Source organism: Polyodon spathula, chromosome 21 (assembly GCF_017654505.1).
Source record: "Polyodon spathula isolate WHYD16114869_AA chromosome 21, ASM1765450v1, whole genome shotgun sequence".
Classification (NCBI taxonomy): Eukaryota; Metazoa; Chordata; class Actinopteri; order Acipenseriformes; family Polyodontidae; genus Polyodon; species Polyodon spathula.
In genome coordinates, this window is record NC_054554.1 from 21,278,785 (window position 1) to 21,337,342 (window position 58,558).

The window sequence follows — 58,558 nt, forward strand, 5'->3', positions numbered from 1 at the left end:
CAAGCCGCTATGCAGGATAGTTTACATTGTCTTACTTTAGCAGTAGGTTTAGAATAGTAAGGTTGCTCTTTGATTACATTTTTGAGAGGGCTTATCTTGTTGTGATCAGATCCCTCAAGTATCAGCCTTTAAGTTTAAATGAACTGGTTGCGTGAACCTGTGTAATCCACTAAAACATTACATCTGTGTTGCAACTTTTTAAAAACTTTTTACAGCCTTACCACTGATTAAGTAGTTCAGTTATTAACAATTTATTTCAACAGGCTTCAGAAGAACTGTTGAAAGAGCACTACATTGAACTGAAGGACCAACCATTTTACAGTGGCCTGGTAAAATACACAAGCTCCGGACCACTTCTTGCTATGGTAATTTTGTGTTTTTTTTTTAATTTATTTATCTTTTTTTAATACAAATTCATGCCTTTCAACATTGTATGGATCATTAAGTTTCCTTCCTCTTTATAAAAATTACCTTCAAGGTTTGGGAAGGTCTTAATGTGGTGAAGACTGTTAGAGTAATGCTTGGTGAGACCGATCCAGCAGCCTCCAAGCCTGGCACCATCCGTGGTGACTTCTGCATGCAACTTGGCAGGTGAGTAACTGCATTGAAACCTTTCAGTCCAAACCCTCCTTAAACTGGCTCATTACAGATCTGCGAGTTGGTGCTTCAAGCACACTGGCTGTCAAACTGGGATGCCAGGGGGTAGAGAAATATGCTGTTTCGTGTGTTTCACTTTTATTTTGCTAAAGATAATATACTTTATTTTTTTCTGATTATTTTAAGAAGTGGCCTCTCACTGTTTAAGAGACAGGCCTTCTAGTACTTGCTAAAAATTTTGGATCCATATTCAAAATTGTATTTAAAAAAAGGGAAGAGAGGTTCCCATAAAAAAAAGCTTCGGTATCTTTTCTGTACTGATTGTCACTCTGCTGTTCCAGAAATCTCATTCATGGCAGTGATGCTGTGGCCAGTGCTGAGAAAGAAATCAAGCTGTGGTTCAAACCTGAGGAGCTGGTGGACTACAAGAGCTGCGCTGAGAGCTATCTCTACGAGTAAACTGTCCCAGCCCTCCACTTCTGGTTGTCATGTCATTGTGGTGAATGTAATAGACCTGGAAGGAACATTTGTATTGGCGGTTTCCTGAAAGCAGAACACTTAATAAAATTATCAGCCCAATTCTGTGAGGTTTTTTTTTTCCTTCACTTTTGGAGAACTAGGTTATAAGAGTCTGTGGTACCTGTTAAATAACCCTGAAAATGATTATGATGAGTCCTGTCAAAAGTACTTGGAAGAAACCAGTGCCCTGTTTAAAAGAAAAATTGGCCTCCATATGGCTACTGAATCCCTCTGTGGAAATTAATTTCTATCGATTGGTACTACATGCAAACAAAAAGAGGATTACAGTTGACACTTATGAATAGCAATGTACAATACAAAATCCCAGACAACCGCTTGTCCTGCAGTGAAATAGGAAAGTCTTAAAGGCAATCAGATTATTTTTAGAAATAGACAAAAGCTATCAGGTGATTTATACTGATTCTTTCATGTGCACTGTCCACAATCACATTTATAAAACGGTGGAGTTTCAATGTTACAAACACTACACTTAACTGACCTGCCAACCTAATGCACTACTAAAGGCCAGAAACAAGGCTCCAGGTAAACATGGCTCTCCTTTTTAGTTTTCTTGTAATTTCTCAGGAACACTTAACTCACAGTCCCATTTAAAACTTTTGAAAACTGTCAAATGTGTTTGAAACTTTGAGGTTCTATTGTAATGAAAAAGAGTTTTAGAAAATGCTGTCTTTATGCATTTACTGAGCTGACAAAAATATTCTGTGAATTACTTCTCTAGTTCGTCCATTAGCCATGTTTACAGTGTAATTACGACTAAACTACCTTTAGGAACTCAGTAAGAAAGATTACTGAGTTAAGCAGCTTTACCTCAGTTATCTTTATCTCTGCCAACAACAGGAGTCAACTGTTCTAAGAATAACATGTTTGATGTTGACTTAGTTTAGCTGTTGCATTATTTCAGTTTGCCTGAATTCAAGTTTCAGCAAAAAACAACAAATTGGAGACACCTTTAAAGCAAAATAAGCAGCTTCCCCTGGTAGAGAGAGATGAATTGGCCCTTTAGCATAAGAGCTCTGTCTTCTCTTCAGCATCATATTTATAGCACTTCTGTGAGTGTTTGTCGACTTAAATACTACCCCGACTTGGCTTTCTGCAGCCTTTTATATTCAACTGAAAGTAGATATCATAGAGTGAATCTCATCTATGTATTTAAAGGGGGGGTGGGGGGTGAACTTATAAAATAATACATTTAGCAGGGTAAATGATCCATGTTAAAAATTGAAACCATACCTTGAAGTGACATCTGAATATAGGTTCATCTCGGTCTGGATCATGGAGCAGTAAGTTTCCGTGGACAATATTAGTAAAGGAATTTAACTGACAGAATAATTGAATCCAGTAGTGTACCACATGCAGACATTCTCAAAGCATGTGGAATATATCATTTTAATGGCAATTTTATTGCATTTGACTGAGAATCATAATTGTACACTGGTGCACAAAATGTGAATAAAAAAATGTCAATCTATATATTGAGATAGGCAAGTGGTAAAAGGACAGCTTTGGCTGTAATTAGTTTGTAACTAGTAGACGGCTTTCTAATGCAGCTATGTTTTCCCCAGTATACACTATTTGTTCTTCAAATGAAACTGGCTACTGGCAGGCACCATGCAAGTGTTCCCTCTCTGTTCTGAATACATACCTTGTGCCGGTAAGTTTGGGGTATACCCCATTCTTATACACTGTACTGCAGTAATCAGCATACCATACAAAAAGGGTCATTTGTTTTACTTAATTGTTGATACCTTCCAATGTTTAAAGTCCCAAAGGTATACAGTATAAGCTGTTCTTACCAGTCTTCTGCAGCAGACAAAGAAAAAACTGCTTTATGTAACATTGATAATAACAAGGCAGACTACAGGCTAAAAGTAGGCAAAATAAATGGAAATGCTTGTAGGAATTTGACAGGATATTGACACTTTCATGCAAAGAAAAAACAGTGTTTTTTGTATAAATCATTTTATTTAGTGTAAAAAAGTCTTTAGTTAATTATTTTCATACACAATTAATTGTAATGCTTTCCACACCCATGTTTTTTTTTTTTTGCAGTGTTTATAAAAAAAATGGCATCAACATGTTTTTTTCCATAAAGAAGTGTGCTTATTTATATACATTTTCAAAGAAATATGTTACCTTTGATTCACTGCACAAAGTACCAATAAAGAAAAATGAAATAAAAAATACAGAACTGTAAACACACACACACACACACATATATATATATATATATATATATATATATATATATATATATATATATATATATATAGTGCCTATAGGAAATCATGATGCATTTAAATTGGGAAATGAAAGGAAAAAAAATCCCATTTAAATGTATGAAGATTTCAGGTTGTAACAAAACAAACTGTGAAAACGTCCAATGGGGGTGAATACTTACTATAGGCACTGTATATGTCAATTCTGTAAAGGATGCATAAACCCCCATATGTAGCACTTTCCCACGTATTATATTAAATGATGACTGCCCGCTTCTGCACAGATACGCTGATTTCCGCACTAATAAAGCACACAAATACCCACTTAAACACAGATCAGATGATTTCTCACCCTAATACATTTTGCTAATGTACTGTATTAAATCAAATTATCGAAACACAAATTAATGGGAGTCTACTGTAATAGGTATGATCAAAATAAACGGTCATAAACACATTGTTGGTTTTTACAACATCCTTTTGGAAAACATGAAAGAATATGAAATCGAGTTTAAAACATGAGAAACAGGCTTTGTAGAGGCTCTGTTAAATCGGCCCTGAATAAAGGGGAGATGTTAGCAGGTTTCACTAGAAAACTAAACTTATCTGCGACAAGAAATGGACCACACGGTTCAAGGGAAGAAACAGGATGGACAAAGCTTGGATGTTTATCCCAAAGACCTTGACTTGTAACCACAGTTGCTCAAACAGGGAAGGGAAAAAGCATCTGTCTTGTATCATACAATAAGAAGTTTGTAAGCACTGTACACAGGTACACAGTAGCGGGGGTGTACCTGATTCCATGTCTGGTGAATATGTAATGACTTACATTCTATATAAGCTTATGTGAATTCATGTATCATCAGAACACTGACTCGTGCTTGTGAGAAGTGTCTCCTGCATAATGTAATAAAATTATGGCCCTATCAAAAGGATTTTTTACTATCTACTTTATTTTTACTCACATTACTTTTCAACATAAGTTGTTTTATGAAGCCTTTTCAACTTTGCATCCTATCTATAGTTATTTCCATGTGCACTATTAAACATTTTAAAACATAGTTTGCTCTTAATCCTTCAAAAGCATCCAACCATTTCCATAGGGTTGCAGTGCCCTGGCAGACACAGGCTGCCAAGCAGGACTACACCCTGGACAGGATGCTAGTCCATTGGAGTACATCACACACACAGAGGGCAATTTTGAATGACCAATCAACCTAAACAGCATGTCTTTAGTCTGTGGGAGGAAGCCAGAGTACCCAGAGAAAACTCATGCAGACACAGGGAGACCATGCAAACCACACACAGACAGACCCCTAGGCTGGAATTGAACCCAGGACCCTAGCACTGTGAGGGAGCAATGTTAACCAACACACCACCGTGCCGCCCTATCTGACCATGTCAAGCAGAATAATTAATTATATTGTAGCCTTAAAGGAACCTTGTTGACTGGACGGGGTCGGTCACACAAGGCAACACTTGAGAGAGCTGTTCCCATCTTGGTGCCGTCAATAAAAGCTGCTCGTGTGACCAAGGTTTAAAAACATCTGTTTCTGTCAAACTGTCATTGTTAATATCACCGATACTAGAACTATTAATGTCTCATAAACCATTTCAGATACCAGCTTCATATTTTAAGTGTCAAGTGATCTCCTCTGGCAAAATCTAACAGTACGTTTTGAGCTGTGACCTAAAACAGCTGCCATTTTGGGTCCATTTTTGTTTTTACACATGATTATTCACTGCATTAATCTGTATCTAACTAAAAATTAAACTAAAAAAAACTAACTAAAAAAAAAAAACAGAAACACAACACTGTGGCAAAGTCTTCTGATAAATAGACAGGTGTGGCACAAATAAAATAAGGGAGATGTATTACTAGACTGCCACTGCTTGATTAGTTTACACATTCTAATGATAACGACATGTATCCAGCGGAACAGCTTGCTCTCCCATTTTGTTTGTTTCTCTAATGAACCGGCTTGGCTGGATTTTGTCATTTATCAGTGGGGGTTCTTGTATAACACTTTGTCTGGTTTGCATAATGAAAGTAGATTGTATGTTAAATGCATACAGTTCCGCTTGGTGTGTGGTATTTCATATTGTTAAATTAATGCACTTCTCAATCATTCTGATTTCCATTGAGCTCCTGTCAGCTTCCATTACAGTACTCAGTGTACTTGGAAGCTTTGCGGGGGATCCTGTACATGTCAACTGAAGTAAACTGATTTATTTTATTTTGACAAAAGAACCTTTAAACTGAAATAGGTCTATACTGTTTCCATCAGCAGGAGAGAAAGTTACGAGAAAGATATTTACTAAATATTGCTCAAAAGACATTGTGGCGCTTTACTCAAATATGAGATGTTCATAACAGACTATTATATAAAGTTTTCTGTTTTTTTATGATACTGAATTAGTTATAAAGCAAAGGATGTCACACAGTAGTTTAAGTTCAACATTTTTTTCATGTGTGTATTTTTTCAAGCAACACAACACATAAAAGTAGACATTGTGGTTTTTATTTATTTATTGCCTTGGTAATAATTCAGTTAACAGAGATTGCAATTTGCAGCGTTTTTCAATTTCTTTAACAGTAAAAATGGTGGTGCACTTTTGGGGGCCCAAAGAAATATTTGGTGTCCATAAGCCACCTTTGACTTCAAACCCTGTGTTCACTGTATTTCTTAAAACATATAAAAGTGAATAAACATTTTTATATGTATTGTTTGTCAGTTTTTTTCAGTTGCAAATCTTATAGATTAAAAAGTAATGTAGAATAAAGTGGGTTTTTTTGTTTTATTTCCATTGTTTTTATTGATAAACCCAGTGTATCAGTGCAGGAAACGGGGATGTGTTGCTGGGCAGATTTGGTGTGCTTGGACCTCCAGCTTTACAATATGCAATATTGCATATCATACAGGGCAATATTGATGGGAAAGCAAAAGGGACTCCCATTCTCTCATTGAACGCAAATAGGTTTATATCAGCAAGTGTTTTTTTTCCTTACATCCTCATTTTATTGCTCTTTGAAAAACAACCCCTACTGACTGTATAACTGTTTGAATGAACAGTAATATGAACATGAGACTGAGGTCTTAAGTGCTTTTTCATGAATCAAAGTAATGCTACATCTTAAAGATATTTATCACAAATGTAAACACATATTCATATAATGTATCTTACATATTTATATATGTGTGGTGTTTTTTTGATTAAATGTGTTTTAATATTTTTGCAGGATGCATCAATGATCATGAGATTTATTGAGAACCAGCAGCCAATCACTCCCACTCTGGTACAGGATTGTAAACACTGGCATTTAATACCATTAGTCTTAGAAGACATAGCACAAGACAAGAAGGCACTTGATTAGAGATATTCTGGAAATGAATGCTACTGAGTTCTGTGTTGTAAATTAAAGTACTAAATTGCTGGATAACTTTTGCCTGGTCTGTTTTGGAAAACTTTTTTTTTTCTTTTTCAGTTCCATTGTTTCATAATCAATAACTGAAAATGTCATTATCGTCCAACACTATTAGTTATTATTTTATAAATATCAACAAAAGATGCCTTGTTGTACATATACTGAACATCCGGTAGATTTCATTATGAGTATAAGATCTGTATACTATGATGCTCCATTTTGGAGGCCATTCTATTTTTCAAGTTGCCTCCTTAATGAGCACCGATGACCCTGCCTGCTCTGAACTCTCTCTCAACAAGTATGAACTTCAGATATCCACTCGTCTACCAGTACAAAGGGATTTTTGGTCTATGACTGCAAATAATTTAAAGAAAAATCATAAATGAAAAATTGACAATAAGGAGATATCTCTTTCATTCCAAATAGATCAATTACCATACATTGCTGTATTTTATTGAAAATCCACAGCACACGTGCTTACACTTACATCTCCTCCCCCCTGGTCGTCCTCATCCTCCCAGGCAGCCTTCTGAGCAGACTGGACCTGGAACGGAGCTTCATTTTCTACTCCTGAATCACTGGAGTCTTCATCCAGCAGATTCCCACTCACAGCTCCTTCAGTCTGCAAACAGGAAACGGAAAAACAGACAGAGTGGTTCTGAATACACGCATTACATTACTTTACTTTCTTTAATTTTCTGTAGACATCCCCTGCATTTTCAATGTATACAAGAGATCACGTTGCTACCTCAAAAATTTGCAGTGGAGAAGGAGCTTGAGTAATCCCAATGTGATGAGTTCTGAAGATAAATATAAATATGATCCACATACAGATGGACTTACCACTACCTGCTATCAAAGTGTGTTGAATAAAGGTTGTTGTTAATTTATAGATAAAAAATACTTTAGGGCTTCCACTGTATATACAACAGCTACCAAGGATTTTAGTCAATCCCTGTGGTGTAGTTGTGCAATATGGTTAATAATAATTTGGAGATATACTGTATATAAATATATATTTATATGTACAGTAAATAAAAATGATACATACTCATTGAAAGATGAGAAAGGAGTTCAAATTGCTTTATTGAACCTACTTACACAAACATCGATTAATGTGAAGTGTTTCTGTAAGCAAGAAGTGTATTTGCCACTGTTTTCTTTTTAAGGAATCTATATATAAGGACATTGAATATTAGCGTGCTTTATTAATTCAATGAATGTGGTTTGTCTGAATACAAACAGAACCAAAACCATCCTTCTGGTTATGTAATCTTATTATTACCTGTCAGGTGAAACGACCTATAAAGACTACTTGGAGTAAGCCATCCAAACTGCGAACCTAGTATGGCTAAAACACATGTGGGTACTACATAGAAGAGCTTGACAAGTAAAGCTAATGGAATGATGTATTTTGCTATACCGTTAACCCCTTTTAAAGATGGGAAGATCAGAACACTTGTTGCATGGTTTAAACTAAATGTTTGCCACAGTTAAAGTAACATGCTATACCACATATGTATCTTCATTTTAAAACAGGCTATCTGGTTGTACTTTAGCTTAAAGAAAGGGACATGCATTCCATGCCAACTCATCAGAAGAAACTCACCTCTGCAGCGCTGAGCCTCTCAAGAAGTTTGACCTCTGCTCCAAACACCAACTCCTCCAAATGCTTCTTGATGTCTTTCTTCTCGCCCCGCGCCATCACCGTTTCCAAGTGTTTCATTCTTTTGATTTCATCTCGCTTCATCTGACTGCCTTCCTTCTCAATGTTACCAGAATCTCAAGGGTGAATCCAGACTCTCATGAAAGGGGATCACAACCGTCATGGAGGGGGATACCTGATACGCAACATATTGTTAATGACACTTTTAACGAAAGGGGGTGGGCTCCTCTGGATCAGCCCATGAATCTGTGCCCCTTTTTCACAGCCACACGCTTTAATCCTGCCGTATCTGTGCAGCTTTTACCCATGTCAAAACAGATACCACTAAAAAAATATATAAATACAAAAATGTATTTTCAAAATGGATTACTTAAAAATAATATGTATAATTAACAATAAGCCAGTGCCAGTTGGTGGGATTCTGTTAAAGAAACAGATCTTTTAACCACAACTCCTTTTGTACCGTCAGTCATGCCCCCTTGGATAGCGAGTACAACCATTTATCTTCCAATCCATGGTTGCCACATCGCTTCCTGTCTGGGATGATGACTTGGTATACCAATTGTCAGACCAGCCTGTCAGGAGCACTCTGTTCCTTTTACACACCCTCACAGGTCGGGAGGGAGAGTTATAACCAAGATTAATTATTTCGCTGTCACAACTTCGCTGTCATATAATTATGATGCTGACTGTATGCTGTTGATTAATTTGTATTTGATTTATTGCAAATCTTGCAAGTTGATTGGATAAAGGCTGCATCCAAATTAATAAATAATAATAATAGTATGTAGGAACAATTCAATAATTGATAATTTAATATCTGGGTTGATTAGTTCTCTCAATAATAATATTTAAACTGACGTTTTTCAAAGATCGATGATTTACTATGAACACACATTCACGCACAGACACAAGGAATGGTTAATCAACAGTAGTATTTTACTAAGTGCACAAATAATAAACAGAAATCAGAAAAGTCAGAAAGTAAATCTCTTAGTCTCTGAGCACAAAACACAACTCCACAGCTCTCACTACATTCATGCTTGACTAGAAGGCAGTTGAAATATGACACTGCCTGGCTCCACACAAACATCAGCAGCAGGCAGCAGCAGTCAACCTGTGACGTAGCTATTCTCTCGCTCACACACGCCCACAACAGTGCACAGAGTACACCTGAGATAATGCAGACAATCTTAAGAATATATCACATTAAACTTATTAATGTTGTATAGATTAAGTATATGGAAAGTTTACTTTTAAAGAAATTCTTCATATAACAATATGAGGTAGATTACTTATAGTTACGTCATCAAGTTTCACTAAAAGTTATTTCACACGCAAGGTGTGCAAACTAAATAATTAACAGTTCAATTCAATGTGAACGTGTTACAATTAATTAATTTAGTTCCATGAAAGGAAAATGCAATTGGAATTATATTCACGGTTCCTTGAAGCTTAGACTTTTGGTCCGCTGGTTTGGAAACTCAATCTGTTGTAATGTCCAGTACAAACTCTCTTCTCAGCAACGAAGTCTGCAATCCCACTTTTTGGATCAGACTCTGCAACAAAGTTTCAATTCTCGATAGAATCACCAAACAGCTGCAACAAAGTCTCCAGTCCTCGGTATAGGATTCACAACAGCGCCCGTCCGTTCTGTCTTCTTCGTTGAATGTTTAGCTACGCAGGTAGTGGTTTTTAGGTGTACAGCAGACTCAGACTGGTTTGTCTGATAACAGTCGCTGTAAGTCTTACGGTAGTCTTCTCGCCGGGCCTCAGTCTCTTTGCTTGTGGCAGTTGACTCTCTTGCAGCTTGCTTCCTCGTCTTGGGTCCATTCTCAGGCAGACTCCCGCCTTGGTTCCGTTTTTAGGCACAGTCCCGGAGTTGCAGCTTTGCTTAGTAGAGTGACAGCACCTTATTCAGCATTCGATGTGGAGCGCAAAATGTTCAATTCCGCTTTGATTTAGTCTTTTCCACTCTGCTGATTGGCTGCTTTCATGAGGTCATTTGTGTATCTTGCCTCTTTAAACTCCCAGTCCTTTGATGTTTTAATGTCCTTTTCCACCGGGACATCGCTAGTTTATGTCTTCCTTGCATCAAAACGATTGTTGTTACAAGTGTGAATTATCTATACATAATTCAACTGTCCACTCAGCCTAATTCAGTTCAGGCGCCAGTCCTCTAATCAGTAGGTTATAGAGTTCAGTATGTCTGCAAACCAGAGGCCCCTTTCAAGACACAGCAGTTTCATTAGTTACATTTCTAATACACGTTCATGTATTATCATATTCAGGGAACATTAATGACGACCTAAATACCCTAATACAGCCCTATCACCACCCTGTTTACAACCCATGCATGGCTTTCCTGTTAAGTGTAATTCAATACTTGAGACATTTTATGTAATTCCAGATCCACTGCATGCCAGCATATTTGGGTAGAAAATTGAATGTTTTTTATTAAAAGTTCCTTATTTATTGTAGGTGGTCAGAAGCCTGATCCAACTAAAGAGGGTGCACCTGCTACCAGTATCATAACAATCAACATATCATGTATTTGCAAATGTAAAGTAAGATTTGTGGATTGTTAAAGCATAATTAACAAGATTCCAAACTGTCACAAATGCTATATATGAATGATTGTTTGAGCAAATGTTTTTCAAATGGACCACTGCACTCTCCTAATGCTCCCCTTTAGAAACCTTCCACACAGATGACGTGCCAGAGAGAGCATAGGCAGCATCCCCCCATTCCATAAGGAAGGTAGTAAGATTCTATCATGGGTACACCGCAATGTTACAAAGCACAGCTACAGTAACTGTACAACATTGAAGTCTTGTTAAATCTACCAACTTCATGGCATAATGTTGTAATGCTCCTAAAGCACTAATATTTTCCTCACTATTTCTCATACAGGAACCCGTGACACCACACTGTTGCTCACTGAGTCTGTGAGACGGTACTGGGACCTTTATACCTTCCAGCAGACCCACATGTTCCAAAGAATTTGCCAGGAGTTCCAGCTGTATGGCCACACCACGGCACCTGATATATTGAGAAGGAAATGGAACAACCTGGACAGGCACAAATTGGTTGGCCATTCTCGAAAGACCATTTTGTTCCACAGAAGTTTAGAAGGGTTTAGAAGGAAGTGACTGAAAACAATGTGCACTGTACAGTGGCACCACTTCTGTAACATCATGTGCTATTTTTGGTACATTTCTGTAACACACAATAACACAATACATAATGTCAGTCACATCACACATGAGGACTGCCTATTCTGGTGCTGAGCAACAGGGTTGTTAGTTGAAGATAGTGCCTGGGTACCTAGCAGGTGTGTCCTTGCGTATGCATATGGTGTCGGTTATTAAAAATACAAACACACTTCATCATCGTCATCATCGTCATAATAATAATAATAATAATAATAATAATAATAATAATAATAATAATAATAATGCCAGAACTTTTACTACCAGTGGTTAAATGCTTTTTGAAATATGAAATTCGCTTTATTTTGGCAATCACAATATTACACTATGTAACACAATGTTTGTTCCTGGGTAGTAAGTGTGATTTCCTAATTGCTTATGCCTCAAAAGTATAGAAAATGGCTATTATTCCCCACAAACTTTGCTTTTGTGACCAGGGCAGTGATATTTCAAAATATCACTATTTCCAATGGGAAAACGGGCAAATGTGTGTCTTTTCGTTCACATAGTCAGAAAAAAACAACATATGAATCCAAATTAACATGTATTTATACTAAAGTAATACAAAAATAACTACAAAAGACTTAGAAGTAAGTAGTTTTTCGAGATTTACGATTATACTGTAAATAATAGCCATTTTCTATACTTTTGAGGCATAAGCAATTAGGAAATAACACTTACTACCCAGGAACAAATAAATAAATAGTTACACGGTGTTATCATACTCTCTTCTTTCTCCGTGAAGCTGTTGTTGAGCATCGGCTCGTACTGGGATTTCAATTGCACCAATCTCCTCGGCAACTTCGTATCCAATTATTACTTCCATGTTGCGCTTCACTGCAGCTCTTCCATCTCACAGTTTGCAGAAGACGCTTCTCGATAGCGTTTGTGCGTGACGTCAGACTGAGAGCAGCCACGCGCAGCAAGCACAGCTTGCGCTGGGATACGACAACGTTCCCATAGATTCAAGTCGACTTGACCTCTCTCCATTTCCTGTGACACGTTCACATATTACTTATTTTAGACTGTGTTGTTTTATTCTTGGCTGTAGCTATCAGTTTTAAACATTTGGTCAATATTGGAAATGCTGATTTAGTGTAACCCCCACCCCCTCCCCTCTCCTTTGGGTGGAATAGTTTATTCTGAATTCTGGCTGCAACACGCACCGCCCGAAGTTTTTTTTTTAAAAAAAAAATGCAACTGAGGCCATTATGGCTCCAAAGAAAAGTCTACCGTGTAATGAACCATGTGTCTTGGAGCCAACATGACAGAAACAGACGCGGTTTGTTAACCACCTGACTTTGTGCGCCTTATCCCCCGCCCATCATTCATATTTAAAGCCGAACTGTGGTGCAGAAGGCCCCTTGTTGGCTGATAGTCTGGACGTCTCAAGCATTTTTCTGTCAGTCTTGAAAAGGTCTATTTAATAGTAGGTAATATCAATTGCTTTGATATATATAATAGTTTACTGGAAAGTTGACACATGCAATAACGTCTGTAGCTATTTTTTTGATGGTTAACTTGGTACACGGATTGCTGTACCGACACATGTTGTACTAATTGTTCTACATCCAAACAGAAATAGACACATTTGTATGTTTTAAGGTAGAAAAATAAAATGCTAACGCCGCTGGTTTGTGTAGATTACGCGTCTGTATTGTACAATGTTAGATGTACTGGTGGCAGGCCTAGTGTAGAGGTATGCGATGTAGCTACTCTCCAATACAGACCAAATGGCAGTTCTGGTAGTTCATTGTCAATTTCATGTTTTTGACACTTCGCCGAGAACTGTAGGTGGATAGCTACATTTTGTAATACATACTTTTTTGTGTTTAAATTGAGTTACAAATCCAGAATTTAACTTTTTTGTTTGTTTTAAAATATATATATTTTTTTCTCTTCCTATAGCTATTGTACATGTTTTGCTTAATTCGCCTTTAAATGTGTATCATGTTTTTATTGCGTGTTTGGAAGCATTAAAATCAAGGTGTGGTTTCACAAACTGCCTGAAACATAAATTTTTAAATTGACAATTGAATCTTATGTTTAATTGAAAAGTACTGGTACAAATAATGAAAGCGGGCGTTTCTTCAATGTTATGCGTAAATCTTTGGGCTTGAGCGAGCATATAGACTGCCGCTGCAGACGGTAGCACAAGAGATTTTTTTTTCTTTTTCTTTTTTGTTGCATGCAGCTAAATGGAGAAGAGGTACAGAGCGTTACATACCGGTATACATATTAGTAAAGTGCTCTTCAGTGGGCGGAGTTACTCCTGCCGCAGTGATTCACTGTGACACAATTCGAGTGGTTGGCTTTAAGTAGCTCTTTTAACATGGTGAGCCTGTTTGTAACTGCATGGGCGGGATGGTGTGTTGCCGGCTTAATTTGCAAATAACTATGTGCAGTATGGGGATAGGAGCAATGTTAAAGTTTCCAGGTCCAAATGAAGCATGCAATATAACATGTACGTTTCTATAGGGGGTTGCTTACTAAGAGAACTACCAAGTTTTGCCTAAAGAACAATTGAAAATGCTTTTTTTCCAGCACCATACTTTTATTAACATTTTTTTTTTTTTTTCAGCACAATGGCAGGAAACCAAGAACGTACCTTCATTGCAATCAAACCAGATGGCGTCCAAAGAGGGCTAATGGGTGAAATTATCAAACGTTTTGAGCAGAAAGGATTCAAACTGGTTGCAATGAAGTTCCAGCAAGTATGTATACTGGATTTTCTGTTGAGCACTCTTGGTGGCGTAATATCTAGTTAAGAATGCGCAGTAGTCTGAAGCTGAGAGAGCCAACCAACCAACCGCCCGCTATGCGTGCTCTACCGCTAGTCTGCACCTGGACGCACAGGAGCGGTATGCAATATGTGACTTTTCTTACAATATAGAAACATTGAATGGTACAGTAGTAGTCTGTACCACACCCTGGGTTATGTACTCAAATATAATTTACATTATGGCCAAAAGTTGTGCATCACCTAGTAGAATATTACTTTGCAGACATAATTTTTAAAAAAATTAAAAACCACCCTACATTAATTTTGATATTTTATTTAACATCCTGCAATCCTAAAAAACTATAAAATGTTATCTCAAAAGTCTACTGGAAACTACAATAGTAGTATAGTATTTCATATTAACTTCAAAATGTCACCTTTTCATTTTTTTGGAAAACTACAAAGCCGATATGTAACTTAACATTATTAATTCTCTAGGGCATGATGTAAATGTTTTGGCCATAGCTGTAGTGCTCCCCATATAATCTACTAAATAAAAACACTGGTTTGCTTTTCTGTCATCTGTATGCAGGTGTATGAAATGAGCAATCAGCTTTGCAAAGATACATACAATAAGTTGCTGACAGCAAGCAAGAAAATATATCCTGCTACAGCCAGTTTAGTAAACTACAGAAATAATAAAGGCAAACCATGATAGCAATATCAAATTGGCTACAGGAAGGATTCTTATCAGGGGTGATGTATAAAATACTGACTTGCCTGTCCTTGTATGACATGTGGGAGTGATCAAACACTTCAGGGTTCTTGAGCATCTCCATAGACTGCAGTTTCATTCATCATTTTTCCTGGGAAGCACATGTCAGCACTTGGCTGTAATTGCTTAATCCACTGATGGTACCACGCGGCAGTCAGAAACAAATCACTGTGGATTCGAGAGTGGTATCGTCTTGCGCTGATCTGTCCAACACCACATGAAAGCAACGACGGCGATAGACTGCAAAATGCCCCGCGTGCCGCGCATGCCTGTCCCAGGCTTAGTGCTTCAGGACAGCTGGTCAAGTTAAAGCATTAGCATGCTAAAATGGTAACACCTCTTCTAAGAATACAAGCAGGGATTTGATTTTAACTCTAGAATCCTTTTATTTGTAATTAAAGGATGCAAGGCTTTGGGCTTGTACTCTGGTTTTACAATCCTGTCTACTGCCCTTTTTATTCTTTCATTTGAAACAGCTTTTTAGCCTCAATACAAAAAATGTGTTGCACTGTAGGAATCCATTTCCTGTTGTGCTTTTTCATTCTCACCCTTTGTAACCTCTTTACAATAGTAGCAATGATGCTGGGCTCGCAATTTCTGTTTTTAAATTTTAAAACTCTAATCTACTAGTAGCTACAGTTTCCGCCAGTGCTGTAGGACTCGTGACCGGATTTTAAAGTTCTCGGACTTTAACTGTCAGGACTCTGACTCGGACTCGGCCGAGACCATAGAACAGCATCCAGTCAAGTTAACCTTTCACACAACTTGGTTTCACTTATTACCAGTTTACAATACAATGTGTCTGTTATCTTTAACACAATCATTTACAACCAAGAGTAAAGCAGGTTATTTTTTACTGAATAAAATCATATTCCTGATAATGAGAACAAATGATCCTTTTCCCAGTTATTGCAATTTAAATTGTCTGTAGGGAGCTGTGTTCTTAGCAGGGATTTATTTTTTTACAATCCAAAATCCTTGCTTCATTGAATTCCATTCCTGGGTTAAACGCAGTCTGCACCCATGATGCATGCATTTGGCTCTACATAGTTTGTGCATAAATCCTTGACCCGAATGTCCTTGATTCAATTCCCAAATAATATTGTTTAAGTTAGCAAGAGTCTGCCTATTAGTTCAGTTGTTCACCACAAATGCCTGTGTTCCACAATTATATTGGTAATACAGTATTAATGTCTATCACAGTAATTTGTCTGTTTCCCTTTTAGCTTAACTATCATTTACAATCTGTTCTATCATTCAGTGCAACTTAAGGAGATTCTCAAATTATATTTTTGGAAAGAAATAGACACTGTGATTTTAAATAGTAAGATAATTGAATAACTCTTAAATACAGTACATCGTGTGCACGAACTATAAAACGTTTCTGTTATACGTGTATATGGGAAAGGTGAAATACAGGGGGTTATGGTTGGGGGAGAAAATAAGAGTTGGCTCTCGGATGTCTCACCCCTCTGTTTACCAGCCGCCGTTATTATTGTTGTTATTATTATTATTATTATTATTATTATTATTATTATTAGTACTAGTAATTATTCTCAATTATTACTATCCAAATATCCAGCAGTTAGATTTCTGCTGGACTCGGACCTATAAGGACTCAGTCTTGGACAGTCCTGGTCTTGACTTGTCTAGATTCTGTGGACTTGACTCCAACATTGGTTTCCGCCTTTTAAAACTGCAAAACCATTAAGTAATTGCTTGCTTTATGTAACACCTTTTTCGATTTCTGCTTGTGTGTATCTGTACTTGTCACCAAAATGTAGTAAGTTGCCTATTCCCATTAAGACTCAATTTTTATATTTTAATAGATGAAACCCTTTTGTGTGAAATGGTCATCGTACGTTTTCCCTGAAGTACGTTACGTGGTATTTAAAGTCATTTATAATTTACTGTTGTGTATTATATTTTTCTGTGCACAGTATTAAATTACAATGTATAAAGATGCAATAAATGTTCTTGCAAAAAATGCAAGAACTGCCTTTTAAACTTTATAGCCTTACCACCTGTTAACTTTTTTAAACTTTAAACTACTTCATTTTATTTGAACAGGCTCCAGAACAACTGTTGAAAGAGCACTACATTGACCTGAAAGACCGACCATTTTATAGTGGCCTTGTGAAATACATGAGCTCCGGACCAGTTCTGGCTATGGTAACTTAGTTTTCTAGTGCTCTGTGTGGTGTTTTTTTGGATTTTTTTTTTTTTGTTTTCCCCAATATTATATGGATCATTGTTTCCTAACTTTTTGTAAAAATTATCTTCAAGGTTTGGGAAGGTCTTAATGTGGTGAAGACTGGCAGAGTAATGCTGGGTGAGACCAATCCAGCAGATTCTAAGCCTGGCACCATCCGTGGTGACTTCTGTATCCAGGTTGGCAGGTGAGTAACTGCATTGAAACCTTTCAATCCAAACCTCCTCAAACTGGCTTGTTACAGGTCAGTGATTTGGTGTTTCAAGCACACTGGCTATCAAGCTGGGATGCCAGGGGGGTACGGAAATACACTGTTTCATGTGTTTCACTTTTCTTTTGATAATTTAGTGTAGATTTGCTTTTTATAATTAAGACTATTTTAAGTGGTCTCTTGCTGTATGACAGGCCTGTATTTCTAACCTGGGATCCATATTCAATTTGATTATTACCCCCCTTCCATATTGCACAAGGCTGTTGATAAGCCATAAAACATGCTTCTGCATCTTTGCTGCACTGAACATCTCTGCTGTTCCAGAAACATCATTCATGGCAGCGATGCTGTGGCCAGTGCTGAGAAGGAGATTGCGCTGTGGTTCAAACCTGAGGAGCTGGTGGACTACAAGAGCTGTGCTGAGAACTGGATCTACGAATAAATTGTCCCGGCTCTCCGCTCCTGGTTGTCCTGTCATTGTGGTGAATGTAGTAGAACTGGAAGGAACATTGTTGTATTGTCAGTTTCCTGAAATAGATTAAAATGATCAATCCAGTTCTGCATTGAGACTACTTTCTTTCCTTTTTGGGAGAACTAGGTTTTAAGGGTCTATGGGCCCTGGTTGTATAATCCTGAAACTGCTAATGATGAGCCCTGTCAAAATGCTTAGACTAAACCATTGTGAGTGACGCTCTTAAGTTTTAACTGCTTGCATCTCTTCTGCAAGAATTACACACGTTTTAAGTGTTAAGGAAAAACATAACTGTTGCCTTCCCTGTGACCTATTGTAGCAACATGAATGAATATCAATACCACCCAATCATTAAGTAGGTCTGGGTTTGACTTCTCCAATAGTGAGTTGCCATTTTTCTGTAACCGACGTGCTTGTCTGGAGAAGTTCTAGGTAGATTTGAATGGAATATTACCAAAGCCAAAAAAGTGTCATTTTATAGCCTCTGTTCCAGCAGCAAGAATGTTCGCCCTCTGGTTAAAAGGGAAATTGGCTTCCATATGGCTACTGAATCCTTCAATGGGGAAGTTCATTGCCACTGATTGCTACTATATGGAAGCAAAAAGGGGATTACAGTAGACTCTTATGAACAGTAGTGTACAATACAAAATTATTTATGCTGTGCAGTATCCACAATACAATCCAATTATAAAACCATGGAACTTCAATGTTACAAACCCCACGCTTAACTGACCAGTCAACCAAATGCACTCTTTAGAACCGGAAATCAGCCTCCTGGTTACTGTAAGATGTTCGAAACTGATGCAAGAGATTTGTACCAGTTAAACACAGCTCTCCTTTTTAGTTTTCTTGTTATTTCTCAGGAACATTTAACTATCACAGTTGCATTTAAAACTTTTGAATGCCTTCAATTGTTTGTAACTTTGAGGTTCTACTGTAATGAAAGCAGTAGCTTTAGAAAGTGATAAATCTTAATGCATTTACTGCGCTTACTAAAGTATTCTATGGATTACTTCCCTGGTTGGTCCATTAGCAGTGTTTACTGTGCTAATATGACTATACTGATTTCATGTAGGTAGTAAGAGAAAGATTACCAAGTTAAATCGCTTTACCTCTGTTGTCTATCTCTGCCAACAGCAGCAGTCAGCCATTCTAAGAATAACATTCTGATGTGGGAAGCACTATTTCTTTCCTTGACCTATGATACAGTCCTAGTTTAGCTGCTACATTTTCTCAGTTTGCTTGAGTTCAAGTTTTGGCAAAAAACAAATAGAGACCTTTAACGCAAAAGGGTAGGTTGCGACTTCATGCGTCTCTTTGGTAGAGATAAAGACAATTGGGCCCTTTAGCTTCAGATCTGTCTTACCTTCAGCAAAAGTACATTCATCATCACATTTATAATGCTTGAAACTCAGTATTTGGCGACTCCTAAAATACAAGCCGTTTCTACAGCTTGCCACCCGACATGGCTTTCTGCAGCCTTTTATACTGAACTGAAAGTGTATATCATACAGTGGACCTCATCTATGTTTTTAAGGGGAGGGTGGACATATTAAATGATTCCTATTAGTAATTGCACCATACTTTGAAATGATCTGAATATAGGTTCATCTTTGGAGGTCAGCTTTAAGTTTATATATTAAATCAGCATCAATTGTCCCAAATAATTGAAATTCGCAGGTATATGATGCTTATTTGGATAAGCATACAATACCTAGACAATATTAGTAAAGTAACTTAAAAGAATAATTCAGTACAGTAGTGTACCACCTATGCAGACATTATCTGAAAGCATATGGAGTGCATCACTGTAATGGCACTTACTGCATTTGAGAATCATATAATACAGTGGTGCACAAAAAGTAAAAAAAAAACAACAAAAACATTTCAATCTACATGCACTGGTGAAAGCAGGACAGTATTGACCGTAATTAGTTGTCAAGTAGTAGGCAGGGGTTTTGAATGCAGCTATGTTTTATCCTTTATACACTATTTGTTCTTTCAATGAAACTGGCTACTGTCAGGCACCATGCAAGTGTCCCCTCTGTTCTGCGTTTTTATACACTGCAGTAATCAGCATAACATACAAAAAGGGTAACTTTTTTTTTTACTTAATTGTTGCTACCTTCCAATGTTTAAATTCCCAAAGATATCCAGTATAAGCCATTCTTACCAGTCTTCTGCAGCAGGCACAGAGAAAAGCCGCTTTATGTAACATTGATAATAACAAGGCAGACCACAGGCTAAAAGTAGGAAAAAGAAATGGAAATGCTTGTAAGAATTCGATAGGATATTGACACTTTCATGCAAAGAAAAAACACTGTTTTGTATAATCATTTTATTCAGTGAAAAAAAAAAGTTATTAGTGAATTATTTTCATCTTTTACACAATTAATTTTAATGCTTTTCATACCCATGCTGATTTTTTTGCAGTGTTTAGAACAAACAAAAAAGTGACATCAACATATTCCCCCCCAATTTTTTTTTTACCTATTTATATACATTTTCAGAGAAATATGTTACCTCTGATTAACTGCACAAATTACCAATAAAGAAAATGAAAGAAAAGAATACAGATCTATAAACCCCTGTATGTAGTACTTTCCCACGTACGGTGGCTAACAAAATGATTTGTCATTATTATTTTAATTTTTTATATTTTTTACAAAAGATTTTTTAAATGTTTTTTTTTTAGTTTGTATCCAAAATACAGAGTATACAAGAAAATGGAATTTCCCCCTAAAATCACAGTTTCTGAAAGTCATTCCCCCAGTTATAAAGGATTATCAGTATATCAAATATATAGCACCATAATACAAAGAGTGAGGGAAGAGGGTTCACATCAGAAACATGAGACCCGTGTTAATATCAAAAGAACAACGACAGATCCTCACTGCCTACACAACGTGGGCATTTCTGGACCATGAGCTCATCTTTGCGGTTTTCAAAAAACTTCTGGTTCAGCAAAATACTGTTTAACAGTTTGATTAATCTGCCTTTAATAAAAATTATACTTTCTTTTCAGCTTGTTGAATATGGCCTGGGGATAATACAAAACGGTGTGTATGGTGTAGACGTGGTAGTCATTTTATGTGCGTGTCTTGTAAAATAGAAGTGTCCTGGGCTGAGTAAACACTGGTTTAAAGGTTTTGGTTTATTTGTATGTTTTTGTTTGAAAAACAATGTGAGCAAACATGGCAGCGATATGTGGTAGTACCTAATGAAAGTTATTCGGCTCCAAAGTCACTGAAACTGTTAAACTTTAAATGCAAGGATTAACTATTTACTTAACTAAACCTTCAATTGAACTAAAAATCTGACCTTTTGCATTGTTCTTGTTTTTAAAAAAGGTCAGATTAAGCAAATTATTTATTAAATAAAGTGAAATAATTGAGAACTCGGTTGGAATGAAAACCAGAAGACACTGGGGTCCAAAGGGCTGGGTTTGGGAAGCCCTGGTCTAAATGAGAATCACATTTAACTCAAAGATTAGTTATATTTGTGTTATACATAACCCTTAACAACTTGTAGCTACCACAAACAGGAAACACAAGCAGCAGTCCCCAACATTTCTGATGCATTTTAACAGAAACATGTTAATTCAATGCCTGTCCCCTCCACGGTTACATTAGCATGTAACAGCTGGACCACAAAACCTTCGTTAAAGTCCAGCTGGTAGAATATTACAAAAGCTTTATTGCTCATTGAAAATGAAACTGAACCATTCATCCGACAGTAGCTAGTACAATAAAAGCATCTATCTTTTTCATAGAATGTAATATATGTCAATATATATCCCCCTTTCTTTTTTTCTCTCAAAAAACTAAATTAACCCAATTTAGGGTAATAGGTTTGATCAAAATAAAAGGTCATAAACACATTGCTGGTTTTTACACCACCCTATACAGCATTCTTTTCATGTGCAGTATTTAAAATGTTTTATATATAGTTCTCTCTTAATCCTACAAAAGCATCCAACCACATCAAACAGAATAATGAATTCTATTATAGCCTTAAAGGAACCTTTTTCTGAGATCAAGAACCAACACTGACAAGCAAATCCAATACAATTTGCAAGAAATTCACTATTCGCTTTAGAAGCTTATTGAATTTCTACCCTCAATCTTAACACCAAAACGGTTCCTTTGTTGTTTTGATGTGTTGTGCATTACCTAAATACTGACAACTGGGAAAGCAACAGGCTATGGCCCAGACACATCTATAAAACATAATGCAGTTATTTCCTGAGAATGGGTTCTTTGAACCTTACTGGTAAAAGATACTGATTGCTTGGGCCAAGCACCACATAGATATTTCTCTGTCGTGCCAACTCTACTAAGTTAGTGGAAGCTAGCAAAAAAATGAAACTTTAAATTTAGATACATGTAAGTTAATTATATTATTGTGAGTTTTAGGATATAAAGCCTGTTTAACATCAATCAGGAAAAGTTCAAATCAAAAGTAACAATTTATATGTAAAAATGTTTGCATTTGAAATGTGTAGAAACCTTTAACACAATATCATCCAATACCAGTAAGGTTTGCGATTTAGATAACATTTTGCATTACATGCAATCATTTCAAAACAAACCTATTTATAACACCCCAACTACCTTAAACGTTTACTGAATTCCAAAAATCAAAAACAAAATCAACTTAATGAATGGTACACAACTTTGAAAATGTTACAAAACACCTTTGAAAACTTCAAGTACAATGAACTTAAAAGTCCATCTGGCAAATTGTTCAAAAGATTTTCAGCAAAATATTAAGAAACCTATTTAACATCTGAAATGAAATCTCCTTTGTAGGTCAGTGAGTCTCACTGAAGAAGTCCAGAACTGAAATCCACATGTTGACCATGACAGGCAGAATTAAGGCTTTTGCTTTGTCAAAAGTCCCTCAGCTGTCTTACGGTTCCTGTTTGATGTAATAGCTGCCAGAACCATTACTTTCCTGGTCAGACACTCCGTGTAGGAAGGTGAATTCATCCCCATCCAGTAACTCTTCCTTTATCTGCAGTGAAGATGCTGAAAACAAAACAGAAGATCAGTTTCAATTCAATGAAAATATCACAATATAGCCCTTAAGGAGCTAGTACTGTAAATGATAACATTCATATAGACAAGCACACTAGACAAAGTTTTTTTTTTTTTTTTTTTGTCTACATCCACCTCTAATGTACAAAACCTACAAATTATAATAAAAGGAGCTGGTTTAATATGAGCGCCAAAATAGTTTTTGCCATTCTAGTTTCAGGAGAAGCATAAAAATAAATAAATAAACTTACATAATAATTTAAGAAATTTCTTTTAACTAATCTGCTCTTTTCTGTCCAAAAGGACCACATTGAGAATAATACATTATTCTTTTTGTTCACCATTAAACTTTATATAAAAATACATCACAATACAGTAAATGGTTTAATGTCTGCAAAATTGACCACCAGTAAGCACACCCAGCTGGGAGAAATGGGCTGTTGGCAACATTCAGAAGACTTAAACAAAATAAAAAAGAAGGAAGATTTGACTGGGATAGAAAGAACCGTTTCCGAATTCACCCAGTCGTCAACCACCAATTTTCAAGGCCCGGCCACGGTGATGCCTTTTCAAATCGGTAAACAATACTGTCAGGGACTGCCTTGTAAACACTTCAGATGTTTTAGTCTTCAAAAGAATAGTCAATGCACGAGTTACTGTTTTTTGAAATGTAGAGATCTATGGAAAATGAGTGTTGTATAAAATCAAATGAGTGTGGTAAAGCCTGCTTTAGTGTCATCCTTTGTCGTGAATGCCAACATGAAAGATTGACCTGCAGAGTAGCGGTTTACCTGTTTTGAGGCTGGGACAGAACTCCCGGCTAGTGCTGGGAGGCTGGAAGGCCTCCGGGGCTGTCTGTGCAGGAAGGGTTCGGTATGGAGGGGGAGTCAGCTCTTCATCACCAGAGAAACTCCTCCTCACCATGCCTGTCATAGGCAGGCTCGACAAACTCACAGGCTTCTTCCCAACTGGAATCTTCCTCTCTAAACACCAAGTCAAACTACAGTAAGCTATTTTGTTTTTCTGTAGAATTCAGAATTTTGATAAACGAAAGTCGACCACACTGATCGCCATTCCACAGCTTGACCCGCAATAGCCACCATATTCTATTACGTCTGGGACCCACATGTCCAAAAATCAAGGTCTCTTCAGTAAGACAGTATACAAGTCAACCGCCCAGTCCCCAGTGCCCTTCCTACTTTTGAATACGTAAGAAGCAGAATGGAAGTAGCCACAAGCAATAGACAATTCTCACAGTTGAGGACTTTCAAAACAAAAAACAAATCCGTGGCAGGCATGTTAAAGTAAATATTAAGCCGAAAAGCAAGAGATTAAAAAAATAAATAAAAATTCACAAAAAAAATCACCCACTTTTCTTATGTCCTTTGTACTGCTGGGACTTCTTCTTCTGCTGCTTTGATACACTGGTTGGATTGTCTCTTGAATTGGCTACATTGGAAAAGGAATGTATTAATATTAGGGCTGTCAATTAATCGCAGTTAACTTCTGCGATTAACACGTTAATTTCTTTGGAGATTTATTTTTAAGGCATATTAATCGCGCGTTTGTTTTTATTTTTTCCTGACGTTTCTTTTTTTAAACTTATTTTTGGGTTGGTACACTGTGCTTTTATCATCATCTAGTTTGTTTGTGCTCTGCGCCGATTGCTTGCTGATCCTGGCTTCCCCTGTTAACGGAGGGGCGGGATTGAAAAAATGTGTGCATAAAAAAAAAAAAAAAAATTATAATAATCCCACTTTGCAATAAGTGCAAATGTTTGACGGAAAAAAAAGTAAAGAAAGTAATATTTGGGATACTCAAACAACTGGGTAACAACTAATTTCCGTGACCATTTAATGACATGCAGAGGTAGGTAGCGCTAGCCTTTAAAAATTGTAAAAAGCATATGTTCTCAAAATCTGTGTTTACAACCAGAACATCTGCATTTCTACATATTGCATATTACATATTATTTTCCGGTATAACTATTTCAGATTAACAAAGTTAACATGCAAAACAGTACACAGTATAAATAATGGTAGTAGAAATAGAGAAAGACAAGCTTACCATGAAATGTTTTCTTTTGAAAATCCTCTGTTCACGACGTAAAAATCAATGTTGTAGAACATGTACCAATGTCTCTATAGGTAGCTGTCAACACCATAACTATTTAAAGTTTGGCTATTTAAAGGTTCTTTAAATTTTCCTTTTAGCACCCAAGTCTAAAATGATTCATGCTCTTTCCAAATCAAACTCTTAATAATAATGCACTCTGTTCTGACAGCTAAAACCCCGTTCTGCTGGTACGCAAAATACAGGCATCGTAAATTGCAATTGCTGCAAGTTTTGTGAAAGTAGGAAAGATGTCGGAATAGTTCTCACCGAGAGTCAACAGGCAAGATGCTCTGATACAAATTACGGATTCGCTCTAACACCAGGGACGTGAGCAGTGCTATATTGGATACTGAGACCTGCGTGGCTTTTTTTTAATTTTTATTTTTTTTAAGAGGATGCAGGGAGCAGTAGAACCATTTACAAGTTGCATTGCACAAAACTATTTCGTAATATAAACACAATTACCGAACAGGGATGAAAAGGAGAAATGTTCTCGTTTTATTAAAATGCCCTGCGTATATAATGCAGAATTCTGCGTAAACGCGACTTCTGGAGATGACACCCTACGAAACATTAGGTTACTTACCTTAACCCTGGTTCCCTGAAAGAGAAAACGACCACCAACAACATTATATATTGGATATGCCTGCACCAATTTTGAAAATACTTATGGCATGTACACATATTACGAGTAACCCCCTGTGGAGGAGGCCCTAGCATTCTGCAGTGTACTAACAACTGGGTCCGAGAGCCCTAAGACAGACAGATGGTCCCACTCAGGGGCCAGACCCACAGTAGAAGTCTGCCAGGGCCTTGGTGACAGAGGGTGCCTTGCGCCTGATCAAGGAGATCCATGCGCAGCAGGATCCCCCACGGCTGGCCTTGCAGCAGCTAGCAGAGGTTTGGTACAGAGAAACCAGCAATACCTACTCAATGGGCAGGCATATCACCTACATAATGTCGTTGGTGGTAGTCTTCAAATTGAAAGGGAACTTATAACAATATCTGTATTGATTCATTTGAACTACCCCAAGTAAAAATTAAGAAAAACAACCAAGATCATTCCAGAAGTTGTATCTTTGGTCAGACATATTGCATTCAGGCAAGGTCAGTCCCCAGGTATTCTGTAACGCTAGGCAGACTGTAAGCAAGTGCCAGTCATCACTTTGATTAAAACAAAATGTGGACAGTACCATGTTCCTTAACATAATTTAAACATAAGTAAGGCTTCTGAATTTTGGTGTTTTCTGACAAATTAAAAAATTCAATTGATACTTGTTTAAGCCTTTTGTGTACCTCAATCACAACAGACAAACGTGGTCATTGTAAAACTGATTTAAAATTTACAGGTTTTTATCTGTGAAGCAATTAAAATGGGTTTTTAAATCGTAAGTCTTACTTTTTAATTTCAAAGCAGAGGCAACTCCTCTTTATTAATGTAAAAACAGACACTTAGAACAACTGTAATAAAGTGTGTCCAGCATATAATACTTCAGTTTTCATTACAGCTTTAATAAAGATTAGTCTCTTATTATCATGTTGCGATCTCATTTGTAAGTTCTGCTTGTGAATCAAAAATTAAGGCTTGGATAATTTAAAAACCAATTTAGTTGTTTCACAGAAAAAAAAAAAATTAAATCCATTTTACTATTAATGCGTTTCTCAACTGCAATACACTAATGATCAACTGAATTCTTAAAGGAGAGTGGAAAAGTTGGGTTAAAACAATGAAAATGATATGGCCTAAATACATACTTATATACTTATGTCACCAAAATAAATAAGTCATGTATATATAATTTACACGCATGTGTGTTCATATAAACAGTTTTTAACGTGGTTTAAGTTACATTTGTCCTACCTACAGATTGATTACAGAGTGGTATAAAACATTTATGGATTTGTCAATGAAAGTGTTCTATAATATGCCAGCAAACCAGCACAATAAAATGAAACAGCAATGCAAAATGAAAAAGGAGCAATACTTATGATCTCTTCTTTCAAATGACTACTATCATTTTTTATTAATTATTATTATTTATTATTATTATTATTATTATTATTATTATTATTATTATTATTATTATACACAATGATACATACATATATTAAAGGAAATGGATAACAAAATATAGGCATACAGTATAATGTGAAATGCATTAAGGTGAGTAATAACCTGACTCCACTGTGATACTGCAGTTGGTTTCTGTATAATTCTGTGTAAATAAATATAAAACTATAAAGAAGGGGGAACAATATTAATTCAGAAATAGTACAACAGGTTATTTTTATGCTGGGTTGTTTTTTGAATAACAACAGCAGTAACAATACCAATTTCAGTTATATAGCGCTCTTCATGCAAGCATTCCAGGGCGCTTTACAAAATAAATATAAAAAAAGCCTGTGTCTAATATATAATCCAGTCACAAATAGGACTTAAAAGATTAAATTGGGATATAAATCGGGAGCAAGTTCCAAAGATGAGGGGCATTATAACTTAATGCCCTGGCTCAGACAGAGTTCAAACTAATTTTAGGGACTGTCAGAAGATTTGTATTTCTCGATCTTGGAACGACCAGTGACATATAGGGTCAACAAATCTTGAAGATAAGAAGGTCCAAGACCATGTAAGGCCTTATAGATAAAAAGAAGAACTTTATTATTATTATTATTATTATTATTATTATTATTATTATATAATAATAATAAAACAAACAAATGAGATGGATGCAGTAATTGGATCAAATAAATAAACAGAACCAAGATTAAATCGTGATTAATTTTTTTAAATTGCTTGACAGCCCTAATTAATATAATTCAACACAAAGGTGTCACACCACTGTGAACTCATCACATCTGGGTGTAACTGCATGCATTTCGAATTGATCACATTTAATTTCTACAAAACCCTACAAATTATTTGTTAAGTTCTGGAATGCAATCGTGATATTGATTTTTAGGGCTAGTTCAATGGACTCTGTTAGCCTAGATTTAACTCTGTAGATTAACTACAACAGAAGTTATTAATACAAATTTGTCCAAGGTTGTATTTTTGAACAGATGGACAAAAAAGAGAGAAAAAAAAAAAACTAACACACAATTCTTGCAATTCTGTTTCATTTCACATGGACTGACACACAGTGCAAAAGCCAAAGAAAATAATATTAGATTTTTTTTTTTTTTTTGCTACATTTTCTATGTAATGTAGAAAAAAAGAATCATAATAGGCTGCCAACCCACTTTCTTTTAGCAACTTTCAATACAAATTGCAACCACTGACAGTGGCCATTGCAGGTAGCAGCTGCTCAGATTCAGTGAAAGAACTAACACCCTAGCACAATAAGAACTCACTCTGTGTTGCTGGAGGTTGTAGCTGGTACCCAGTCAGCTGACACCATCCTGCAGGATAAAGATCGGGAGACTCGCAGTCGACCCACTGATCGTACTCATCCTCCCACCCATCAAAATGGATCCGCAGCAGGCGGTGGACAATGCGGGTCACAGTGGCAACACACACAAGGCGAGGCTCCATGAGATCCACAGCTTCCACTTTCATTCCCTTTCGAAACCCGTGATTAGGAACCTCCTGCAGGAGAACGTTACAGACGTGAAGAGGGAGATTTACTGCACAGTGCCTTAATGCTGCTTCATACTTCAGGCTTGTGACCACCAGGTGCAACACAACCAGCTAGAGTGTAGAAAAAATGTACTCTGGCGACCAGTCTCCTTTCGATCTCCATGGCTAGAGACTAGATATCTCCCTCAATGTCGCAAGATTCAAGTATGAACCAGCCGCTAGGTTTTAAATGACTTATGTTGGTAAACAGGTTTGTAGGGGGATGATAATTTACTGTGAAACTAACTATAATGGTATTAATTGTTTTTGCCGCAAAATTGTCATATGAATGCTATACTTAATTCTGTTGTACTGCATTTCAGAAGCGATTTAAGATTTCACACAGATTCTTACCTTGTTGAATAGTTTGACTGGTGCTGCTATGGATCCTACTTCCCTGAGGTAGTCAAACCATTTGAATGGGAGTTTTGTGTAGCCTGTAAAAAAAAAAGATAAAAACAGATTTTGTAAATCAGTGGATTTCTGGAACATTGTTGTTATTATTATTATTATTATATTATTATTATTATTATTATTATTATTATTATTATTATTTTCTTAGTAGGGTGACTTAGTTGTTACAAAATATCACAATACAAAGTATATGATAAGAGCTATTATAATGTGCAGTAAAATCAGTAGTAAATAAGATCAAATTCAAATAAGAGCAAAAGAATACAGTAAATAATTACATTTAAGAGTGAATTTGACTAAGAGCAGTTAAACTTACAGTAAAAATATTTGCTCATAAGAGTACATTCCAGTAAGAGCACATATTAAGTACAATAAATGGATAAGAACAATTTTAAATAATAGCAATTACAAAAAACATAGAAATACCTTTAAGTGTAAAATCAAGTACAAGATACAGAAAATAGTTATAATTAAGAGCAGTAGTAGAATACTGCAAAGTATGGCGCAGTTCAGTGCAAGTACAAGACGATGCTGGTACAGTTGGGTGCCATATAGTCAAGAGTTGTGAGGTTTATATCTGCTGTCTGAACAGGTGTTCAGAATATTACAAACTAATCACTCAGCTATTGCATCTTTTCAATGTGAAATGCTCTGATAAATATTAACACTTAGTAAATGTGGATGTCTTTGTACTATTTATGAAAATCCTATGTAACTGAATACTACAAGTTAAGTGTATGCTATTATTTAGTTGTGAGTGAGTGAAGCGATGACAAATTCTTGAGCAAGAGCCCCATCTAGACACCCCTCGCAGGTACTCCAGCCAAAACATAATAAGACAGTTGCTTTGATCAAGTACCTTGACTGAATCCATGTGTAAATGCCAGTTCCAACTAGCAACACAAATTGGTTTCTATCACTGGCAACAAGAATGGATTGCTTCAAGCATGTGGTCTTACAACAGAGAACCGTGTAATCAGTGTGGAAGGTATTGTGAATCACTGCATTTCAAACTAATGTTAGCTTTACTTTCCAAACACTGTCCCACTATATAAAAATTTTATTAATGCAGGCTGAAATCTGCTTTAAGACCAACTGGCTATGCAGTTCAGGCTTGTTACAGGATCCTCATATCAAATATCCTTTTACTTTAACAATTCAAGACTGCCAAGCAACAAATACTATTCATGTCATTTATAATCCAACTGTGACAAAATCATTTTAGGCTCACAAACAAAGCACAAGTCTACAATGTGTAATTCTAAGAGGTGGTGTCTACTGGTCTGAAAAACTTTAAATTTGAACTTATGGTTTGGAACCAACAGCACTGCAATTCTCTTCTTGTCTTGGAAAAACACAATAGGGGACATGTACAAAAATTGACTGATGCAGCACTAAATTGGTTGAGTGTAAAAGTAGCGCTCTGCAGCGGCACACATTTTACCCCATCCCGAATGTATTAACTTGCCAAAAATAAATGAGGCACAGCTTAAGCTGCCACATTTAAATGCTTAAACCAAACATACATAATGAAAAGGATAACTTAATGAACCAAGTTTATTATATTATTGTACATAATGAAATAGCAGGAATAGAACTATAACTTCATCCTCTAGGAGATCAAAAAGGGTAATACAGACCCTAAATACTCTCCCTTCTTCTCAGTACTCTCCCTCTGTGCCTGGGTTGTTCAGCTGCCATAATGCTCTTTCCTATCAGCTGCTTTCTGACTTTTTCTTTGTGTCCAAATAAGACCAATTTGAAATCAGACTTATATTTGTGGACCCTTTTAGAACCCTTCTCGTTTTAATGTCACTTAATTTACAAATGAGTCCCACCTACAATTTGCCCATGCACATAATTAAGGCTTGACACACCTTAAAGTGCATGGCTATTCACCAGTGGGGCGCATTTTGGGGATGATAACACAGCCATAACTTGCTAAAAGTTTCATCATACATACAGGGCAATTTTAAGGCTAGCATAAACGCTTGATATATGACCCCCATTGTGTGGCTTGAGTCTGCAAATTGAGTACATTCTAAATCTTCTGCATCCAGATGGTGATGCCCTCTAAATCAATGTTCCTCCCATCACCTCCTACTCACTGGTTACTAGTTCTTAAATAAACAAAACCTGACAAGTCACCCATTAAAATACAGGCTTCTGAATGCAGTACAATTTCATGTCTTATCAAACTGAAACATACTTAAAAGAACTACCGGCTGTTTTTGCAGATTTTTAATAAATGGGCTCTATTCTGTTGATCTAGATATCACCACTGTTTCAAATCATTAAAATAGCACCCATCAGCTGTTTTAACACTATGCAGTCCTACGTCCGACCATGTCCGACATTACAATTTTCCCTTTCCAGTCCAATGTCAGACCCTGTCCGACATCATCAAAAAGACGTAAAGCACAGGTCTCTAGTCATCTCCCCCCCGCCCGGAAAAAGCAGAGAAAACCGGCCGAGGGAGACCGATAGGAGCCGAATGAAACCAATTATTTATTTATTTTTATTTAAAAAAGGGCGTATCTCATAGCCCCATGCATTACAGAGATAACACGGACAGAACAATGGAGGTAGCTGCTTCTGCATCCAGCACTCAAAGAATATCAGACATTTGCAGAGCTTCTTGAGATGTTATAGAAATAATAATGACTAATAATTGCATTATTGAGGAGTTTGGTGATAAAACAAGTGATCAGGAGAGGATTTATCAGTATGCACATAAAGAGGTATGTGAAAAATACAGCAAACTAGGAGTGGGGCTTGGCTGTAGATACAGTACAGAGTGGTTTTTTTGTGTGTTTCAATGCCTTTTGAACCTGTTTTACTCTGAATTATTATTATTATTTTAAAACAGCGCGTGTAAAATAAACAGTGCGTGTGAAAATAAATTGGACCCGATGCGACTGATGAGCGCTGAATAAATGGACTGCAAAGGGTTGAATACTGTAAGACTCTGGCACTGTTTTATATAATTTGTACATGGCAGCTGTCTCAGTTGAACAGACCGTGACCTTCATATACTGTACATAGCTCATGCTTCTTTCCAGTTATGTATTTGTTTACTTGAAGGTTTTTCATATACTCTTAATTGTGTTCATGGCTTTGTCACTTCACCTCGGGGAGGAGTAAGCTCAATCTTGTTGATTTCACAGAAGCCAACAGGGAATATCGAAGGGGAGGTGGAATGATAGCAAAACCAGTCAGATCCATCTGCCGCTTCTGAGCCATCAATCCCAATCATTAGGTATCCATCAGCGAGTACCTAAAGAGAAGAAAAAAAAATTAAAATAATATTGATTAAACACCATGATAAATCACTCTCGTCAAATGCAAGTATACACTTAGTTTTCAAGTGTGAACTGGGGCAGGCAGGCAGTCACATATTACACTGAACCCATACGCCACATACATCTAAAATGTCCTTTAGCATTTTACAGTGCTATGCAGCTTACATTCCATGTCAAGGCTGTTGTGATAGAACAGTTACTTAAGGAATTAACTCCCAATGTCCTTAATTATATAAATACTTAATTATCAAAAACACTGCAAAGTTCTTTAAAGGCTATAAATGATTATAAATTGGTTATAGTTGATCTTTACCTTTCTTACAGTTGCTACACATATTGCAGAGAGATTTAAAGGGTCAATTGCTTCCAGCTTCATCCCATCTTTAAACCATTCCCCATTTTGGTCAACCTCTTTTACCTGCAGATCAAACACAGAATCAAAGGGTAACAAAAGAAGAGATGATCTCACATTGCTCAAATCTAATTCAAAACCGTAACTCAATAAAAACAAGTGATTACCCGTTACGGAACAGGTAACTAAAATACTGCAGATGTCCATAATTTACAAGAAAGCCCTTCATTTTCGGTTTAATCCAATTTTTACCGAAAAATTCCCAGGTTTTACAAAAACTATGATCCAGTTTTACCGATTTTCACCCGAATTTTATATCACTCAAGTACATAAAAATAGAAATACAATACATTGCATTACATGTGTTATGTTAATAATAAATTAGTCTACACATACATGCACAGCTGTTTGTTGAAGTAAGGCAATGCAGAGAAACATCTGTACATACTGACAAATCTCACACACACCACGTACACAATTCAATTCATCATACCAGCAGAAGCAGTTAACGGTTTTAAAATAAAATGGGACGAAAAAAGTACAGGACAGGGTGACATTGAGTGTTTGCGCTGCAAATGGTGTTGCATCGAAATTGACACTTGTGCAGACTGGATTAAAGAACATTTGGAGAGGAAGAGACACTTACAACTAAAAGAAGGAGGCCAAATTAGAAATCAGCATGCATTGGAATCATCATTCATGCGGGCACAGCAGAAAGATCGAGATCAACATGATGCAGTAAGTGAATTTGTCCGTGCCCTATGTTTTTCAGGGCAGCTGCTACGCCTTGCTGACAGTCCTTTGTGGGAGTTTGTATGAAACTTCTGTCCAGCTGCAAAATCCTTGCCAAATTCAATCAACCCCATCAATAAATAAGTTGACTGGAAATGTGGTTAGTTCTTTGATTTTTGACGAATCGCAAGATGTTCTTGACTGCCCTATTTTGTTTTCATTTTTGGATTTTGTCGTGGAGAAGCCTGTGCTCACTGTGGCCGATTTGGAGTTTGTAACACCAGCAAATAGTAAAACAGTTGCGGCATGTGTCAGTAAGACTTTAAATGAATATTCACTTACCTGGAAGGATGTGGCAGCAATGAATTCCGACTCAGCTTCTTACTGCGCAAAATTCACACAGGATGTAACGTTCAAATGAAAAACGTGAATTGATTAATTTGTCTTGCCCAGCTGTCTCTCAACAGATGTTCCAAAAACAGCTGATTTAAAGAAGTTCGTAATTGATGTTGGTGCAGTTTTCAAGCATTCCAATAAAACAAAAAAACTATGATGTAGTGCCTTCCAATTGCCGTTGTACCGACTAGATGGTTTAGTCTGTATTTGGCTGCACAAGGTGTTCTGAAGGCATGGGGTGTTTTAATGCATCTTTTAGATAAGAGAGAGTTCAACAGTGGAAAAGCCAAAAAACTCAAAACTCAATCAGCTACGAAAGAAACTAGGCAAAGCCTTTGTACAAACCTTGAATTCCTGATTGAAACAATTCAGTCATTGCACGAAGCACAGAAGAAATTGGAATCCTGTTCTTCAAGAGATGCAACACTCTCCAGTAAAGAGGTGTATGGCATTCTGGTTAACAATATCTGCAGAACTTTCTCGCAAAAGCACATCTGGGGAGACTGCATGTCCATGTTGCCAGTCAGTGAACAGGACATACTCGCAAATGCTTTCAAAAGTTTTCACGAAGAGCTGTCAAAGAAGTGGGAAGCTTTTCATTCAGGAATCATCATTCAGGAAAGTAATTATGCTGTTTGACCCTCATCGCAAAAGTGTGGCCTCAACTGATAAATTTATAGAGTATGCTCGTATAATATCCTCCTTTGTGACTCCTAACTAAGAAAGTGCTAAAATAGAAAGCAAATTTAATGTGTACATGGTAATGCCTTCCCCGGACAACCTTGCACTGACTCCTCATGAATTCTGGAAAATCTACTGCACTGACTTTCCAATTTTGAGCCATGCTGCTTCTCGCATCCTCAGTGTTCCACCTAGCTCAGCTGATGTGGAGAGAGTATTTTTGAAATTTGGCTACACCCTAGATTACAGGAGAACAAGCCTAGGAAGAGAGACTTTATAAAAAGTTTAATGAGCCTATGCAACGCAGGAGTTCTGGAAATTTCACCAAAGCCCTGGCAAAATCAAGCGCCTGGCAGGTAAATGTGTCTAAAATGCAAAAAGTTTTTATCTGGGTATTAGAGATATATTGTTTTTCTTAAACTCAGGAGATGGCATAAAGTGTTTTGAGTTATTTGTTCAGTTCTAGCAAACCGCATAAGTTTCCATTTGTCAAAGCATCTTTTTTTTTTTTTTTTTTTTTTTTTGTTCGACAAAATAAACTTTGATATTTACCCAGAAAAATCACCAGGTCATTTTATTGCACCGACTTTCACACGTTTTTATGTTGCTGTAATAAACATTGATAAATTGCTGGGGGAAAAAAAAACAAACAAAAACGAAGGGACTTATTTATAAGTCATTACAAAACAGGTCTTATTAAATACTGATGATAAGATATGTCCCCTAGTTTAAGGATTTCAACAACTCTCTCTACCTGGCATTTGACATACTTTTGCAGATAGAAATACACATGCACTGTTGTGGTTACAGATTTTCATTTTAATGACAGAAGAATTTAGTTTCTTACCTTCATAAATAATTCTGGAGATGCATCAATCTGACCTTCCTGTTTCTTTGAAACATCTGAAATTAAATTAAGTATTATGGACTTTTATTAAATAAAAAAATAAGACAAACTATTTTGCTGCAACAGGGCTCGATTTACAGGCTTGCGTCGACTTAAATGGAGACTCTGAACCAATAATACGCAAGTGAAGAAATAAATTGCGTTTTACTGTTAATTGTAGTAGTAATGATGATGTATTCTAATGCAATGTGAAATTAATGTAATAAGAAGTTATACATAAAATTGCAGGACCTGCGATTATAGTTTAGAAAAAAAACAGTGCCCATAAGGTAAAAAAAAAAATCTTTATCAGGTGGGTAAATTCATTAGCATACTAAAATGAAGCGAACACCATATTATCTTTTACTATGTACAAGTAAAATACTAATTTATTCTTGTACACATTCACGGGCATCATTATTCTGTGTCGCTGGTATTGATACTTGCATTCTCTGTTGCTGATCAAAATTCAGTTCACACTAAAATTAAAATACACTGACTATTACATTTAGTGGAGCTCTGAATAAGATCATAAAACACTGTATTACTGAAGCTTTTAGCAGGCAACATTATACGTCATAAGTTGTCATATTTAATTATAAACAAAAATTATGTTTCACTGACAGTGAAGATACTAACCTTAATACAAGTTATGCTGTTAAACCTGTGTAAATTTATCTCACTCTCTTTCTGCTCTTTGCAGTGCTTTTTCTATATTTTGATGTGTTGGGGCGAGTTGTTTACACTTATGTTTTAGCTGCAAAAATTGATCTGCATACAAAGCTATTGTTTTTAAACCGGTAATGTGGGAGAAACATTCTTATGATGCAAAATAAAATGAGAGCGATGGGGGTACCGCATGGTGTCTCATCCGCAGATACTTCAAAGCAATGCTATAGAAGTAAAAGGTGTGGCTATTTCCAGATAATAATAAAACACTCCCTGTGGTGGTGTAGTGTTACTCCCGTGGCCTAGCTACAACCCAGGAATGTGGCCTGCCATGCAGAAAGTGGTTGAATACCAGTAAGTTTCAATGGCTTTTAAATCCTTGGTTAGCACTCCAATTGGTTATTAATACAATTCTCATAAAAAAGTATAAAACTCATTTTGTCATGCATACCTGATCGTTTAAATCTGTGACCAATGCTTCGGGACCATCCAATAGGGTGGATGAGGGGGCTGTACATGTGACACCAAAAGTCATCTGTGCCGTCCTCACTCTCTTCGTACACCAGCCGCAACCGGCCCCCGATGACAGTTTCAAGAATCGCTACCCGAGTCCGGCACAGATGCGTTTTATCAACCACTTCCACTCGCATTAAAGCTTTAAAAGGATACTGCATGCTTTCTTGTACCTGCAGAACACACGTGAATATTACAAGTGGGACTAGGAATTTCACTGCAAACCACACTAGTTTTCCATTAGTTCACATGCAGCCTACCTTTGTGGAGAAGTCTGGGGGAAGAGTTTTGGCACCAGTGAGTCGCTTCACAAGAAATGTTTTCCAATTTGTGTATTTATGTTGAATTGCTAAAAAAATAAGTAAATTATAAGCCACACAAGACAAAAAGAAATAAATAGAAATGATAAATTGTACACACTTCCAGTTTACTTTCACTCAAAGTGTATAAATGCAATCGACTACTTTCATATACTTAATAAGTGAACTGTTTGTTTCTTTGTCATTTAATAGAACCATGGTTTACATATTTAAATCCTTACATTTTGGTGGAACAAGAGGCTTCCCACTGGTCGCACACCAGCCAACAGGATGTACCTCTGGAATACAGAGATTGCACCAAAAGTCATGGCTGGTATCATTATCAAACCCTTCATACCGGAGTAATGCCTTGAAGCCTGAAAGAAAAAATAAGAACCCATTAATAAAGCATAGTACAACACTACAAAGACAGATTTCACACGATATGCCTCCAGGCTTTCAAGATAACCTCCCTTATACTGTAAATTACTTATTTCAAATCAAGCAAGCTAGAAGGGAAAAAAAACATTATGTTAAACAAAATGTATTTAAAGGTTGGAATAGAAAAACATTTAAAAGGTCCAACAAACTTAACTACTGCTAGAAAAATAACTTTATACAGCAGCAGGACTATACTTAGTCAAGGATCTAATTTGGAAAAGTGTTTGCCTAGATGAACCCAAGGCTGTACAGGTGCAAGATTCTGTTGGTCACAAGGGGAGCAGTAAGTCGCTGTAAATAACTGACTCTGTAAATAACCGACTTTGTAAAAAAAGACTCTATCCTTAGCACTGTGTTGAATGACTTTAATGCTAATCTTGGTCCCTGGAATGTCAGTGCTACTTATAAGTTTATTTCTCATTTTAATACTTGAAAGCACTGTCCATTTTTTTTTTTTTTTTTGTTTGTTTGTTTATTACAATTTAATAAAAATGAACTATCTTGCATTTTGGCATAAATATACTTTGCATGTAAACTCAGCCAATGAGAAAAATCACATTACACATTAGTGTATCAAATATTATGACAACAGGTAAAAGTATACAGTTTGTACTGTATCAGCAGAAAGTAAGTATCTTGACAGTCATATTAGGTCAAACAGTTGCCATCAGATGTAGCATTGCATGGCTCGCAAAATGGCTAGCCCGACGTTCTGGGACAACCAAAAAAATCTGTCGGATAACTTTTTATTTTTTTATTTTTTTATTTGGCTGCTTACCCGACGGGCAATACGATTTTTTTACTCTATAAAAAGTTAACGTTCTGTGCTTTAATCAAACATCGGTTGCTCAATCGAGATTCCGCTCACAGGTCATCCCGGTAAAACACGTTTAGAGAGACCAATGTGTTTCATTGGTAATGCTTGAGTGGTTTCCGTGGTGACGTACACGTAAACATTGCTTGTGACCAAATCCCGCGAGGGTTGCACCGTGAAACACCCCTGACAACTCAAGCAATCCAAGCTAGCCAGCGCGCCGGTGTATGTCACGTGACTGTGTCTGCTCACTGAAACGAAGCGTGAAACGGACACTACGACAGCCAAAGTATATACTTTTATATTGAAGTCTATGATTTTTTAAACAAAGTTACAGACTGGAATTACAAGCTACTGTACTTTGCTCACCCAGATTCACATTTTGTTATCTTGTTGTTACTTTTATTAAATCGTTAACGTTATTTCCAAACCCAGGACAAAAAAAAAAAAATCGAATATGATAGTTATTATCACTGACAAGGATTTAGCACTTAGCACGTTTACATTGCTTTTTTTAAATTTCTTTAATGTGATTAACAAAATGTACCGGTAATTATATTTTAAATGTATGATGCCTGCATGTAACTTATTGTACCGAGTGCAGCAACAGTCTCGGGTCCAAACCGTCAGCCGAGTGTAGATCTAATATTTACATCCTCCCTATACGGCCTTAATTGTACGATTCAATACTGATTTAATAAAAAAAAAAAATCAAACTGCTGCCGATGTTGGCTCGTACAGGTCTATGCAACCGGCGCGGCAAAGCAACATTTGATTGATTGATTATATATATATATATATATATATATATATATATATATATATATATATATATATATATATATATATATATATATATATATATATATATATGTGTACTGTGTTCTTCAATGAATAGGATATAACCAGAATACTGGGTGCAGCATGCCACAAATAGGTACTGTACTTGTAATTCTACTTTTTTTCACAATCTCAGCACTATTATTTAGTGCTAGTAGTGACAAATATTATAATAATAAAGAAAATCAAAGAATAAAACAGTACTAATATTAATAATTTAGCTAATGCCTTTATCCAAGGTGACTTCCTTAACTTATATTGTTCGTTTTGGATTGTCCTTTTACTATAGCAAACAAAAATCTTTGGACTCAAAACAGGGTTGATATAGCGAGGGTGTACTGTATTTAGTATTTGACTTATATGCTTAATACACATCACATTTTAATATATAATGTGTGCACATTTGTTATTTCATTTTTGTTATTTTTCACCACCCACAGTGTTCAACATTTAACAGAGGGTATAAAGAAGTTTGGATCAGAATCCAGTATCATCCCTTACAAAAAAGTAACATACAGCAAGTATACTTGTGCCAGAATTGTCTGGTTTTAGTATACTATTGGTACCATTATTCTATCCTATTTTGGCACAAGTATACAACTTTGTATATATATATTTTTTAAAATAATGCAACGTAGTTCTCAAATATTGGACATTTCTTAGATTGCATCTTACCTGCATACCTGCACCTCTAGATTCTGACAAATCCTTTTAGAAAACCAGGAACAACTGCTGCTCTGGATCAAAAAGCTATAATGCTCTGCGGCTGCCCGCCTATGTGGATAACCATCAAAAAACTAGTAGAAACCAACTAAAACACAAGTCTGGGAAAAACAAATAGAAATCTGGAGAAAGCGTGGAATTTTTATGTTGAAAAAGTATATGAACCCTGAGATACTGTACCTACATTGAGTACAGTGTACTTTGCACAAATCACAGTCCATAGGTCAATTATGGCCAACTTGACGTTTTTTTTGGACAACCAAATGTCGGCAACGGACTGCCCGAAGGGCAAGTACCATTACCAAAATTTTGCGAGTCCTGAGCATGCATGCTTTACATTACCCTGGAAAGATTGAAGTCAGTGCCTCAAATGGCTTCTGAGATATGAGGCTTTGAGATGGTGCTGACAGCAGTTTTATAAAACTACTAATACGAAAGAGCAGTTTTTCTTTCCAACGATTTAACTTGACTGAGAGAATCACAAAGTACAGTATGAGATCTCAAAGAGTCAGTCTCAACCGGTGTTAAATATAGCAGCCATTTAGGTTACAGGTCAGAGTGAAAAGTACTGATAGATGGGAAAATGCACAAGCCACACACACACACACACACACAGTCAAAACACATTTATCACTTCTATTTAGATTAAAAAAACACAGGGGATCTTAAAGTCAAGTGTATTTTTAACAAATGCCTGCTGCACTAAAACTTGTAACTGTTGCTTCTGCTTTTTTTCACTTGTTTTTTCATTTTCATTTTTTCACTTGTTGCATTTGGTTATACCTGCTAACTTGACAATCCCTGCTATCCAGTAGACTTTTGTTGGCAGGTTACTATCTGTGTTCGGTACTTCTACCCTTACACCTTCAGCAACATCACCCCAGCAGGATGACATCGGCACCTATATTTCACAACAGAAATGTAAAGACACTATAAAATCAAATTAAAACTGCATAAAGAGAATAAATAGCGAAAACAGCAGCAATTTCAAAAACTAGTTCTATATTGTAATACACTAATCAGAACACAAAATAATAATGAATTTTGGACAGCATAGTTTTAGATCTTTGTATTCTGGTCTACAAAGATAACTCTACTCAAAACAGCACACCACTATCATAGTCTAAGAATGATCGGTAAACTGCCCATGGCTTTTTAAAGTGTATGTTTTAAAAAAAAAAAAAGTTTCTTTAAAGTTGTATGCAGTACATAAAAATAGAAAGATGAAGGGTGTAAATATCATACAAAGTTTATTCAAATGTCATACTAAAAATAAAATATAGATGTGGTGCTACTTACATGTTTAAAACAGGTAATAGGTGCTCCCACACTGTTATTGCTGCTAATGTAATGACCCCAATTAAACCCTGAAATAGACATGCAATTGTTAATTGCAAAATACATAAAAATGCTATAACTGTTGCTAAAGATACATTTTTTTACTTTTTTGGCAATAACTGTACAACACCAAGTATAACTCTGCTAATATGTGATTGTAAATTAATACATTTATGCACATCAGTAAAATGAAATATAAAATATATGAAAGCAAAACAAAACCAGATTTATTCCTATAATAAAAGCAGCAGCAGATAGACAGTGAATGTAGTAGCCCATGGCATAATCAATTATATATATATATATATATATATATATATATATATATATATATATATATATATATATATATATATATACACATATATATATATATATATATACACACACACACATACACAAAAAAAAACACTATGTATAGTAAATCTTCAGTAACTGCCTGAATGTTTTTGGCATAACTATATGTAGTAGCAGCAACATTACTGGGAGCATTGCCGTACTTGGAGCCAGTGAACAAATGCTATATACAGGAAATGGATACAAAAATGTTAACACCAATGTAAAGTAAAGAGTTGGGCCACCACGTGTGGCCAGTACGGACTGTATACGCCGTGGCATAGAGTCTACCAGCCTCTGGAATTCTGCAGGAGGATGCGGCACCATTCTTCCACAAGAAAGTCAATCAACTCATGCCTGGTTGATGGAGGTGGAAAACACTGTTTCAGCCGTCGTTCCAGAATATCCCATAAATGCTCGACTGGGTTCAGATTTAGTGACTGAGAAGGCCATGACATATAGATAACATCAGTGTCATGCTCATCAAACCATTGAGTGACAACACATGCTCTGTGGATGGGGGCATTGTCATCCTGGAAGACACCCCCCCCCGCCAGGAAAGAAATGCAACATGGGGTGAAGATGATCATTCAGTACCATGAAGTAGCAATTAGCACTAACCTTGCCTTCTAAAGGGAATGAGTGCACCCAAACCATGCCAGAAAAACGTGCCCCACAACATTACGGAAACACCAGAACCCTTTACTGTTGGAACCAAGCACTCAGGGCTGTAGAGTTCTTTAGGTTGGCGCCACATGTGCACTCGTCCATTTGTCGAGAACATGGTGAAGGATGTTTCATCTGACCGACCGACCATATCACATTTCTCCACTGCTCGGTAGTCCGTTGCCTGTGCTCTTTGCACCACTGGACTCGCAAACGTGCATTGCCAGGTGTGATGAGCGGTTTGCGCACTGCAACCCGACTATGGTATCCCGCTCTGTGGAGTTCTCGGCGTATCATTTTTGCTAAAATTGGCTGCTTGTGCCCTAGGTTGAAATTTGCAGTCAATTGATCTGCAGTTGCTCGCCTGTTTTGCCTTGCACTTCGAATTAATGTAGAGATATCACGATCCTGGAGTATGCGCTTCTGCCCACTGTTGCCCTTTGCTGATGATCTCTTTCCCTTGGAGTTCCATGCCGACATCACCTTAGATACCACTGCTCGTGAAACAACAGCAAGTTGAGCTGTCTTGGTCACTGAAGCTCCTGCCAAACTCGCCCCAACAATCGCCCCTCTTTCAAATTCACGGAGGTCTCCTCTTGCAGCCGTGCTAGTCATAATTATAGGCAACCAGGTCTGTCGAGCATTTTTATACATGACCCTAAGCATGCTGGGATGTTATTTGCTTAATTAATGCATGAGCCACACCTGTGTGGAAGCCCTTGCTTTCAATGTAGTTGGTGTCCCTCATTTACCCAGGTGTTTCCATTTTTTTGTCCACTACCTGTATAAGCATAGTCACATAGCATTATGAGCTCCTTGTTCCAAACCACCCCCCCCAAAAAAAAACACACTGCTACATTACTCAGCTTGCCACCTACACAAGCAAACATGACATTTAAATTTTAATGGCCATTAGCAATATGTTATTATGATTAATAATAATAATAACGGTTTACAGCTTTTAGTGTCTCTATTTGTCGATTCCTTAATCAGGGGTTGCAAACTGGAGTGTGACTTTGTGATTCAGTTGTCCTAGCGACCTACACAGAGTGCTGAACCTTGGCTACTGTATTCTCAGCAATAAGCCAGAAAATTTTTCAACAGACTTTAGTGTGTCATGAACTGAACTGACAACAAGCTGCAAAAACACTTTAAAGCCTTGGTCTAGTCGTGCAGTTACCCCCTTTAGTTTTGGTTTGGTGCTGTTCAGTCGGCGCCCCTTAATCGGGATACTGATAATTGTGATTGCTGCTTAAAGGGTATACAACTCTGGGAGACGTTTCTTCCCAATGCTGTTTATGTTGTTTAATCGGGACATCACATTGTTCATTTGCGATACAGTATTTTCAAATGATGAGCGGAGATTGCTTTTCAAAGCAAGACAGGTCGCATAGCACAGTTGTGTAAACCACATTGTAGTCTCCTATGGTTTCTCAGGCTGCTGTTGCAAAGAAAGTTTGCGTGTCAAAATCGCAGGTGCTTTTTGTTTAGGAATAAAAAAAAAAACACAGTTACTTGTGTTAAATACATCACTTAAAATACACTTAATCATAATGTGATGCAATTTCATTATTTTTCTTTTCATTAAGAATCAAAAAAAGTGTGACTAAGGTTGTCCAAACTGCCTCTCATTTAATTAGGACAGCTGCTGATTTGGAATATTTTTCCATCTTCTGAGGCATCCTGTACAGCCTCCTGACATGGCTGCATTAAAAGGTGCTTCAGAAATATCAGCTGAATTGTATTCAATCATATTAGTAACTTCAGTTTTAAGATTACAAGTTTATTTTTGTGCTTACCAGTTATTATATATTCTTGAAGCAGATATTGTATTGCAGTATAAAAAATCCAAATTTCAAGACCATGCTATGAAATCTTACCTATTTTTAATTTTGCTTGGTTCTGTTGATTTGCTTGGTATTGAGCATAAGCTGCCAATTTAGCCACTAGAGGTTGTTTCTGTAATACTTTTGCCTTCTTCGTTGGAGGTTTACCCTGCAATTATAAGAGACAAGTTTTCATCTATAAACTGCACATTAAAATATAAAAGCATTCTCTTTCTCTGATAACACCTATTACACTATGTAACACAATTTTTGTTCCTGGGCAGTAAGTGTTATTTCCTAATTGCTTATGCCTCAAAAGTATAGAAAATGGCTATTATTCCCCACAAACTTTGCTTTTGTGACCAGGACAGTGATATTTTGAAATTTACCTATTTTCCAGAACATTCCAGATAGATTCAGTGCTGAGTAAACTTGGAGTAACTTCTAGAACTTTCTAGAACTTTCCAGTAATATAAACAGTAGTATACATACAGGGGCCTTAAGCCCACCAGTTCAGTTTAGTTTCAGCTGCCTAAGTGGATACATATCTGCATTTTTCTGAGATGGCATCAAGAGGGTGCAAGCATCCGGCAGACGCATTTTGCTATGTCTGCGGCCATTATTAAGAAAAGAGCAAAAAAGTACTCCTGATGGGTCTCCAAGGCGGTTTTACCAAGTTTCCCTGCTATCTTTGCCTTTGGGACAGCAGGGACACCAAGGTGCACTACCACAGGCAGGACTGGCCACAGCGGACTGATTTCTCTGTGGGGAGGAACAACGTCAAGTGGAAGCCACTGGTGGACCCCCGGAAGGTGCTGATGCCACCACTGCACATCAAATTGGGCCTTATGAAACAATTTGTCAGAGCTCTAGATAAGGAGTCGGCAGCCTTCAGTACCTTCAAGACTTCTTCCCTAAGCTGTCTGAGGCAAAGGTCAAAGCCGGTGTCTTTGTCGGACCACAGATAAAGAAGATCCTGGAGTGCAATGAATTCCCCAAGAAGTTCACTAGTAAGGAGAAAGCGTCTTGGAACAGCTTTATCATAGTGGTTCGGGGCTTCCTGGGCAATCACAAGGCCGAAAACTGCGTGGAGCTGGTTGAGACTCTGGTGAAGAACTACGGCACAATGGGCTGTAGGATGTCCCTCAAAGTCCATATCCTTGATGCTCATCTTGATAAATTCAAGGAGAACATGGGAGCGTACTTGGAGGAGCAAGGGGAGCGCTTCCACCAGGATATACTGGACTTTGAACGCCGCTACCAAGGACAGTATAACAAGAACATGATGGGAGACTACATTTGGGGGCTGATTCGTGAAAGGGATTTACAGTATAATTGTAAATCTCGAAAAACTACTCGCTTCTAAATCTTTTGTAGTCATTTTTGTATTACTTTAGTATAAATGCATGTTAATTTGGATTCATATGTTGTTTTTTTCTGACTTTATGTGAACGAAAAGACACAAATTCGCCCGTTTTCTCATTGGAAATAGGTACATTTCAAAATATCACTGTCCTGGTCACAAAAGCAAAGTTTGTGGGGAATAATAGCCATTTTCTATACTTTTGAGGCATAAGCAATTATAAAATAACACTTACTACCCAGGAACCAAAAAAAATAATAATTTGTTACACAGTGTTATTGTTGTTATCTAAAACCCTATTTAAAAAAAAAAACAATGTGTGGCTTTTCTGCTAACAAGATTAATTGCTTCTGTGCCAAAAACAGTTTTGGTAGACTTTTGGTAACGATGCAATATTCTGAATGACTCCAGCAGACACAGTGGAAATAATTTCAATATGAATGTAACTTAAACATGCAATTAAATTATCCAGTATTTATGTATTGTTACCTGGAGTCTGGCCAGAATACTGGCTTTCTTGGAATTAGATGAATAACTTCTTGAGCAGGAAACGCTGCAGAAACGTTTGGTTTTGGAGTAAAAGGCGTCTCTCACTCCAACCATACCACACATTTCACAGGTTGCTGAATGACAAACACGACAGCAAAAAATACAACAACATTTGGTTACGGTATTTAGCATATTAAAAACATTATAGATGTATTGCCCCATACTGTTTAAAAACATGATTAGCATATTTAAAAATACCATGCTGAAATATCTGCTATCTAGGTGTTCCCAGTATACAGTGGCTCTCAAAAGTATTCACCCCCCTTGGACTTTTCCATTTTATTGTGATACAGCATGGAATCAAAATGGATTTAATTAGGAGTTTTTGCCACTGATCAACACAAAAAAAGTCCATAATGTCAAAGTGAAAAATAAAATCTATAAATTGTTCTAAATTAATTACAAGTATAAAACAAAAAATAATTGATTGCATACGTATTCACCCCCTTTGCTATGACATACCTAAGTAAGTTCTGGTGCAACCAATTGTCTTTAGAAGTCACATAATTAGTTGAATGGAGTCCACCTGTGTGCAATTAAGGTGTTCCCACAGTCCCACAGTTGGTTAGTACATTTCCTAACAAAAACTACATCATGAAGATGAAGGAACATTCAAAGCAAATCCGGAATAAGTTTCTTCAAAAGCACCAATCAGGGGTAGGACATAGAACATTTCCAGGGCATTGAATATCCCCCAGAGCACAGTAAAGTCCGTTATTAAGAAATGGAGAGAAAATGGCACAACTGCGAATCTGTCTTGAACAGGCCGTCCTCAAAAACTGAGTATCCGGGCAAGAAGGGCACTAGTCAGGGGGGCCACCAAGAGGCCTATGGCAACTCTAAAGGAGTTAGTCTTCCACGGCTGCGCTGGAAGACACTGTGCATACAGCAACAATAGCATGGGTGCTTCACAAAACTGGCCTTTATGGGAGAGTGACAAAAAGAATGCCATCGTTGAAAAAAAACTCACATCAAATCTCAGCTAGTTTGCCTGAAGGCATGTGGGAGACTCTGAGACCAAGTGGAAGAAGATTCTATGGTATGATGAGACCAAAATAGAGTTTTTTGGCCTCAACGTTAAGTGCTATGTTTGGCGCAAGCCTAACACCGCACATCATCCTGAGAATACCATCCCTACCGTGAAGCATGGTGTTGGCAGCATCATGTTATGGGGGTGCTTCTCTGCGTCAGGGCCTGGAAAGCTCGTGAAGATAGAGGGCAAAAGGATGCAGCAAAATACAGAGAAATCCTGGAGGAAAATCTGATGAAGTCTACAAGAGACCTGGGACTGAGTGAAGATTCGTCTTCCAGCAGGACAATGACCCCAAACATACAGCCAAAGCCACACTGGCTTAAAAACAAAAAGGTCAATGTCCTGGAGTGGCCCAGTCAAAGCCCGTACCTCAATCCAATTGAAAATTGATAAGAGTTGAAAATTGCTGTTCACCGAAGGTCCCCATCCAACTTGATGGAGCTTGAGCAATTTTGCAAAGAATGGGCAATAATTGCAGTGTCCAGATGTGCAAAGCTGGTAGAGACTTATCCGAATAGGCTGTAATTGCTACCAAAGGTGTCGCTACCAACTATTGACTCAAGGGGGTGAATACTTATGCAATCAATTATTTTCTGTTTTGTATTTGTAATTAATTTAGAACAATTTGTAGATTTTATTTTTCACTTTGACATGATGGCCTTTTTTTCTGTTTATCAGTAGCAAAAACTCCTAATTAAATCCATCTTGATTCCATGTTGTAACACAATAAAATGTGGAAAAGTCCAAGGGGGGGGGGGTACTTTTAAGAGCTACTGTAAACCAAAAATACCATGTTTCATAGACCACCTAAGTTAAAAGTTTATTTTAGATATGCTTCTGTGAAATACACTACAATTGTTGAAAATTACTTTTGTTAAACTAACAAGAATGATGGTTTTACATTTATTATCCATGTCAAAAAACTGTGCACTGTAATAAATAAAGAATTTAACATAACAGTTCTGCTTAGTTGTCTCCCGTTTTACCCCATGTCTTCTAAATGGACGAATAAGAATTAAAAACATATAAACTGTGTCAGAATCTGTGTTAACCCTACTTTATATAGATTAATTTCAGCATTAATTACTCAAGATTTAAAGTATGGATGGTCGCCTTAGTGCTTAAGGGAAATATGTGCAAAATGTAAGGTTAATACATATGTTTCATATTCAATATGGATTAAAATGTATATTCTCTGCAAATAAGAATACAAATAATTTGAGAAGATTCTCAAAGTTCCTGATTGGTAACAAGCAGGTCAAGTATTTCAGAGTTTCATTTTAACACATCTAACCCCTGCACTTCTTAAGGCTGCTGGGATGCAATCCGGACATACCTTCTAAACGTCAGCTCGTAAAGTTGTCTATAACCTGCACGCTGGCAATTAGAACAGAAAAGGTGCTTTTTACCTGATCCAAGGTAGTGCCTTGACGTTAACGTGCCGACGTTTAGAAGGTGTGATCCCGCCTGTCTCCAAGCATCTGTCCCGGCTATTGCTACAGAACCGTAACATATAAATATTCACCAAACACAGTTTAATTTCAAAACGAGACAGCAAAGATACAATAGACCGCACAAGAAAGTCACGGTCCAAAAGAAAAAAAAAAAACAATGCTCTGTTTCGCTTTAACACTGTCAATACCGAAAACAGAATTCTACTGATTGGTATACTGGTATGACGTAGTCATTCAGTGATACATAGTTTCAGCAAAACAGTTGTTGGTTGCCCCTGAAAAACTATGCAGTAACACCCAGCATCTTATTCTCAAATAATTTAACAAACAGTCTGTAATTTACTTCTATTTTTGAAAGGTGAAAAACTATTTATTTTAAACTAGAACCAGAATCAACCCATTCATTTAATTCTGCAGTCGCATGTTTCACCTAATATTATGTTAACAATATTTTTTTTATCTTTTTAATTACCGAACTACAAACGCTTTGAGAATAGGGAACCCCTGTGTGCTAAAAATTAAAATATGAATGAACCTGTTGAGTTTCTGAGAACTTCCCAAAACATTTTTTTGACACTCTAGAATTCAAAGTATATTTTTCAGTAGCTTGTTAAACAAGTAGATGGACAATATAGCCAGTTGCTAAAAAACATCCTACTGTTTTTACAAAGAGTACAAATATATTACAAAAGTAAAACACTACAGGTGTTATTTGGTGAGAGCAGACAGACTAGAACACTTTAATTTAGGGAACTGTTGCTCCTTTCCTTTTCTTGAACATGTTCCTCTTATTTGGCCAAACAGCCCTGTCTCGTTGTGCAGTTCCCTTAACCTCTTCCAAACAAGCTTCTGTCTGTACCTCTCGCCAAATGATACCTTTTATGTTTCAAATACATTCAGGTGCTACCATACAGATAATGCACTAACCCATGCCTGCTTTGCCATCGGGGTATGTGTAAACCTGTCCATTGTTCTTGATGATTGGTAGGCTTGCTGGCATAGAAGCAACCTCTTCCTCGCTCTCTTCTGAGCTGGAGCTGCTACTTGTGTCCTCACTGCAACTGTCATAGCCATCAAACATCCCGAAGGAGTCTCGCCTTTTCCTTTCGGATCGCGCAGTATTTTGAGTCTACAAGAAATTAAAAATAAATAAAAATAAATTTAGAAAACCTTGTCCAATAACTGATGCCCCTTTCACCTGGCATGCTCTACCTGGGTCGGAACATACCCATGTCAGGACCAGGTGATCTGCAGATCACCTACGCTATTTCACACCGCTTTTGATAAAGCAGGGTTGACCTGGGTGACAGACACAGGTATACAATATCCATATCAATGCCCTGGAAGCAGGTTGTTACAGACACTTCCATCCAAGCTTCTCTGGATTGAACCGTTGGCCCCAATGTTGACGACAGCAAATGTTTCCTCATCCCCTGCTGTAATCTGGCTCATGGTGTGTCTCAAGCAACAAAATTATGGCTAAACAGAATAAACAAAAATGTTCCTTGCGGAAGTGAAAACTTCATGAATGCCTGGCTGTTTGCTATTTCGTCAGCCGTCATGCATTTTTTCTCGCTCAAAGAAGAAGAGTCAAAGTGTGTCAACTCACATCCTGAAGTGGGTCGCTGCCACCCGACCCAGATATGTGGTTTCACACGGGATTGTGACCCGGGTAGCCAGAACCCAGGTTTTAGCCCAGGCTGAAGTACCATTGTGAAGGGGCTTTAGTTGACTATTTTGGTATGATACAAGTTAATGCTGAATGTTAGACATTTTCAGTAGTTCCACCCTTTAAAAAAAGGTCAGATTTCAAAACAAATGGACCGTCTTGCATAAATTAATGCATGCAAAAAGGAAGAAAAGACCCAAATTAAGTTGACAATGCAAGACTTTCACTTAGCAGGACTGTTGACCGTCAGTCAATGCCTATAAATTATAATCTGAAGCGCAAATGTAACAATTGTTTTAATCGTTGCTCCCCACTACCAAGACAATATTCCGCAAAAATCTAATGACTGTAAATAATTTAAAACGTTTTATTTATGTTTCATCAGCCTTCAAGAGTCACAATCCAACACACACTTGCTAGAGCGTAGCAAACTTGCACTTGGTATAAAATTAGGGCAGCTCAGGTTCATGGAAGCAATACCTAAATGAATCGTTAAAAACTAATTTTTCACTTCATGTTGTATACAGAAGCTAAAATGGTTTTCTACTGGTTGTTTTGAAGTACTTAATTTTAAAAACAACAATCTATTTCATACATATCAAGCTTCCAGTATCAGCACGATAAAATCTCGTTTATTTATTTATTTTTATTGTGTGTTGTGTTAATACATTGAATAGAGCATAGTGAAAACACTTTTGCCATACTTCGTTTTGTCGGACACATGGAAGTACATACAGTATGTGGTAAATACATAGCAATGCAACACGCTGTAGCATTTCTGTATGCAATTCAATTTTTTTCGAAACTAAAAAATAAAGGAAAATAACTGGTTTCTATCTATAATTCGTGATATCAACAAAACTGTCTTTGTCTTAAAATAAATTGAAGCTATAACTTTGAAATATACGCTATGGACATAGCCTTAAACATAGAACTGCAACAAGGAAGCATTTATTTATTATTAATTCAGCGCTAACCATTTCAACTGTGACGGGCCTTCACGCAAATTCAGTTTGCTTTCAGCATGAGTACACAAAAATTCGAGTAAGGAAGCGACGTGTTTACGAACTAAAAGATGCATCTCCCACCTGACAAGCAGCATTTGTTAAATAAGGCTCGTTTTACCTTTCGTGTAACGGAAGGCCGCTCTTGCTGCAGGCTCACAAACAACAACAAAGGAAAAACGACCAGGTTTGTTCCTCTAAAGCAAATTGCAATGTCTAATTTCCAAACTTACCAAATCCCTCGTGTTTTCCATCAGCCCCTCATGCAGAATATATTTACCTCTGCCTCACTGTATACAATCTAAAGAATTGCAGACAGAATATCGAACTGAAAACCAAACTAAAACCAAAAATTGGACTCCTACAGAATATCAACAAAAGTATCATATCTACAGAACCCATGCGCACGTGCTTACCCACTGCTTGCTCATTGGTTGAGACAATGAAATGGTCTTTAATACCGTCCCTGTAAAGAACGTTTTGCCTATGGCGGCCTCCGTACAGCCACAGTTGTGGTAACAGTGGTAACAAGAGCTGCAACGTTGGGCACAGCGGATCCTACGTGTGCTACAGTGTTAACATTTAGGCTAATAATGCAAGACATTGATATTCATAATATTGCAAAAGAGATTTGTTTGCAATTCATAAAAATCTTCATCCTAAATAAACATTGTTTTCTTTTCGGTGTCTGTCGATCAAATACATTTTATACGTATTTAATACGTTTTCTGCCAAGAGTGCTATTATTACAGTAGTTTTTTTTTTTTTTTTAGCACTACACAATTCTTCTATAGTTCCCTAGCTTCGGGCACGATACTAGTGCATTACGGGCACGTTGGCTTTCCATATTTTGCATCCTGTAATTGCAAAGACACCGGGAGACATGCACGCTTTCTCTCATTCTTTGTTTAATTATTGTCATTCTGACTACTACAATACGATGTATCTGCTTGCCTGCGCCCACGGGTTTTATAACAGTATACTTTTTATGTTTCAAAATAAAGTAAAACAGTCAATTTTTCCAAACATTGCTTTTGTTGTGTTAACCCTCTTTTATGTTTAGGGTCTGTTTGACCGGACGCTAATTTCCACTGACACTCAATGTTACTTTTTTTTTTATAGCCCTGTAATATTTTATAGACTTTTCCTAGGTTGAGGTCACGAACTTATAACCAGAAAATAAAAACGTTGAGATATTTATTTGTTTATTTTTATAGCTGATGTAACAATGTCTCTTGACAACAATATGACCCGAGGTGTTTTTGTAGTTTTGTATGTATGTTTGGTCACTTGGCAGCATCTCCAGGTATGTATCATGTAGACTGTTTAATTTCAAGGTCATCAAACCTTGGTCTACCAGATATGCTGTTACCTGCATTCATGATATAGTATCAGCATTTGAACTCATACCACCAGCAATCCAAAATATAATATAATACTGTAAATATAATACTGAAAATGACCAACTTGGAAGGCAGGTGTGTGCAGAGTGGAAAGAACTTGATTATGTTGATATGTATGCATACACTGGGTTACTTTTGATAGCTGGAGTGTATCGATCCAAAGGAGAAGCATGGCCTAGGTATCCGTCCTAAGCTTTGCTGTTCCCTCAGCTATTTTGCACACTTTCAGGGTCTGCTCAAAGATTCTTCGTTCTCTATCTCTTTGGTTTCTTCTCTGAGTTTCTTTTTATTTTATTTTCTGTTCGTCCATGGTCTGGACTAGCTGCATTTCCACTGGCTCAGCTTTGTATAGAGGGGAAAATCTGAGAAAACAACAAAGTATTAATTTATAGCCCAGCAATTTCCCCCAAGGCCCGCCTCCCAGCCACTCAGAGAGAGGGTAAGCTCACACACCCTCTTCCCCACCTCTCTGTGTCACTGCCATGACTGGCAGTCATATCCCATGGGGTTGCTACCCTCTTCCTGCAGCACTGTGCATATGTCAGATGACCAGTCCAGGTCTCCCCTATTAGACATCCTCCCCCTCAGAATGGCACCACTGGTCCATTAAAAAACCTACACCCCCATGCCTTCCAGAGATAAAAAATCTTTCCTGCTCGGTGGACAACCCTGAAGGCATAGGGCTGCAGGGCCAAGTACCATCGGGTGATTCTGGCAGTGTTATTTTTCATCAGGTGAAACCATGAAGTGTCGCCCCAGGAGGTAGTACCGGAGTGACTCGACTGTAAAGACACTGACCGCAAGACACTCCTTCTCAATGGTACTGTAGTACTTTTCACAGGGAAGGAGCTTCCTGCTGATGTACAGGACCGGGTGCTCACTTCCCTGGACCTCTTGAGACAACACTGCCCCGAGACCTGTCTCTGACGCATCTGTCTGCAGGGTGAACCTCCTGTTGAAATCAGGACTGCACAGCACTGGCTTGCTACATAACCTTCACTTCAGAGCAAGAAAGGCCCTCTGGCACGGCTCAGTCCACTGAACCGTATTTGGGGCACCTTCCAAGTGAGGTCTGTCAAAGGCGCAGTGAGTGTGGTGAAGCTTGGAATGAACTTCCTATAATAGCCCGCTAGTCCCAAGAAAGAGCGCACCTGGGTTTTGGTCGTAGGGATTGGCCAGTCAGCCAAGGCTTTTACCTTAGCAATCAGCGTTCTGATCTGACCACTCCCTACTCGATGCCCCAAATACTCTGACTCAGTCTTCCCAATGGCACATTTCTTTGGGTTAGCAGCGAGCCCAGCCTCTGCAAAGATTGCAATACCGCCGCTACTTTACACAGATGACTCTGCCAATCCTCACTGTGGATAACCACGCAATCTATGTAAGCAACAGAGTACTGCTGATGGGGTTGCTAAATTAGTATAACCTGAAGGGAGTCAAAAATGTTGTCTTCTCTCTGGATTCCAAGTCAGGAGTATCTGCCAGTACCCCTTTGTTACATCCAGTGTCGTCATAAAATGACCTGTGCCCAGACACTCCAGCAATTCATCTACCTGGGGTATGAGGTAAGCAACAAACTTCGATTTTTCATTAAATCGCCTGAAGTCAATGCAAAACTGAGTTGACCCATCTGGATTATCGATGAAAACAATAGGACTGTTCCAGTCACTTTGGGACTCTTCTATTACCCCCAGTCTCAGCATCTCATCAATTTCCGTTTTTATTACCTGCCTTTTGCGTTCTGCCTCTGGTGAACTGGTGCCCCCAGCTCAATTTCAATGTGATGATGGGCTACTCGAGTCTGCCCCCGGGATGGGAGCAAACTCATCAGGAAACTCCACCACCAGCGCCTGAGCCTGACATTTCTGTGTTGGTGTCAGATTATCTGTAATCTGTACTGACCCTTTTTTTGCCAATACAAAAAGGTATGTGACGTCATCTGCTTGTGCCACTAACAAAGCCTTCGGTTACAACCAGGGGTTCAAGAGGTTTACATGATAAATGTGCTTTTCTCTCCATCGCCCCGGCTGGCAGATCTCAAAATCCATCATCCCAAGCCAGAAGTTTCGACTCAGAACAAGGTAATGATAGAAGCACGTTATCCCCCGGCTGAAATGTGTGTAACCAAGTTCCTCTGTTGTACCGTGTCTCCTGTCTGCATTGAGCCTGCTGCAAACTGTTCCCATATTTCCCGCAGACTCAAGACGTTTGAGCAGATCCAACACATACCAGAGAGTATTGGTCGAATTATTCTGCTGCTCCTCTCACATCTCTTTGACCAAATCCAGCACACCCCGGGGTCTCCACCCATAAAACAACTTGAATGGTGAAAACCCCATAGAAGCCTGAGGTACTTCTCTGATAGCAAAGAGAAGGGGAGGAATCAGCCGGTCCGAGTAGCGCACATCACTGTCAATAAATCTGCGCAACATGTTTTTGAGGGCCTTATTAAAATGATCCACAAGACCATTGGTCTGGGGATGGTAAACCGAGGCCCTAATGGTCTTAATCCCTAAATGTTTATATGTTCCACGGACTAGCCAGGACATAAAGTTGGTGCCTTGGTCAGTCAATATTTCCTTGGGGATTCCAATTGCAACAAATCCTCTTTAAAGGGCTGCGAATGAACAACTGGTGATGCAATTCCCCAGTCTGAGGTAATTTTTCGACCCGGTACAAAAGATCTCGAGCAATTTCAAAGTGAGGGTATGTGGCGGTGTGTCTAAGTTCGACCGCCCATCCATTAATCACAGCTGCTTGGTCAAAGAGCCTGCCCAGCAGGTTGTCACGCCCTTGTTCGAGCCAGAAGTCATGGGAGCAAGCTAAAAAATCAACTCCCACGGCTTCCAGCTCGGGATCAGGTTGGTCCTGAGTGGAGGTTGCTGAGCCAGACTCCAGAACTGGCTCCGCGGCCTCAGCCTCAGACCCTTCACCAATTAACTCCAACTGAAACTTTCTGGACTCCCTCCATTGCCAGCCCTCATTCTTAGCAGCCCGGCATTCCCGTTTAGTTTTTAGGGGTTTAAATTTATGGCAATGATCATGATAGTGAAAGATCTCTCCAATTACTTCCTCTTTCTTAGCCAATAGGGAGGACAGAGCCATCATATTAGGTAGCCAACATTTAAACTGCTCGCAGTCCCGCCCCAGAACTACAGCCACTGGCAACTGAGGACACAAATCTACTTGTACTTGTGTCTCCTGCTGGACAATTTTTAAATTTACATTAACCTTTGGATAAGTGCGCAAATCCCCATGAACACATTTAATATGCACCAGTCTTAATATTGGCTTATGCCCCAGTGAGATTAAGCTCTCCTGTATTAGGGACTGGCTACACCCTGAATCCAAGGGAGCATAGGTTTGTGTACCATCCATGGTTACAGGAATAACAAAATCCATCTGCTGGAGTGACTGAGGTAATTGAGCACTCTTACCCGATCAGATGATGTCACATTCCATGGTGGGGCAATCTTGAGCAATATGGGTGAACTGGTTTCTTGCCTTGGCACTTCAGTATGCTTTCGAAAGACTGGTCTCGGTGGTAGGGTGGCCACACAAGACCCCGGTCCAACCCCGCAGCAGCCCGTGGATATCCCCACCCTGCCCCGAGTCCCAGGCTTGGAGCTCCTACCGCCTCACTCTGTCCAAAAACCTGGTTACCCCTTCCCCCCAGTCCCTTCGTCCACCCTGGGGCCAGGAGTGAGAATGATGCAGGAGTAGAGATCTTCCCAGGCAGCCTGGCAGCTGTTGGTTCTGCTGCCTGGAACACCAAAGTGGTGGGGGAATGCCGTTGCACCCATGCGTGTGATTCCAGGGCCAAGCACTCCATGAACCACTCCACCACAATTGTCTCCACCAGCCTTGCTTTGGTGGACTGGTCAGGGTTCAGCCAGCCCATGGCATAATCTTTCAGTCGATGGGCAATAGTCCGGGGTTGTTCTCCTCCTGAAACTTGCGACAGTTGAGGATGCTTTCAGCATGGGGTAATCGACCATTGCCGCGGGATCCAAGGTCCTGGTGGCCGCTTGCGCCTTCTCTGTCATTTGAGGTAGGAGCCTGTGACCACCCAGCAGAGGTTGCCATAGCCTGGAACACTTCCAAATAAGCTCCCGACGATCCTCCACTGTCATCTTTGTTGGTCTCTGTAGCCTCGGGTCTGGCCTTGCAGGTCTAGCCCCTCACTGCATGGCCACCGTTAGGGTTTGGCGCAAGAGGTTCATCATGGCCATGAACTGTACTGCATCCATGGCTTGCACTGCTGTAAGTGGGCAGTGCCAGTGAATCACACTCTGACACCACGTGTGGGAGGGTGAGGGAATTCAGTGGACACAACACAGTAAGTTAAGTGTTTAAACAACCCATAGGGGTGTACTTTATTAGTTCCGCTACAAGGTAACATTGGGCTGCTGGATTACTCCAATACCAATGATGACAAAGGGGTTTACCAGGTGCACACACACACACACAAGTGCATCAAAATAATACCACAAACAAAAGGAAAAAGCAAAAAGGAAAATAAAACACAATAACAAAACTACAAATAAAAGGTTCTGCTATTGCAGAGTCCCCCACCATCACTAATTGATGGCTCAGTCTTCAGCCTATATTCTGCTATACAGTACTTGTGGGGTTGCCCAAGGTTTCCCCTCTAACTACTCATGCCCCTAATTCTAATAATAATGTCCGTTCAGGCTGTCTTCCTCAGCTTGGCTTGCCTGTCTGTTCCCTTATCTCCAGACGCTGGCGGTTGTTGTTGTAGTCGTTCACCAGAGCTCCCACTGTCCTTCTTCCTATATGGGTACAGCTGAGGAATAGCAGAGCATTATTTTTATAGGTTGAGAACCCCTCAAGGCCTGCCTCCTGACCACTCAGAGAGAGAGAGAGAGATCCCTCACCCAACCACTCCGTGTCACTGCCATGATTGACAGGCGGAACCTTCAGGGCTCCCGAGCTCATCCTGCAGGATCATGCATGCATCAAACAGCCAGCACAGATCTCGTTCTGTTACACATGGTATAAATAAATACTGGAGTAGGCCTAGTTCAGAACTAGTTAATCTAATCTAATCTAAAAAAAAAAGTGTCTGACTAAGCTAGTAAAGAATCAAATATAGTCTGTAATTAAAGCACAAGTTAGTCTACTTATTTAAAGTTGCTACAAAAACCTAGCATTGACAATTCAGCTTCCTGAAAATGATAAACTCAACACCAACAATGGAAAAAGAGGAGAAAGCAAGGAGGAAAAAATGTTCTAGAAACTTCAATGATTTTGAGAAACGCATACTAAAGCAAATAATATTGAATTTTCCAATAACTGAAAACAAGCAGCATAACAGCACAACTGAAGCAATGAATAAAAAAACTCCTGGTTTGAAATATGCAAGCAGCATAATTCTAATGAAAAAGTAACAGCAAGACTGGTACAGCAGCTATACAGCTAAGATATAGGCTCTTTACATACATTTTCAATTTCTTATATTGCAACTTTGATTATTAAACCATATCCATCACTGTGTTTTGAGAATTCTTGTTTTTAGTTGTACGTGAACATAGCTGCATAAGAACATAAGAACATAAGAAAGTTTACAAACGAGAGGAGGCCATTCGGCCCATCTTGCTCGTTTGGTTGTTAGTAACTTATTGATCCCAAAATCTCATCAAGCAGCTTCTTGAAGGATCCCAGGGTGTCAGCTTCAACAACATTACTGGGGAGTTGATTCCAGATCCTCACAATTCTCTGTGTAAAAAAGTGCCTCCTATTTTCTGTTCTGAATGCCCCTTTGTCTAACCTCCATTTGTGACCCCTGGTCCTTGTTTCTTTTAAGAGGTTTTTTCATTTGTAAATATTGTATTGTATTTTCAATGTTAAATTCTAGTAACTGAATGAAGCCTGCAGAAAAACATAAAGAAATATTGCCTTTTCTTGTATCAAGGTCCTGCTGAACACAGGGAATGCTTTCAAACTGGGAGGGGGGGGGGGAGAGTGGGGCAGCTGGGTGATCTGCTGAGTGAGTTCATACAGTCAACAGCCCC

General features: G+C 37.9%; 4 protein-coding genes across 10 annotated transcripts in view; 2 read left to right on the top strand and 2 right to left on the bottom strand.

Annotated features, from left to right (window-relative positions):
- The window catches only part of LOC121296075 (nucleoside diphosphate kinase A-like), a 6,863-nt gene extending 5,687 nt beyond the window's left edge, over positions 1–1,176 (top strand). For both annotated transcript variants that reach the window (XM_041221249.1, XM_041221250.1), the window contains exons 3-5: positions 264–365; positions 479–591; positions 939–1,176. In XM_041221249.1, coding sequence (XP_041077183.1) covers positions 264–365; positions 479–591; positions 939–1,056 — 333 coding nt within the window. In that variant the 3' untranslated portion in view covers positions 1,057–1,176. The remainder of the gene's footprint in view (positions 1–263; positions 366–478; positions 592–938) is intronic.
- Positions 1,177–7,128: 5,952 nt separating this feature from the next.
- On the bottom strand, positions 7,129–8,944 carry LOC121296240 (U3 small nucleolar RNA-associated protein 18 homolog). The gene is made up of 3 exons (XM_041221582.1): positions 8,390–8,944; positions 7,268–7,402; positions 7,129–7,134 (listed from the first exon to the last, which is right to left on the bottom strand). The coding sequence occupies exons 1-3, from the start codon at positions 8,528–8,530 to the stop codon at positions 7,129–7,131; spliced, it is 282 nt and encodes a 93-aa protein (XP_041077516.1). The 5' UTR covers positions 8,531–8,944.
- A 4,036-nt stretch (positions 8,945–12,980) lies between these two features.
- Positions 12,981–18,133, top strand: LOC121296076 (nucleoside diphosphate kinase A 2). Of its 2 annotated transcripts, none has more exons than XM_041221253.1 (5): positions 12,981–13,087; positions 14,240–14,372; positions 17,226–17,327; positions 17,442–17,554; positions 17,903–18,133. In XM_041221253.1, exons 2-5 carry the CDS (start codon positions 14,244–14,246, stop codon positions 18,018–18,020), a joined length of 462 nt encoding a protein of 153 aa, XP_041077187.1. In that variant the 5' UTR covers positions 12,981–13,087; positions 14,240–14,243; the 3' UTR covers positions 18,021–18,133. The 2 variants fall into 2 exon arrangements, with proteins under 2 accessions (XP_041077187.1, XP_041077185.1); XM_041221251.1 differs by having other exon boundaries at positions 12,985–13,091.
- A 2,240-nt stretch (positions 18,134–20,373) lies between these two features.
- On the bottom strand, positions 20,374–51,525 carry LOC121296074 (MBT domain-containing protein 1-like). 5 transcript variants are annotated; one of them, XM_041221244.1, is made up of 18 exons: positions 51,354–51,525; positions 49,375–49,576; positions 48,403–48,489; positions 45,901–46,034; positions 44,103–44,217; positions 41,182–41,249; positions 40,666–40,783; positions 37,307–37,441; positions 37,026–37,114; positions 36,704–36,938; positions 35,545–35,600; positions 32,850–32,954; positions 32,364–32,511; positions 29,175–29,257; positions 28,556–28,790; positions 24,461–24,538; positions 23,881–24,072; positions 20,374–23,080 (listed from the first exon to the last, which is right to left on the bottom strand). In XM_041221244.1, exons 1-18 carry the CDS (start codon positions 51,372–51,374, stop codon positions 22,962–22,964), a joined length of 2,220 nt encoding a protein of 739 aa, XP_041077178.1. In that variant the 5' UTR covers positions 51,375–51,525; the 3' UTR covers positions 20,374–22,961. The 5 variants fall into 5 exon arrangements, with proteins under 5 accessions (XP_041077178.1, XP_041077180.1, XP_041077179.1 ...); XM_041221246.1 differs by lacking the exon at positions 48,403–48,489; XM_041221245.1 differs by lacking the exon at positions 24,461–24,538.
- Between the last annotated feature and the right edge of the window lie 7,033 nt (positions 51,526–58,558).

Coding starts and splice junctions, on each gene's coding strand:
- LOC121296240 (XM_041221582.1), bottom strand. CDS start 8,530: ATGAAGCGAGATGAAATCAAAAGAATGAAACACTTGGAAACGGTGATG. Junction 7,403..8,389: donor AGAGGCTCAGCGCTGCAGAG/GTGAGTTTCTTC, acceptor TCCTGTTTGCAG/ACTGAAGGAGCTGTGAGTGG.
- LOC121296076 (XM_041221253.1), top strand. CDS start 14,244: ATGGCAGGAAACCAAGAACGTACCTTCATTGCAATCAAACCAGATGGC. Junction 14,373..17,225: donor TTGCAATGAAGTTCCAGCAA/GTATGTATACTG, acceptor TTATTTGAACAG/GCTCCAGAACAACTGTTGAA. Junction 17,328..17,441: donor CCGGACCAGTTCTGGCTATG/GTAACTTAGTTT, acceptor ATTATCTTCAAG/GTTTGGGAAGGTCTTAATGT.
- LOC121296074 (XM_041221244.1), bottom strand. CDS start 51,374: ATGGAAAACACGAGGGATTTG. Junction 32,512..32,849: donor GTGTAGCAACTGTAAGAAAG/GTAAAGATCAAC, acceptor TCTTCTCTTTAG/GTACTCGCTGATGGATACCT. Junction 28,791..29,174: donor CAGTCAAACTATTCAACAAG/GTAAGAATCTGT, acceptor GTTCTCCTGCAG/GAGGTTCCTAATCACGGGTT.